This window comes from Melospiza georgiana, chromosome 3 (genome assembly GCF_028018845.1).
Source record: "Melospiza georgiana isolate bMelGeo1 chromosome 3, bMelGeo1.pri, whole genome shotgun sequence".
NCBI classification, from domain to species: Eukaryota; Metazoa; Chordata; class Aves; order Passeriformes; family Passerellidae; genus Melospiza; species Melospiza georgiana.
This window is the reverse complement of record NC_080432.1, coordinates 76,587,870-76,648,817: the sequence shown is the minus strand read 5'-3', so window position 1 is coordinate 76,648,817 and position 60,948 is coordinate 76,587,870. Positions and strand designations below refer to the sequence as shown.

At 39.1% G+C, this 60,948-nt stretch overlaps 1 protein-coding gene across 2 annotated transcripts; it reads left to right on the top strand.

Moving 5' to 3' along the window:
- Positions 1-16,385: 16,385 nt before the first annotated feature.
- On the top strand, positions 16,386-25,715 carry GJA1 (gap junction protein alpha 1). 2 transcript variants are annotated; one of them, XM_058020346.1, is made up of 2 exons: positions 16,386-16,637; positions 22,639-25,715. In XM_058020346.1, exon 2 carries the CDS (start codon positions 22,651-22,653, stop codon positions 23,794-23,796), a length of 1,146 nt encoding a protein of 381 aa, XP_057876329.1. In that variant the 5' UTR covers positions 16,386-16,637; positions 22,639-22,650; the 3' UTR covers positions 23,797-25,715. The 2 variants fall into 2 exon arrangements, with proteins under 2 accessions (XP_057876329.1, XP_057876328.1); XM_058020345.1 differs by having other exon boundaries at positions 16,387-16,637; positions 22,635-25,715.
- Positions 25,716-60,948: the final 35,233 nt, after the last annotated feature.

Sequence of the window (60,948 nt, the reverse complement as noted above, 5' to 3'; positions counted from 1 at the left end):
TATATCATATTCTTCCAAACATAGGTTCAGTCCAATCTGTCTTTTTAATTGCACTGCAACAGATTATTACATTATGCAAATAAATAATAGAACAAAACTCCAGCTAAAATCCTGCTGAAGGGGAAAGTGCCTTGTATAAAAATGGTTCCATAAAATTTTGTTCTGCATTCCAACAAATACACAGCCATCAATATCCTTGCTTCTGTATGACAGAATTGTTCACATTAATAGCTAGCTATTTGGGTCTCAGTATGAATAATTATTTAAAACATTGATTAAACTGCCATCATGTTTTTAAATGGACAGACCATGAAAAAACTAGTTTGCCCTGCAGTATTATTTAATAATTCAGCAAATTCACATCTTGAGAATTTTAGTAATTAAACTCCAAAATTAAAAACATACATAAACCAGCCAATCCAGGACAGAAAGAAAATTCAAGTCTTTTGCCAAATTATGCTTCGGATGGAAGAACACTCTGTAACAGATATTGAATGCTAATCCTTCAATAGCCAAGCAACTCTGAAAACCATGTGACAGGAATTCATATGCCTAGAGGAAAAGTTGAGGGTAAGGAAACCGGATCCTAGAACCACATAGAGAATCACTGCTAGGAAAAACCCTGTCTCCACAAAATTGGGAGTTTTGATCTCAGAAAGTGGAAAAAAATTTTTTGAACTGTTGATACTAAGATAAGGGAATAAGATATGAACCTGTTGATCGTTTAGCAAATCACACTAGTGCACTCACCTGTGCAAAAGCTCAGCCTTGGAAGCAATTACTGGTTCACAATCTGGAGCACGGAAAGGGCTCACGTAAAGAAGAAATTGGATCAGGGGTCACTGCAGGACTTGTGGACCTTCAGCTTTGGGAGGAGGAACTGAGACTTACAGACTGGAATATCATTCCCTGTTTAGTATTCACAGTCCCCAAATGGTTATCTTATTCGCCTTTCACCTCCAAATAAAAGTTTACACCTGTTTACAAGATGTGAATTATTTTGATTTTTCTAATTGTGAGTTTTAAGGCTGGCTATCCATCCCAGACACAGTAAATACAATGGGTGCCATGGAAGTTTTACATGGAGAAAAGTTGAATCTGTCTTTTAATACAGCCTCTTTCATAGCCATGTCTTCCTTCAATAGATTGCCAGAGGTGGTATGTGTCAAATATAACACTGCTTGATAAAAAGAGAATAGTTTTGAAAAACTGGTGAAAAAGGCAAACAAATCTAGCAAAACCGCTAATGATGCAGCATGGCATTTGTACACTCCTTAACTTTGCACAAAATTCATAATGGAGGTACACTTCTTATTGAGTCTATCCAAACATTAAATCTCATATAAATTAGATACTTCTAGAGATTATCTTCCAAATGAAGCCCTTACAACTGAGATAATTTCCATTTCCCATATTTATCCATTATTTGCTCCACCTTGAGCCGTGATTTAAAGTCAAGGTTATTTCAGTACTAAATGTGCTTTAGACTTAATTAACTCTGTTGATCCCAAAAATTTTTTAATACTGAGCAAAGCACACTCCATAATATGAGAGCAAATAGAAAACAAGGTAAAAAGACAAACAAACAAAAACCCAAACTGAAAAGATGAACTGAAAATCTATGTCAGTGCAATGATCACAGTAAAACAAATGTCTCAATATGGTTGTTTCAAGAACAAATTGGATTGCATTTACGGAAGTATAGCCCATATTAAAGCATTAATCACATCATTATCTCTTTTGTACCCTAATAATTTGTACAGACCTATGTGCATTTTGCATGCATAAAAAATCCTCACACTTCTAAAGGATGCACCACTGTTAAGAGCAACTCCATGTTGAGGGTTCCTTCCAGCTACTGGAAATTCTAAAGCGTATTTTCTAAAGAGATAGCAGTTTGTTAGAAATGTCTGTAGTGATATTGGATAACTTTCATCATTGGATACCATATAGGTCACGCGGTGCATGGCTTTCAATAAGGAGTTTTCATCTCTATGTGCTATGTTTCTTTTTCAGATCGTTTCATCTTCTGTGGTTTTATGTTTAAAAATCGCCCATGCCTTTGGTGATATCTCTTTATGCTGTTCACTTCATTGAGACTGATCTTCAAAGCCTTCAAAGAGGACACAAGAAGAAGACATCATTTATTTTCCTATGACTATATGTCGGGTCTCCCCAGCACAATGAAGGAGAAGACCCCAGTTGTTGAAATGCAAAATCAGAAGATTTAGAGCTGGAAATAGCTTTCATTATGTCCTCTCACCTGTGATTTTGCTGTTCCAAAATTGCCGTCTTTTGAGTGTTCATGTCCAAGTGAGTTATAACAACTCAGGCCATACAAGGACTGAGAACAAAAGGAAGTTTCCATTCCCTGGCAGCTGGAAAATATTTTCCTTCACTGAAGAGCATATTTCTACCTTTTAGTTTCAATTACAGTATTTTGTCACCTTTCCTGCACAAAACCAAATAATCAGGCAAACAAGAAAAGCCCAAACTTTACCACTATCCTTCATTTCTGTTTATATTACTAGCTTGGAGTTTAGACTGTGCTGTTTTTTCTACTATCTTATGCTGTATTCTACATTTCCTTCAGGACAATCATTCAGGATAAATCTTATTATCAGTGATTATTTTCTGAAAATCACATATTAGAAACAAATTATTTTGGGTGTGTACATGTCTTTTTTTGTAGGGGTGAACAAGAGGAGTACACATTCTGGAAGGCCTTTTATAGGTTTAATTGATATAGCAGCCACAAACTGTAGTTTACAAATAAGCCATGCTGGAAATAAAGAGTTGGAATTATGTGTTATAGGAGCATTCCCAAGACATTCCTAAAATACATGAATGTAAATATTTAAATGGATAGTGTTGAGCACTGGATACTTTTGTAATTATCAAACTATGCCTGGAAATATCATGTAAGTATCTAAATGAATTTTCTAAATTAATTAGATATTCTGTTTACTACTAATTACTACTACTACTAACTAATAGTTATAAATTACTATTGCTACAACTTAAGACTAATGGAAGTCTTAACTTTTTTATGCAATTCTTGACTTTTTGTTAATTTATTTACTGCAACATTAACTTGTATATACAGTACAAGTAGAGGACCTCCTGTGCTTTGATTATCCTTTAAAGAGCAATAAGAAGATGTTTAAACTCCTGTTGCTTGCATCCACCAGTGACTCCATGTATTACCTATGAGTAACTATGTTTGGGTTTTTTTTCTCCCAAATGCATTCAGTGCCCTTTCTAGAAGTGACATCAGATGGGAACATATCCTCAAGTATCATTACCAGTTGACTTTTTTCTCTATTAACTTCCTGTAAAGGAATTTCAATGCTTCTAGAGATAATTAGATCTCAAGTGATCTAAGTACTCTTTTTTTCTGCAGGTAAACATAATCTCCAGAGGAAAACACTAAGGCTTGACATACAGTCTCTAAAATTGAAATTGTTGTTAAAACTATTGCTTTGTCATATTTCCCAGAAGGAATTGACCAAATCAATTACAAGTAATCACTCCCTTTCTGTGCAACTGACTGGCACTTTTAATGAAAAATATCTGTGTTGTAGGTTTATTGACAAAAGTATGCAACGTGCTGTTCCCAGAAGAACCAGAAAATTTAAATAGAGTAATATGAATGACAGAAAAGAACCAAGAAAACAATTAATGACAATGAATTAGTTGTACTAATAGACCTTAAAAACCCTGGGGTACTAGCCAAATCACTACACCATGTAAATGGTAAATGTGTCCCGGGGGGCATCAGGCACAGCATCACCAGCCAGGCAAGACAGGGGATTGTCACACTCTGCTCTGCACTGGGGCAGCCTCAGCTCGAGTGCTGGGGGCAGTTTTGGGTGCCACAATATAAAAGAAAAAAAGATGAAACCATTAGATAGCACCCTTGAGAGGAAGCTGTATGAGGAGCAGCTGAGGTCACTTGTCTGATCAGCCTGGAGGAGACTGAAGGGAGACCTCACTGCAGTTACAACTTCCTCATGAGGGAAAGAGGAAGGGCAGGCACTGGTCTCTTGTCTGTGGTGACAGGATCAAAGAGAATGGATTCAAGTTGTGTCAGGGAAGGTATAGGTTGAATATTAGAAAATTGTTCTTTACCTAGAAGATGGTTGGGCACTGGAACAGGCTCCCCAGGGAAGTGGTCACAGCACCAAGCCTGACAGGGTTCAACAAGTGTTTGAGCAATGCTCTCGGGCACATGGTGTGACTGTTGGGGTGTCCTGTGCAGGGCCAGGAGTTGGACTTGATGATCCTTGAGGGTCTCTTCCAACTTGGCTGAATAATTCTGTGATTCTGTGACATGCATTTATCCTGATGCAGGAGTTAAAAAAAGGACTACCTTTCTGAGATGTACTCTCTGTGTTGAAAGAAGATTGATTTTGCAGATAATGCAAGCTGATGATAGCCAATCAAGCATTCTGTCAACTTATCTTGGCTTTTACGGGAAAAACAAAACCAAAGCAAAATATTGTTGATCAGTTTGTCAAAGTCTGAAAATGTCACAACAAGTTTATAGTATAGACCATGACATAAAAGGCTTTTAAATGTATTTCAATCATTACTTTCAGGTGGGAACCCTTCAAAACACAGAATCACAGAATTTCTAGGTTGGAAGAGACCTTTAAGATCATCGAGTCCAACCCATGTTCTAACACCTCAACTAGATCATGGCACCAAGTGCCACATCCAGTCTTTTTTTAAACACATTGAGGGATGGTGACTCCACCACCTCCCTTGGTAGATGATTCCAGTATCTGACCACTCTTTCTGTGAAAAACCTCCTCCTTAATTCTAGCCTGTATCTCCCTTGACGCAACTTGAGACTGTGTCCTCCTATTCTATCTGTTGTTGTCCACAGAAGGAGACCGACCCCCAGCTCACCACAGCCACCCTTCAGGAAGTTGAAGAGAGTGATAAGGTCACCCCTGAGTCTCCTTTTCTCCAGGCTGAACAACCCCAGCTCCCTCAGTCGTTCTTCATACGGCTTGTGTTCCAAGCCCCTCACTAGTTTCTCATTCTCAGACATTGACCCCTGAGTGAATGTTTACAATGAACCGAGGCTCTTCATGTCTGAGTGAGGCCTTTTTTTAAAATTTAATCAATTCTGGCAGTCCTGAACTGAACAAAAACAAAAAAATCAAAATCAAAACCAAACAAAAACCAAACAAACAACCCCCCCCAAAAAAAAACCACCGAAAAACACCACAACCCGTTGGTGTACAGCCTTCCTTTGGCCCCCAACCCGCCCCGCTCCCAGCCATCCCTCTGCCGGCCCCGTTCCCGCCGCGCTCCCCTGTCCCGCACCGCCCCCTGGCGGCACCTGCTGGAATCGCGGACGTCCTGCCTGCCCCGGGTCCGTCCGGCCGAACTCCTGCCTCCTTCTCGTCCAAAACCTTAGTCTTGCATAAATCAAAATTTCCATCTTTAAACTATTTCGTATCATAATATAGAAATCAAAAAATTTAGGGGAAAAAAATCTTTATTTGATCGTTTCATTGTGGTTTTATGCATATTTTTTCCTAAGTATATATATTTTTTTCCCTTCTTTTATATTTAGATGTAGGGCATATATGAATAAGGGCTATGTAAAAATTCATATGTTATGTCTTCCAATGTCTTGAAGCTAATTTGCTCTATTGGCAGATTATACTTCTTTCTAGCCACCGAAACTTCAAACCCTGGTTAGAATTGGGATCTCAAGAGTCCTTCGGGCTTTTTGCCCAGCAGCAGTTATTCTTCTTGGCACAATGTGAAAATTGTGTCTAATGTGTCTAATTGTGTCTCTGCAACCTTCATCTGCAGAGCTGCTTAGAAATGTGAGCTTATCGTAGAACCGGTAATTAGCAGGGACAGAAAGAAAGATTACGTCTCAGTGTAACATTTGGAATTAAGTCAAAAGATTTTTGGTTTAAAGACACACACTGTTTCTAGTGCTGATTTTAGGCCTTTCTCTGCTGCTGTAATAGCCTGGAAGGCAACAACTGCCATCTCTGGAGGCACCTCATTTTCTGAGAAGTCATTAATTGCTTCCTCTGTGAGTGCTGAGGGGCATGCTGGTCTGGAGAGCATGAAGCTGCTGGGTGCCTCAGCCTGTGTAAGGAAAGCACCCTTCTAAGCTAAACCAGGACTCTGAATAAGTTGTGTTTGTGGTGGTCACCAATGTGGCCATACTGACCAGCCCTGTGCTGTAAGGATCGCTTTTATGGATTTGATCTGCAAAGATCCTCGCTGTCCTTCTTTCCTGAATATCCTTAGTATCTTCAAGGAAAAAAAAAAAAGGAATGATGTTATAATTTTTTGTTCTTACCGTTGTTGCTTTTTTTTCATGCTTAAGTTGAAAACATTGGGAAGCACCCATAGTTTCATGGGAATAAATCTTCTTTGGGACCATTTATAGAACAAAAGAAATAGTATGTTTTCCCTATCAGTCCTGCTCTCAGGAGTTCATAGAGGACCCAAAAGATGTTTCACACATTTTAGGTGCATATTATTGCCTTAATATGTTTACCTAGATTTCATGAATATTCAGAATAATTTTATGCAGTAAATACTTAATTCTCAGATGACTGTCTTACAATAAATCTACACATATCTATACCATCAGAGCAAAACACTCTTTATAAAACTTATGGTGAGTTGTTACAGCAGAGATCAGAGGTAGAAGTGAGCTGTTTTATGGCACTATATATGGCACCAGGGTTCCCAACACAGAGGCACTTCTCAAATGCAGTCTGTGGGTCAAGCAGATTGCATATCAAGGACTTTTACAATTTCACACTGAGACTTCTACATTTCCATTTCAAAGGCTTGTAGAGACCCTGTTTGTTCTTGATGTGAAATTCCTTCTTGAAATCAAATGGTATTGAGAGCAGGGAACAAAGCTGAATAAGTAACAAAGAGCTATTTATGTGCCATGGAAAAGCAAAAAATTTGTGCAAGTGCATCAGTAGCACTTGACTCTACAAGAATTCATAAAAGGATCTGTGGTTTATATAGTCATTCATGAAGTAATCCAAAGAGATTTTACTTCTGGTTTAGCATTTAACTTGCAGTTTATAGTGTGTTTCCCTGTCCTGTACCCAAGATTAGCCTTTATTTTCTGGTTCACTTGGATAATCAGCAGGATCTTCCTTTATCAGGAAGCATTTTCAGCAGTATCTTCTACAGATATCAGCTTAACTGGCTTCATACCCATGACTGCTTTCCAGGTTTAAGGGAAAGAATTTACTCAGAGGAGTATAAACAGTGAGTAAAGAAGTTCATCCAAAATGCAGAAGTTTCTTTCCAAATAAAGAAGTTCATCCAAAATGCAGTAGTCACTCACAATTTCCACAGAATAGTGTGCTGTGGGTGGCCCAAGGGGCTCTCAAACTCATGTAGATTGTATCCACTTGTGCTGTGATCATCTGAAATGGACAGAAATAAATTTACTTTCTTTAGCATTGTGTTATAAGAGCTTATCCCATTTTAGGAACTATTTTTTAAAAGGACACTAAGACAAAATACATTTTTTTTTCTCAATTATTTCTCATATTAATAAACTTTTCAATTATTTTTCATATAATTGTAGAATGATTTGGGTTGGAAGGGACCATAAAAATCATCTAGTACCAACTTCATAGAATTATTAAGGTTGGAAGACACCTTTTTGGAGTTCAGCCATAAATCCAGCACAAGCAAGCCAAACCCCAGCCCTAGTGCCATATTTTTGCAAAATAGTGCAGCTTTCTCAACAGCAATAAAGGATGTGTTGGTTTTCCTTCAGATGTCCTTGGTTTTTATAATTAGAGCAGTGGCTTTGAAAGCTAAAGACACTATTTTGAACTTCACAGTCTCAGCAGGGCTTGCAAGTAGGTTTACCACTTTGGGAGCAAGTGTTCTGATCACTCAATGATTGGCAAAAATCTCAGCTGCAGCAGAAGCAGAATCCCAAGCAGCCTCATCCAGGAAGAGCAGGGTGGCGTGAGGAGCCCCTCATGGCAGCTCACCCTGGGCTGTTTCTGGTAAAAGGGGGTAAAACAGGGCCTTTCTGGGCAGGGAGCACCTCTGGTGTTTTGGGGTTTCTGGTCAGAGCAAGGATGGGAGAGGGCTCTGGGCAGCACAATGTGGGGTGGTTCTGGGCCTGTTGAGCACCACACATGCTTCCTGAGCTTTGCAGGTATCTGTGCTTTTCCAGAGCTTCGTAATTCCTGCAGAAAGGCAGCAGAACCAGAAATTAGGACTTGTGTGCCTCAGCTCGCCATGTCTATACTAATGTTTTGCGGAGAAAAGAAGAAACCTCACAACTTTATAAAAGCTGTGAAACTCAGTATGTTTATTTACAGCGCCGGACACATGCGGAGAAAACTCTCCTTAAAAGGCATGCGTACCTCTGAGAACTTCACATCTCCTTTTATCCCCGTCCCCCTCCTCACTTTGCTTCACTAGGACCTAAATTCTGTATTCTTTCTCATCCCCTGCTGACAGCACTAAGTCACCATTAATGTGCTATTTTATAAAGACTTTTTTTTTTCCATACAAGATAACATCTTACAGCTATTGTCTACCATTTTTACTTAGATTTTAGACAGAATTTGCCAGATATAACCTTGGTTGTGAGAATACAGATTTAATTCGTGCCTTCCAGCTTCTGAAAATATTCTGTACCTATGGAAAAGTCTGAGATTATTAGTACCCATTTAGAATTTTATTGTGATCAAGTGTGCAAGAACTATATTTTTGGATAATACACCAGTGTCAGTTTTAAGACAGGTGTTTATTTCGAATACAGCCTCAGAAAGTTGTAAAGCTTCTGGGTTTTACTATTCAAATTTGACACGTAAAAGGAAACCCTTAGTTTAATGCTCAGTACATTACAACTAATTTTTCTCCCATTATTGAACATGCTTTTAGCATTCTTTTGATGCAATGTACTTTCTTAAAGTTTAACAGCTGAAAGCTTTTGTTATCTTTTATGTGATGTTTTCCCTTTTGCACCTATGTTCATGTCTGCTGAACAGTGCTGGCAATAACTAATGAGCAATTCCCAGCCTAAACTGTGAAGTCAGGATTTTTTATGTTCTTTACGCATCATTTGTGTATGACATTAAATTGCTGATATACTGTGTAACTTGACTACATTTTTTTTCAGTTCAGTAAATCTAAAAATCTCTGAGAAATTAAATTAATGAATGTACACACATTTAAATTCAAAGCAGATTTCTGGGCCTGATGTTCTTTACTGCCTAAAAAAATGACTCATGGATTATACTGGAATATCTCCTTCTGGGAAAATCTATAACAGAAACTGCTAATTCCAGTAGATTAATTTTCCAGTTGTTTTCCCAAAGCTGTTCTTATGGGAACCTCTTAATTAGTAGTATATTTTAAATCAATTTGTGTTTTTACCAGCAGTAAACCCTATTAATAATTTTTACTTTGCTGTTATGTAGAATTTCTTGACATTTAGTTCTTTGCAGACCCTTTCATGTCCTCAACACCATTAATCCTGCAGGCTGCCAAAAGAAAGAGGCAATTATGCTCCTCAAGAAATTCTGTCCAACATATAAGCAGCTGTACAGCAAATGGCAACAGAGTGGTGTAGGGGAAATGAGTGGGAAACCTGGAAATGTTCATGTCCTCAAACACCCCTGTGGTGCTATCAAGGAGCCCAGTGAATGCACCTTTCCCTTTCAGCCAGGAACATCTCACTCCCTCTGCCTCTGATTTTCAGATTTTTTTTTAAATAGTGTGCTTCAGGCCCATTGTCCTAGATGACATTAAATTTCTTTTCTGCAAGCAAAAACCCTCTTAAAATGAGAGGAAATATAAATCTCTTTGTTTCCTTGGCAGTCATGTGGGAAGAAGACTTTAAAATAAATGACCAGCATGGTCAGTCTGCAGGTGAGTGGGGAGAGTCACGCAGTGAAATGTGAATGAAGCCACATGTCAATCTAAACATAATTGTATCTACAGGAAAAGGCTTCCCAAAAGCATTCTTGAGTCTTGTGAAGAATTAAAAAAAAGGCCAAACAGTTAAAATTATAATGTACATTACAATTATAATTAATACGCTTTATTTTAATGCATGACATAATAGAAGAGCCTATAAAATTTTGATTCTAGTTTCTTTCTCTGTAGGAATTGATTAAAAGGGGACTTTATTTTTTCTAAATATCAATGTGTAGACTAGCAATAAAAAATGTTTATTTTGATATTCTAGATAAAAAGTCCATTTAGTTAGATTTCAATGCTCATTTAAATATTGAAGCTGCTCAGTTTAATTCACTGCAACCGATGATATTGCCTAGATAAATGTAACAATATTGTTCTCTTAGTAAAACACGGTGCCTCACACTAATAAATTCACTCAAATGGTGAGTGAATCTGGAATTATTTAAATAGGACCAAAAATCAAAATTAAATAAAACTCAAGGGTATTCTGAGAACAGGATTTAAAAGCCATAGTTTCTTGAGGGGAAGGGAGCTCACCCATTTCCTCTTTGCTCCTCTGAAAGTAGCCAAACTTTCTGTCCCTCAGTTCAGCCACATGTGGAAAACTCATCAATCTCTCCAAGAGTTCTAAGACTTCCATAGGAAAGCAGTTGCTGTTTGTAAATCCTGGATAAAAAGTATTAGAATTATGTCAAAATTTATAAGCTTAACAAGCTTATAAGATCACTTATTCTAAACATCCAATAACTTAATAAGCTCACTTATTCTAAACATCCAAAGCCCAATGATTTTTGCACATCAATTTATTTTTTTTTAATAATGACGAATTTTTTCGTCAATAAAGTTACAGAAATATTTTCAGCTGGGTAGTAATTTTGGGAACTTTCCTACTCTGGTTTTCTTTCGTTTGTGAAGATTGTTATTTTGTAATTTGGTTTTACAACCTTTATTTATATTGTTGGATATTACTTTATGTGTGCAAATTTATTGTCTTCTGTGAGATTACCCATTAGACTAAGTAGCAGACAATGTCAATACATATCCTGAAATTTTCTTTTATTTAATTGTTAATAAATTCCATCATTCCCAGACCTCCTGAAGAATTTAAAGACAGTTTTGTGAAAGACAATGTTACTTTCACACTGCTACTCTATGGTTTGAAAACATGAAAGGCCATATTTGTTTTTAAAATCTCCCATCCTTTGGGACCAAAGGCATTGGAATCCTCACCATCAACAGAGAGAAACAAAAGCGCACAAAATACTGAAAAACCATCTCACTGCTGGATTTTTAATGTGAAATGAAAAATAAAATGAACAGAAAGATATTACCTGGCATTCAAGATCCAATATAATTCATGTTTATTTTCACTGTGTACAGAAGGTGGAGCCAAATTCATAAGGATCTGTGAACTCATACTTCAATCTTTGCTTCAATACTTTTCTAATGTCTTTCTGGAGGGGCAACTAGTTCAGATAATGTATTGATTGGAATCAGTAACGACCTTGGGATAAATCCTTTTCAGACCCATTTTTCTGGTGTTTAAGCTGTCTTCAATAAGGTTTAGAAGTTTCTTGGCACAGCTGAAGAGCATCTGAACCTTCGTGTATTGTCCTTCTCCCTCTCTTTGTCAGTGACACAGAAGTGAATTCATATTTCTACATGTAGCAAGTGAAAGTGAGCAAGCTGGGTATCTCCATGAAGCTGTGGTGAGACCTTAGTGGTATGAAGTGACAAGCACAAAGAACAGAAAGGAAACAATCACCCCAAGTTTTGAGCACTTTCTTTTCCTTCTCTGTGGTCCTCATAAATTTTAAAAAGAAACTCACGCTTAGTTGTTTGTCCTGCTAGCTGATGTTCCAAAATACAACTAGAGAACAAATCAGAGTAATTTGGGTCTTAAAGGATGGACCCTGTTCTTAAGAAATTTTGCTTCTTATTCTGGTTGACCCATGAGCTGTCTGTGACTCAGAAGAGTTGCTGATATTCTCCATTACAAACTTTCCAAAGAAGCTACTATAATCTAACTTATTCTATGATAATATTTATAAAACACTCAGAGATTGTAGACAGATGACTGTCCAACAGTGCAATGTATTTCCAGAGAATGGTGACGGTGCTCTAGGGTGGGCTCTGATGCAATGGCATCTGTCATAGAGAACTTCCCACTTTCATTTTAGTTGCTTCAGTCTGCTGTTTTTTCCAGAAGGGTCTCTTTTCCAAAAGCAATTATTTTCTTTTGCAGGCAGTAAGAGCAGAATCTCTCTTATGCTGACTAAAGACTCCTTTTCCCTTGGGGAATATCTAGCTTTGAATTAAATTAATCTGAGAGACCAGTTTCAACAAGCAATGGAAGGTGAATTCACTAGCAGGCAGTCTTGTGACTATCCTGCTTTTACTATTACTATCCTTAAAATTATTATAAGAAAATATTCTTATAGGCTATGTGCTGTGCCACCCAAGTGGGACCAGATACCACCCTGAAGGATGACAATTGCTTTTAACTCTCTGTTTTGAACAAGCAGTGACCCTTTGAAACGTGGGGCAGAGGGTGGATATGGCTGTTCTTTGCAGACTCAAGGACATGCTGAGTGTATCAGTGTGCTCCAGCCCAGTCACCCCAGCTGAAAGAACGTGCAAGCACTGTGGCCAGCTACTTCAAAGCTGAGTTATATTTCTACATGACGTAAATTCCTTAAACAAGCAAAAAAAAAAAAAAAAAAGCATTAGTCTGCACTTTTATGTGCTTAGGTAATCATGAAATACCACATTATTGCTCCTTGGATGTTCTGAAAAGCTTTACCTCCATAGGCCGTGAAACAAGGCCACGCATTATTCACAAGTTTGTCTTCAGAGCCAAATGTGTCAGAAGGGATATCAGTGAAAACCTGCCAAAGCTTTTGCTCCATCCTGAGATGTGGGTGACCGCACAACTACCTTGAAAGCAAGAAAATCTGAACTGCCTGTGTATATTAATCTCTTAATGTACTGTATATTCAGCTCATGTTACTTGGTCTGTGGATTCCTCTCCCAAAATGCACAGGACAAGGACAGTGCCATGCACGGAAGTACTGGGAAGTGAATTTTGCAAGCAAATTGAAAACAAGTGAAGCCATGTGATTCATTTTAAGAGCTCCACAAACTACAGACATGCTTAACTGGAAGTAGACCATGAACCCCACTGGTATCCCTGGGGGGTTTGGTGATGGTCAGAGGACTGGATAGAGCCTTCCAAATGAAACATTCACTCGGGCTTTTCTAGTGAATCACGTTCTCAAAAATTATTGAGGGATTATTTAGAAGAAATACGAGGGGAAAAAGGGTTTTTTAATGAAATGTTTCACTTGTGTTAGGGCAATAATTACAAAGAAAACAGTGGAGTGAGTTCTATGTTAAGCATGAATATGTGCCAAAAGCTGAAAATACTAAATAATCCAAATTTTGGTTCCCTTTGGTAAGTCTGCATGAAAAGCAGCAGCAGTGGGCAGTGTGGGCTCTGAACTATTTCGCTGATTTAGCTGAGGATTCAGCAGAGAGTGGAGAGAAGCGCTGTGGAAGTCATCCTGAGGTTCAGCCTCAGAGGTGCACTTGGCAGAGCCTGTGCTCCAGCGCTTCACCTGGATTGAGGTGCAACTGTGCCCTCACAGATTGTGCTGCAGCCTGCCAAAACAAAGGCAAACAGGTTCTGGGGTCCTTGCACTGCCGAGACAGTGCTCTTTGCTCCAAAAGGCACAACATCAATGGATGGCAAGAGAGTTCCCAGACAGTTCAATGCCCCAAAATGTTTCTTTTTCTAATGTGAAAAGAATCTGTCTTCTACAATGCAAGGCTTCAAACCTAACTGTGATCTTCTTACCCCTCTGTTAGTTCATAATTGTGGACAGATTTGAAAATATCTCAGATCTGACACCCCTCTGCTTTTCTGTTGAACACAGTTTCAGCTGAAGAAGGGTTGTGTGTGAGGACATTTGTTCTATCTGAAACAATTGTTCCCTTTCAAGCAAATCAATGTGAGAATTTCTTGTAACCTCATGAAATGGTAGATTGTTGCATCACCTGAAGCTGGATATGTTCTAGTAATAGGCTTTAAAATGTGATCATGAAGACATATTTCCAAACTCTAAGAGACATTTCCAAGTAATTCTTATTGGGGCAGATAATAGTCCTTCTTAATTCTAAACAGTATCACAGTAAAACTTTCCCTTTTGCCTATAGATAATACCATGGCAAAATCAAGTCCTATGCTTAATATGGCCACAAAACCATTCCTCCCTTGTTACTAATGCACACATTTAACTTTCCAAACTGGGTTTTAAGATTGCTGCGCTTCTCACAAATGCTGGGAGTTTTAATTTATGTGGAGGAAAACTTCTTCTTCCTTCCTTCAAAACCACAATGTTTGAAAAATTGCATAGCCTGTACTGGAAGATAATGGGAAAATGCAAGATCAGGCAAGCTGGACCCTGTGATCTTGTGATCTTGCCAGCTTCAACAGGGAATGATAGCTTTGTATTCTTGCATGTTATAATTCAAGGGTTTATTCCTGGCATAATTCTGCTTTCCTAAGGGGCAATTTTTTTCAGGACCAACATACACAACATCCAAAATGTCCTCAATGTCTCAGCATTGACACACATAGTCACATTGACAGAGTTTTTTACTTTGCTCCAGAATAACCAGTGTTTTACAGACGTAGCAGGAGCCCTACGTGTACTCTGCTCACTGTCTATACCATAGTCATGAAGACAGTGAAATGCTATGGCTTGTATATTTCAATTTATCTATTCTCAAGAAGAAGGGCCCACAGTCTGTGAGGCACAAAGCTCCAATTCTCCCTTAATGTGATGAGAAAAGACATCCTGAAAACTACCTTCAGAAAACATGAAGTTTCTTTCTGCCTTATGGCTTGGACAACAAAAAACAAGAGGAGGAAAAAAAAAAAAGTCAAAACTAACAAACTAGCAGCCACTATGAAAGGAAAGAGGAAACCGAGCAAACCTGTTGTCTTTGTCTGCAGCTGGAAGAAGGGGAAAGGAAGGTGTGCGCTGTAGTGTACTATCTCTTTTTGTCAAACAGGAGGCACTGTGGGCTGCTATTAACTGCTCCAGAGCAAGAACCAGGATGGGTGTGTTTAGCTCCCCGCTTCGAAGCTCCCTGCTGAGTCTATTTCTACAAAGATCTTGTCTTACTTCTCTTCTCTGGAGAGATCTGGGTGAAAAACAGTAGGGAAGAGCTGTGAAAAATAAGCAGTAATATCTGGTTGTGTTGCAGAATGTAACTCATTATTTAAAAAATAAACTGTAAAGAGGACATTTATCTAGGAATAGCTCCATACCCATTACTGAACTTCTCCCCTTCAAAGAGCAAAAAATGCTTATCCATGCTACTGAACCCAGAAATAACTCTTGAGAATAACATGAGTTGAAACCCAAGTGATTCTGGTACAACCCAAAGTGTGAAACTTCTCAGAGAAGTCTCTGACCAGGACACTTCTAAAGAAGCTCTTAAGTCCCATGGAGCCGCTCCAGGACATGAACAAGTACAAGCCCAATTCCTAATGCCTTTTGAACTCCATGTGTGAGGAGCTTAAAATAAAGAAATAAATTAATCTCTGTTCTGCAAGAGACAAGTCATTTTTTAAGGAGCATTTAACCAGGGTCTTGCCAGGAGCAAAGCCAAATTAGTTTTGTTCCAATTGCATAGATAAGTTTTGAAGGATGTTTTTATTCTATAAAATATGTTCAAAAATTATCAAGAGCATGTCTCACTATTGAAGCCTGATTCTGAATTTTCCTGAAAAGAATATCCTGGAATGTGAGATAATTTCTTCATTTCTCCCATGGGACAGACACATGCACACACAAATAATCGTTAAAAAATATGTGATGTGCATCTTCCGTGGAAACAAACACGCTGCTCTTGGTGTGTGCTTTCATGTGTGCACGTAAAGGAAATTGACCTCGGTAAACAAGGCTGTGTTAGCAACAAAAAAGTAGAGAGGGCTTGGGAGGGCTTCCTCTCCTGAGTGGTGGCTAGGAGATGCAATTCCCGCATCCAGAATGTCCACGCTGGTTACTCATGAATGCCTTTCCCTGCATTTCTGCCTTTCCCTGCATTTCTGCCTTTCCCTGCAGTGAAACCCCTGGCGCACACCAGAGAGCCAACTTGTGGCATCTGTGTCCGGCGAGCCCAGATGCGGTCACCGCGCCGCCCAGGTGCCCCAGTGACCGGGGGCTGTGGAGCGGCTGCTGACTGCCCGTGCATTTGTTTTGTTACATCAGCAAGAGTGGGCTGCCATGCTCTCAGGCTTTCCGCGGGCTGGTTTTTTGCTGTGCCTTCAATCCCGTCCCTCCTCCTCCTCCCCCAGCTCGGAGCTCTCCGCCCGCAGAGCGCCCCTCCTCCTGGGCTCTCCCCTCCCTCTCCCCTCCTCTCGCACAGTCAGAGGCTTGAAAACTTGTTAAAAGCTCTCCCAGTGTTCCAAGTTAGAAAAAACTTTTACGAGGTATCAGCACTTTTCTTTCATTAGTGGGGAAGGAAGGATGAAAAATACAAAACAGCAGTAGACTTTTAAAGTTTAAATAGACAGGTCTGAGTGCCTGAACGTGCTCTTCCATTTTAGTTTAACCCTCCAAAGAAGTGCTCTGATCCATTTTCACTGCTGATCAGCAAGGGTAAGTTGAAAGTTTTCCTCTTTCACTTTTTCATCATTTTGTCTATCCTTTTTTGTTTTTCTGAAAACATTTCTTTTTTCTTCTTTTTTTCCCCTGCGCCCTAAGAACCCTGTGTTATTGCGTTGAGGGTTGAACTTGTTTAAAAACACACATCTCTAAAACAGCGCAGATTCTCTTTAAGCGCTCAGTTCCAGCTTGGAGGAATGCTTTGCTTTCTTTTGTCACATTTCTATACATTTCTAGAAGTGCTACACTTTTACAACTTGTAACCTTGTTCGGCCGGAGGAGGAACTGCGGCGAAGTTGTGAGCGCCGGGCTGAGCAGATTTGTTGCTGCCACAGGCGATCTCTCCCCTCCACTGCCTCTCTGGCTATCTCAGCTCTTTTAAAGAAAAAGCCGAGGTGTGCTTCACTCTCCTCTGCTGTACCGAAATTGCATCAGAAGTTAGCAACAGGGAGACCTTGCCTTGGATGCGTCCCATTCCTTCCCCACACGTTTTGCTTTCATATGGAAATCCTGATAGTTTGAGCAGAGCAAGCGCCTTAATTAGATGCCTTGTTAAATGCTGCAGCTACTGAAGTGGTGACTTTCACGTGGTCTTCCTGATAAGTTTTTTTCTCCTTTTCTTTTAAAATAGATGTGATAAAATCCAGACACCGGGTTATGGATTTTTAACCTGGTTTGTATATAGTTACTCTGTTTTAGCAACCTCAGTGAGGGATTTTAGAGGAGGAATGTGGGATATCATGATATGCCTTACCACGTTGGCAATGTCTGTGAAAGTCTTGTGTAGATATAAATGAAAGTTGTCTAGGAAGGACTGTACATAACCCACATATGACACATTCCCTGTGTAATACCTCAAAGACTTAATTGTGAAAAGGCAGATGAAAAAATACTTGAGCAGCATCTCTTGGAGAACTCAAAACCTTTTCATGTTGCGAGACTTGGAGTGATTCCTCGTAGCAGTTGTTGCCTGCTGCTCGCCAGTAGTTAAAAAGCAGCACGAGGAAGGAGAAAAAAGAGCCTTCAGCTGAAAGACAGACAAAGCAGAGAGTCTATCTTATCGAGTAACGCACGAACAAGGATATTGTGTGCTTATATGTGTCCTCATATTTTGCCTTGAGATAACCAGCAAGCCTCATGGAGCAGCATATTTCCTCTGAGGATTTCATTTTTTTACGTGATTCTTATGACAAAAACCCTGGCAATGAGCACAACAATGGGATATGGACACCTTTTGCCTGACGTCTGTCCCAGTGTGTGTGCGCGCGATTGTGTGTGTGTGCGCGCATAGGGAGCGAGTTAGAGGACTTGCGTGAAGCTTTCATCCTGCCATTTTTAACATCTGGACAGCACACTACGCGGCAGAATTTAAGCCTCTAGTCATTGGGATGTTTACTGAAGTGTTTCCTTCAGAAACTTCAAAGCCAAACACTGGCACTGACCCACGATACCTAACAAGCACTCAAATGGCAGAAAGGCAAGGGGCAGGCTGGGATCAGGAGAGGGAAGACAGGGATGGACACAAGGGATTTGATTTGCAACATAAAGCTGAATGCTTATACACACAAGAGCGCAGACAGATTCAACACTCTAAAGTTATCTCAGGTCTCATATTATGCAAGCCCAAGAGACTAATTTTATCTGCCTCTGCAATGAACCAGGGCCAAGGATTCCTGTGGGTATGGAGAAGGTTAGAGGACATTGAGCAATGCATCTGTTTCATTAGATGCATTGCTCTCTTTCCCCTCAATCTTTGGTATCTCCTTCCCAGGTTACTCACTGAATTTGTCTCCTGTAGAGGCACTTGGACTGTTGTTTGTGCCATTTATGTACGTGGACATCCAGATTTCTAGATTCTCAAGCAGGAGCATCAGAGGGCCTAAGGCACCCTCAGGGAATTCAGCATTCCTTACCTTAATTACAAAGTGAGTCAGGAGAGGGATGAATCTAAACATTAACACAGAGGATAAACCTGACTGGTACAACTAGGGAACATCTAAGACAGTGCTTACAGTTGCCTGTGCAAATATGCTTTAAAATTAAATTAGGTGTGGAGGGCACAAGATGGGAAAGGCAGAGGCTGTGAGGTAGATCTGGTAGTGACTGACCACCAGCAGTACTGGCAGACAAAGGGAAAACCACAGTTGTGACACACTAAATTCTAGTCACTGCAACCATTTTGTGCGTAACCTTTGTCCTGTGGATGAAACAAATGGAAGCTCATCTGCAGACCTATATATGAACTATACCTTCCCAAGGGAATGTCTGCAAGGCATTTGCTTATTTTTATAAGATTTTGGAAAGCTAGCCTTCCCTGTTCCAGCAGGTCCAAACCCAATGAGTTGTATAGTCTTTCTCTGTGATTCATTTTACTTTTGGGAAATGCTCAAGCTGATTTATATTTGGGGTCCAGAGCTTTCTCTTTTGTTGTCTAGGTGTGTGTGAGCACAAATAAAAAGGCAGAAAAAGTTGGAAATATGAAGCTTTGGCCTGTTTTGGCCTTCCAATTACTTCAGCTGCACAATTCCACTTTAGAACCCACTCTAACCCTTGCTGCTCTTCCGTCCACTGACCTTCTAACACTATAGTCAGACCTAGGACATTACCACAGCACTGAGTTTGCATTATTCTCCTTGGAAAATATGAACCAGATGACATGATGAATGCCTCTCATAAAAAACAGTTCTAGAATTTCTTAATTGTGGCTTACAAATCAAATGTCTTATATATGTGGTCATCCTAAACCCATGCAGATGAATGCTGTCAGATCTCCTGCTGCTCTATGGATTTTTTTCCCTGCCTTTACCCACACACAGTAGGACCTGGAAGAAATCCATCTTTTAAAGACTGCTGGATTTTAATACTCGGCCAGCATTAGTCTGCCTCAGAGAAGGTTATGATCCTGTAAAGTATTAATCAGTAGGAACTCATGAAATGCACGTACTCATCATCAGCCATATCCTTAAACTCCTGAAGTACTGAGTTTGTATGAATTGAATAGGCCAGCCTGTGTCATTCAGTGGACTCCTTTAAGTTATTTGGAAGTGTTAAAACAAGCTAAAGTCCAGAAAGCTAGAGAGCTATTTTTAAAGGTTGTCTGCCAACCATTTCAAGCTAATTACAAAGCTAGAATACTTAAGTACCTGTTTGATACAAAACCTCTTTTTATACCTGGTAAACAGATTTGTAATCGGTTAATAAAACTGGTCTTTCAGTGCCCTGAAAGTAAACAAGTTAGATCCGATGAATGAATTTTCTCTACAACAAAGCAAAGTACTGTGTTTCATAAAGCAATGGAATCCACTTAAGAAAAGGAATAATATATTTGTGCCACCACAAGGTTATCTGATTAACAGTACAATGTTTTGAATTGATGTGGGTTTTTTTATCACTGGCAAAGGCTAGCATGTAACTGATCTCTTTTTTAAAAAGCTGCTTTTCAGAACTATGTATGAGTAATTCAAGCATGGAATGTTTCCTCCTGGAGTTTATATTGCCAGCGGACACAAATGAAACTTAGCAATTTTGCATGCTGAAGCAAATTAAAAAATAGGGAGTAAATTCTCCAAATACTGCAGGTGTGGGATTAAGTAGGTCAAAACTGAAGTAAATCATATTGCACTAATGAACCAGAGAGGAGTGTAATTAGAAAACAAACAACACATAACTGCCTAGAAATAACATATCCTCTGTTTTCTTAATCAGGCTTTCAATCTGAAATAACATTTAGACAGTAAAAAAAGTACATGGAGTCTGAGGAAAGTCTGTTAACCCAATAGTTTCTAGTCACTAGAAGGCTGACTAATTAAATCAAGAAGCTGTTACTTGAAAAAGGCTCCTTCTGTCCCCTCGCACTAGGACATGGAGCAAATAGCTTGCGTTTAAAACAAACTTCACGTGTTGTATGGTTACAGGCTGTTCTCTGTTTTAACAATCCCTGCCTGAGGAGGAACGTGGTCACATTTCATTCCAGACTTCCCAGGGACCTCCACACATCGCTGCCTGACTCCTTCTCTGCCGCTCCAGCCCAAAAAGACAAACTCACTTTTTCTGGGAAGGATGAAAGCTGAGGATGGCTGAGGGGATGTGTCAGAGACAAACATGCTGTGTTTGCTCCTCCTGGCAGAGGCTCCCAGTTTTAAAAGTTTGAAGCAGGCCTGATCCTTTGATGGGGCTTCATTCATGAGAAGAGCTAATTACATGAGGAAGGGTCAACAGGCTGCAGTGGCTGAACTTCTGAGCCAGCTGTTAAGGCAGACAGAGGAAATGGCCCTGGGGTATTTTTCAGGGGTTCAAAGATAATTGGCATCTCAGAGCTATCAGAGCGAGTACTTTAAACACTGTCTCCCATTACTCTCTCAGACTCGGTGGCAGGAACGGTGTGTTTTTATTTGGCATCTATTGTTGTGTTTGAGTTTGCCAGATTTATACTCTTGTGTTCCCAGTGACTCACCGCTTCTTGAAAGCAAGTCTCCTTGGTGCTAAAATTTCCCATTTTATGAATTATCCAAAAAGTGTGTATTCTATAAATGACCTCCACTAGGGAATATAGCCATGATGCAGTGGGGAGGAAATCGTTTGGACATTATCAAAACTGTTAATACCAGGAAGGGATTACTCAGCATCCATGGAACAAATATCTGTGCCCAGCAGCATTCACATTAAAAGGGAAACCTCATGATTATTTTTCCTTAAGTTCCAGATTTCATATGATTTCATGCTTTTTCATGTTGGGCAAGTAAAAATATAAGTTTTAATAAGATTGCTATGTCCAGTTGGTAAAAATCGATAGTGAATTTTTTTTTCTTAGGAATTCAAAACATCAAACAAACTATTTTATTTCTTATATGTCATCCTGTGTGTTTCCAGATATCCTGAGAAGCTGCCTGTGTCCCAGAAATGACCACTTTAAAACTCAAGTCAGGAAGGACGCTTAAAACTTGCAGTGTTCAACACTTGGAATGCAAATTACAAGCCAGGAGTTGCCTTACAAACAGAGCATATTTACCTTTTTTTTCCTGCTAAATCTTTTCCTTTCAAGACAAAGAAGGAATTTAAATACTAAAAGATGCAAATACAAACCTGAAACTCCAATAAATTAAGCAAATCACAGATAAACAGGAAACCAGTTCCTCCAATATAGTAACATGATCTTAGCTGTATTTCATGTATTTACAATTTTTTGTTCCTTAATAAAACTGTAGGTAAATAATGCTTTCTTTGATCTTCGTGATGCAAATACTAATGTATAAGCTTAATTTAGACAGCAAATGCTTCTTCTGAAGTTTAGTAGAGTATAAACTTGGCATCATTAGGAACTATATCCTTAAACCTACTACATGCTATGAAGTTACAGGCAGAAGCTCAGTTTAATATTGCTGTGTAGGAAAAATGGCATGTATTTTACAAAGGTAGAATTTTAGGTATGTGACCCTAATATTAACCTAAGATAACCTATTGTATTTAGGTTATATTGTGGTTTGCCTTTTTACTATCTGAAAGAGTGAACATAAGAATTACAGTGAATGATCAATCCTTACTGAAACTGAGAAATCTTTCATATATTCCCAGGATATTTAGGCAGTGCTACTACTTATTCCACACCCTGCTTCAGCTGTCACATCTGTTTTTCACCTGAGGCAGGTGTAGGTAATGGAACTGAGGCTGCCATCAAGGAAGCTGAGCCAAGCACAGTGATCACTGAGGGTTATCATGGGCCTTCCTGAAAACTGGAGTGAAATTAGAATTAGGAACTTTTTCGATTGTGCTCTGAGGCATTATATGTTACTTTCTCTTTTCAGTTTCCCTGACTTCCCACTTCACCTGCAGACTTACTAAACTCCAGTTTCTCTTCAGATTGTGTAAAATACATTAATTACAACAAAGTTGACCACACTGCTCTATTAGCATTGATCAGTGATTTAGTATGTCAGAGGTATTAAAGCTGTGACTTAACCCTTGCTATTTTTTTTCCTTTGTGTCCTTGTTCAGCCAGCATCCTGTGAAGATGGGTGATTGGAGTGCCTTGGGAAAACTTCTTGACAAAGTTCAAGCCTATTCTACTGCAGGAGGGAAAGTGTGGCTGTCTGTCCTCTTCATTTTCCGAATCTTGCTATTGGGAACAGCAGTTGAATCTGCTTGGGGAGATGAACAGTCTGCATTCCGGTGTAACACTCAGCAGCCTGGTTGCGAGAACGTCTGCTATGACAAGTCCTTTCCCATCTCCCATGTACGCTTTTGGGTTCTGCAGATCATATTTGTGTCTGTACCTACACTTTTGTACCTGGCACATGTGTTCTACGTAATGAGGAAAGAAGAGAAGCTAAACAAAAGAGAAGAAGAGCTAAAAGTAGTGGCAAATGATGGTGTGAATGTGGATATGCATCTCAAGCAAATAGAAATTAAGAAATTCAAGTATGGGATCGAAGAGCATGGCAAAGTGAAGATGCGTGGGGGACTGCTCCGTACTTATATCATCAGCATCCTGTTTAAATCTGTCTTCGAGGTGGCTTTCTTGCTGATACAGTGGTACATTTACGGGTTTAGCCTGAATGCCATCTACACCTGTGAGCGAGACCCATGCCCACACAGAGTGGACTGTTTCCTCTCCCGTCCAACCGAGAAAACCATCTTCATCCTCTTCATGCTGGTGGTGTCCTTGGTGTCTCTTGCCTTGAACATCATTGAGCTTTTTTACGTGTTCTTCAAGGGTGTCAAGGATCGTGTGAAAGGGAAAACCGACCCCTACTCCCACAGCGGTGCCATGAGCCCTTCCAAGGACTGTGGCTCCCCCAAATACGCTTATTACAATGGCTGCTCATCACCGACCGCCCCCTTGTCTCCCATGTCTCCCCCAGGGTACAAGCTTGTTACTGGAGACAGGAACAACTCCTCCTGTCGTAACTACAATAAGCAAGCCAGCGAGCAAAACTGGGCCAACTACAGCGCGGAGCAGAACAGAATGGGGCAGGCTGGCAGCACCATCTCCAACTCGCACGCCCAGCCCTTCGACTTCTCCGATGAGCACCAGAACACGAAAAAACTGGCGTCAGGACATGAGCTGCAGCCCCTCACCATTGTGGACCAGAGGCCTCCCAGCAGAGCCAGCAGCCGAGCCAGCAGCAGGCCTCGACCTGACGACCTGGAGATCTAAGCTTCTGGATGCAGTACTTGCTCAACTACGAAACGACGTGCATTGGAAGATGCCGTCAGTGCTGATCTTGTTCCAGTGGAGGTGGTACTTAACAGTCTCAAGCAGGAGATTTTAACAATCATAAAAGAAAAAAAAAAGCAAAACAAGCAAACAAACTTTTAAAATACTTGCTGGTTCTTTGGGGGGTGTGGGGTTGGTGTGGGGTGGTACAGTACACATTGATATTTAATGTAGCTGGTTTAAAGAATTTAAATACTAAAAAAAAAAAAAGGAAAAAAGATAGGTAGTACTAAGGTAAAGGGCTGTTTTTCTTGAAAGGCTGTAAATATCTGAGTGTATGTGTATGTGTGTACTATCATGTTTGTTTCTAAAGATTCTTCCGTAATACTAAAACCCAATAATAACTGAACTCACATTTGTCAGGGTGAAGTGCTACCTGAAGATGAAAACATTTTTCCTATTCAACATGCAAAAAAGTCCAGGATTGCCTCTGATCATTTCCCTGTCAAGAACATTCCATTCTTAGAAAGTGCACTTTGAAGGTAAACTTTCCTACATGGTCCCCCGGGTTGTTGGAAGGCTCCTGTGAGGACAATTTAGTCTTTGAGTCGTTCAATTCAAATTTCAGGCATGGCCCACCAAGAAATACTTTGGTCACCTGCTCTTCCAGCCCCTCATGCAGGTGTATTTTGTGATGTGCGTAAATGGGATGGCTCCACACACGTGGAACCAGCAACGACACAGTCTTGCCCACAGCAATACTTGTGTCCTGCTACTTGTGTAGAGTCTCTTTAGTATTATATGAAACACAGTTTGCTGCCACTTGCAGATTTAAGCATCAAGACAAGCAAGCAGCTGCCTTTAGTGAATTTTATCACACCTTTATGTGTACTAAGGGTGTAGGTATGTGTGTGGATGCGGAGGTAAAGGTATACACAAAACACCCTCAGAAGCATAGGCTGAGAAATAAACGCACACAGGTTACTTGCAGTTGACACTTTCTCATGGATGTTGTGAAGATCTGGGCCACTACGGTGTTTACATTCTCTGGTTCCTTCAATGTAAGTGAAGCACACGTTGTTATATTTTTTTAATTCTATAAAATATTTTCCATGTATCCTAAATGGATGCTCTTTTAAAAATAAAAATAAATAAATCTAAAGGGCCTAATCCTGGATGTCTTGCTCTGGAAAATCTCTCTTTCAAGTTGTTGGGAGTTTTGCCTCAACAAATCTGCAGGATCAAGCCCAAGATGTAGCGAACCATGTTCTTGCTGGCATGAATGATTTTCTTTTGTAGAAGTTAGGGGTGGAAAAGACCCATTAGGTCATCTAGCCAATCTCCCTGATAGGTAATAATGATGCTTGAATGATAGAAGATGTAGTACTGTAAGCAAGCTTTAGTCTTTTATGTGAGAAACTTAGAAGAAGTGCTTTGTGCTGGATTAATAATAAAATATGCCTAAATGGCTTTTGCAGTAACTGGTATTTTTCTTGTTCTAAATATTCACATTTACTGAACTGCAATGTCCACTGAGTTTGCCAGTTAGGTCTTTCTAGATGGCTCTAGCAACTTTAGTGTTTACAGTTAGATTATGTTTGAAATGCAAGTGAAGTTGAAAGGATTTTTAAAGAGTACAATTCTAGCTAATTTATTTGAAATATATGCTAAAGAAATCTACCAGTTTCTTCAAATGCATAGCCTCTTAGCTGAACACAGATTGACCAAGGAAATACATAACTTGGTTTCATTTTGCAGCAACACAGATAAATTGTTTCATTTAATACATTATATTAATTTGTTTGACATTCCATGTTAAACTACTGTTGTCTTCAACTTCATTGCATGTATGCAACCATAGTTTGTCAGATCATGTTGTCTGGAGAACATTAGTCAATAAAGTTTTAATTTAGTATAAATACATTTTCTAATTGTCTTTTACTGTTTCATGTGTCCATAGATATCTTTAGTTTCAGTCTGATAATCCAAACTCATTCCTCCTGTGTTCGTTTTTCCCCAGTCACTCTGCATTTCAGAGGCTTCATTTATTTAATCCATCTGGGTTTGCTTTGAACTGAAATTCCACAGGACCATGTTCAGACACCCTCACAACAACTGGAAAAATAAGCATTGCCTCCACCACTCCTGAAACTAAGTAATGTTCAGTATGAAGAAATCTTGCTAGGAGTCTCAAAAAATGTATATTTATTTGCAAACTATTATAAAAATGACAGTCCTAAAAGATTGTCGCATAATTTCTCAAGCAATTTTTATATATGGTTTAGATTTAACATTATGAAATCATTGCATCCAGTTCACATGTCATCAGATTGCTCAAGTGAGAGTCAGTTTCAATTTCTAAAATTTAAACCTCATTCCTTCAAGCTCATTAGGAGAAAGGTACTGATTTTGATAAGGCTGGGATTTTGCACATTGCTTCTCCTGCTTCACCCTTTATGTTTCCATTACTGATAAAGTCATACAGTGCTTGGCTTTTCAGGATTGGACTGTAAATGTAAGGTTGTTCAACTCTTTTCTTTATTTGAAAAATGAAAATATAATATTCATGTGATTATCATAAAAGGTTTTACTTTCAAATTTACTTGTAATTTTAAGTCCTAATTCTTCCCCTTTTTATTAGTAAAGATGGGTAAAAAATCAAGGCAGTGGTAGTGGATTTATAGCTTTGAGAGATACTACAAAAGTACCAGCACAAGGAATGACTCCTTGAAGTTTTCCTTAAATAATAACAATGAGTCATATTCAAGCTGGCTTGTCCTAGTTCATCTGCACAAATGGGAGGGCATTCCAAGCATTTTGTAAGGATCATGCCCTTGGAAAGGTGGACACCAAAGCATTCAGAGAAGTGCTCATCCTGAGATAAAATGTAGTGTCTCCTAGACAGGCTGAATGTCAGGTATGTCCCATGGGGCTTCTTGGACAGCTGAAATAATTTAGTGCTTCAATACCAAGGCTTTCTGAGTAATTTTTTTTTTTTGGTGTAATGCATGTGTGTACATGTGTAGAGTACAGACATCCCAGAGGCTATTTTTCCCACCTGGATTTATTTCTCTGGACAGCATTTATTATATCCTTCAAAGTCATCATAATTTTGTAGGCCATTCATCTAGTTCTTTAGGTTCTTTCTCCGAGTGCATCCCTGCAGCAGCATTTGCTTTTTCTGCAGATGATACAAAATAAGCTGTGATACAATGCTAGCACACACTTCTCAGCCTTTGTAGGATATGTTAGATATTGATTTCAAAAAGAAAAGATGCAAAAATACAATCTCTGAAGGTAATTAAAAACATAAAACCCAATTTCACATCCTGTTAATTATTTTTAAATTGTGTTTATGTTTTGTGTAGCAGTATATTGCAAAAAAGGCAAATCATCCTATCCTAAGGCTTCCACCCTATCCCAACACTTTGAAATGTTTTTAAAGAGTAAAGTTAGAAGGAAAAGTTACAGACAGCCTAAAATCTATATGCATATCATGTAATTTCAAGGCTTTTTAAATACTGTGAGCACACACTGAAGGTTATTTCCTAAATTAGAAATTCTGTTTCCATATTTAAAGTGGAAACTACAGTAAAAGTTTGAGAACCGGAACAAACTATGTGATTGTACCTTCCTCACCCACTGAAATCCATCATTTTTAAGGAATGCACTTGTGTCACTTGTCCAGAGCCACATCTCCCACACCTGTCTGCAGCACTCCTGTGCTACTCAGCAGTAGCACACTGGCTCAGCTGTGCACTACCACCATGCTGCCTTTCCCTCAGACTTTCTCTACAGCTTGTTATTGATTAAAACAGAGGAAAAAAATAGTGATGTAAGTAGTAGAGTTTTTCAAGTCAGATATAGGAGTTCTGAAGTTACCTTGACTGGTTAATCCAGAGTTCTGAGTATGTCAGATCAAAAGTTCCTCCAGTTTTGGTCATGTCTGTTTCTATTGTGCTGAGACAGAATACTACTTTTAATCCTTCTTGTAATTCCTCCATAATTACCACTGCTCCCTTTTCAAGAATTTAAACAAAGTAGGATAGAAAACAGGATTTATCTTCCTCCTGTAGAATTTTTCCTTTCTATTTACTCCTAATCCAAACCTAGCAGGACTGAGCATTCTACTGAGCTTGACATACATTTTTTAAATGTGCTGTATTATCCAAATAGTCAGATTTACCATAATCTCCTTGAAGATGTCTTCCCTTCTCATGCTGCTCATTAGAAGTTGTGCTTCCCCAGCCATTCTCCAGCCATTTGCATTAGATCTGCCAAAGAGCTCGGATGACAGAGGTGGAGAAGATGGCCCTTAGAGGATTTCTCTGGAAAAAATCCAGAGATGATGATACAGAGCTACTCCTTACATTACTTTTATTTCTACTGTCAAAATAGACAATAAGGTCAGAAACCTAAGTCATGTCTGAGAAATCACTACCTAGATATACCATCTGCCTCAGTTGCATGAAACTATTTGAGTGTCCTCCATTTTATTTTAACTTATTCTAACATAATTGCTCCAGAAGCACTGGCCTGCAAAATCAGCTCTGCAAAGATGATGACTGCCTTTCCCTGGCTTAAATCATGTGCTTTTGACTGTGCCCAAGGATATTCACACCCAGACTCTGCCAGTACTGGAAAAGTGTGTCAGATGTGAATTACATGATGCTGATGCTAGCACATCACTAGATTGAAACAGGAAGAGCTTATTTGTTCCTGTTCCTATTTAAAAGGTATTTTGATAGACATGACATAAAAAAAAAAAAAAAAAAAAAAAAAAAAAAAAAAAAAAAAAAGAATACTTATCTTAAATACTTCCTAACCTGGAGCACTACCGAAGACCCTATGAAGCAATACAGATGATGTGGATGTAAACATGTTGAGCATTATCAATGGATACCATGAATATAAACAGTTTAAATAGATTCAGATGGACAGCAATGTGGTAAAACCAGACTCCTCTAAAATGGCTGCCCTCACTCTTTCTGCCTGGTAGCCAAAATGCTGCATCCAGCTTCCCAGCTTTCTGGCATTCACAATGGAAAAGCACCTTGGACAAAGGCAGACATGTTTTTACACGAATTATTTTGCCTTGACTCCTTGTAAGTGCTGGAGAAGCTGAGTGCTGGAGGCAGACAATCTGGGACAGCCTGTACTGGGTTAGTGATACACTGTCAGGGGAGGCAGTCACTGGTGAGAAGTAATGGCTTTTTGGGGATTGTGGCCTCTCCCATCACTTAAAAAGGTCTCTCCTGCTGCGTTGAGGAAATTTGTGCAACAAAATGAGACATGTGAGCTGAGACCAGTATAAAAGGGAATATGTTCAGACATTTAAATTGCTCCTCAAAACAAGCCTAGACCACAGTGATATGCTTCCCATTAGAACTGACAGAAAATGCTCACGAGTTCCAGGATTTCAGTCATTTAAATCAATGTTAAAATTCTTTTCAACATCAAACATAAACAGATTGGACCAAGAAAGAGATATAATGACATATAATTTTCATTTATATAACTGCAGGGGGAAAGCTGATGAGTATAAGCTATGAAATCTTGGATGTGACTGCTTTAATATGTGTAATCATATTATTTCCTCACACTGTCTTTTTACTGTAACTTGGTCTAGAGGCAAATTTATGAAAAGTAGTTAAAAGGTTTGCATTTTTTTACAAAGAGACGTGAATTCTTTTAATGTAATGAAATACATTTACATGATGTCCATGTCAAATTTTTGCAGGTTTACATAAGGGAGTGTGGGGTAATATATAACATACATCTAACCCCTCTGGCTGGGCAATTGGGGAGTGAAATCTTTGTCTCTCCTCATCCTTGTTAGAAGGTTACTCATATCCCAAGCAACTGAGCAGTTTCTCTGGGAGCTTAGCTTCGCTAGGGGTCTTTTCATCCTCCTCCCTCTCCTTCTTTTTCCATCCATAGTGTAAATTCCATACTGGGAAACAGAAGCAGCCCCAAACATATAAATAAATGCAATCACAGTTGATAACAAAACATTGCAATTAGGGAATAGGTAGAAGTTCTTTTTTCTCTCAATAGAAGAGCAGCATGGAAAATAGTTTAAGGCATTAGAAAATCCTCTGGATACTTTAGCATCTGAAAACCACTGGTCCTTGCTGAAACAGGCCTTTTCAGTCTCAACTTCTGCTGAGTCACGGAGTTTGTTGCCTTTGAAGGCTGAAGTACCTTGGTTCAAAATTGAAGTTGCTCTGGAAAAATTCAGACCTTCCCTAATGACCATATTTGCATGCTATTCTCGGTAGTATTTACATATAATAGGACATCCTCCACAGGAAGGCTTCTTCAAAACACAGTCTCTGCTTACACTTTGAATTTCCCTATTCAAAGGGGAATATTCAAAATTATCTATGCATCACTACTTCAAAGTGTTTCGCTGGGAGTACTCTGCCATATATTTGGGAGACTCGTCATAGTTGTTTCAAAGCTGAATATATAGCCAACTGTAAGATTGCCACCTGGGTTTTGTGTGTGGAGGCAAAGAAGTATTACTCAGGCAGGAATCCTACCTGGCCTGACCTAGCATACTTCTGTTGAGGACAAGGAGTTTCTGTTGAGTGATGTGAGATGAAAACCTTTCTCTGAGCTTCACTTAGTTCCTTCTTTTATTCAAGTCCCTGTAGGGTTTTTCTTTGGAGTACACCGAGGATCCCACCGTGAGCCCATGAGCCTGTGTAACTTGCTGAGGTCTAGGATAATCTCTGAGGAATTTCTTCTGGTTCCATTTTGGTCGTTCCAGCTCTGTGGACTTTAAATGGACTGTAGTGCTCAATCCCTCGATGCTAGGGTAACTGGTGATGGCAAAGGGTGTGTGATTGGAGAAAGGGAGTCTGGATTGTTTCCCATAGGATTTCCTATAGAATCCAGGCAAGTTTGTCAATCATCCTTCCTTGTCCTGAAAAGTCAAGCTGCAAAGGTGTGAAAGGATTTCTGCTTTCTGACAGAGGCTTCAACTGTGTGCTGTACCATTCTCTTAATCTCTATAGTCTTCACTCCTCCCATGCAGCCATCTTCTCCCACCATCCACTCCTATTCTGTATCACTTATGCCACAGGTATTTATTCTGTTATACTAAAAAAGCTTTCCATATGATTATTTTTCTTCCTTATGTCATGTGCTGGGAACCACTCAAATACCTTAGAAGAACCTGCTCCAATAAATATCTATTAAATAACAAGCTGTTGTATCTCCTATTTCATTTATTTAGAATGAATGCTAACTTCTACAGGTTTTCCTGACAGTTTAGGAAGTAATTTTGTATCTGAGCTCATAGGAACCCACATTTGCTTCAATCACTTTCTTTTTTCTTTCTATTTTACAATTAAGGAACATAGCAGAGGAACTCAGAATTCTAGTTATCTACTTTAACCAGGTGCAGTGAAAGTGTCAGGACATGGAGTTTGTCCAAATCTTCCTCCCACCTTAGTCCTAAAGGGACTCAAATCTAGGCTCCCACTAATGGTTATGTATGCTATATAAACAATAATAATAATCATACCTGGAGTTGCACTGATACAGTGCCTTTCATCTTCAAAGCACTTTGAGAACCCTGTGTAATTAGTTTGCTATGGAGTCATCACTGACAACACTGCATGAGCCCCAGTAGTACCCACTGTGAGAGTCAAAGAGGGAATCTGGGCAGTCACAGAGACCATACATAACCTCCATATCACTACTAAAAAAATTAAAAATGCTGAACAAGTATATTTTAGTACTTCACACAGGAGGAGGATCCACAACCAGCAGGAAGCCAGTCTCCCTATGATAAGGAAACAGGAATGTTTTCTTTGCTGGTAATCTACTACTTCAGATCTCTAAACACATTCTAAACACATTTTACCTTGAACTATGTCTCAGTCAAGCTGGCAGAAGATCACAGGTAGATTATCTCATTGCATGGAATCTTCATTTTCATATATGTATTCATATATTCAACTAGAATATATCAATTTTTTTAAATGTAAAAAGTTTTGATTTGATGAATCCAGAAGGGATGCAGACACAATAAATATAGCATTAAATAAATTTTTAGAAAGTTCAGTGAGACTGCACAATTTATCTAGAGTTTGCCATTGGTAATTGAAAAATACAATTTTAATGTCATAGTATTTTTCAAGTATTTCCAATGAGCTTACAACAGGTGTCCTTACCAATGTCCGGGAGTTTGCTCTTTAAATGAACTTGGCATTTTCTGGAGATTATCATCCCAACATAAATTTGTAATCAGCCCTTTCAAAACTACATCTTTAAGAAAAGAGAAGAAAAGAAAAGCAGTAAGAATCCATTCAAACTGGTGAGAAAAATAATACAGAGAACCAGATCATTTTTGTATTTATTTGCCCTTTCCAAATAAATTTTTCTTATGGAAGATTTCATAGGACAAAAGGACACAATTTTACATCATAGTATATATTAATGGTCAAATGAAGAATAATCTTGAGACTGGTTTTCAAAAGTTGTGGTCAGGCAGAGTAACTGGACAGGCAGAAGCAGCTCTGCTTCCCATGCATTTAATGAATACATGCACTCACATGTCTTGATTTTTGCTCCATTTTAAGATCACTGTTTCTTTTTTTAAGAATTGTTGTTCTTCCCTGTTATATTTAACTATCACACAAAACCATAAACATAACCATATGTCAGAATGAGGGTTTTACTGATGAATGAGGGTTTGGACTCAGACTCTTTGCTTTTATTTTTACTGCTTATTCCATTAGTTTTAATTGAAATGTATTCTCTGCGTATGTTACATTCAGCTTATTTTTAGCTACTCTTGGACTTCTGAAGGAAAAGTCAGTACATGACCTCAAGAGTGTGAGAGGTACCTACTAAAGCTGCCCTTTCTCTCTCCTGTGGTGCGCCAGTACAGCTTCATCAACACTACCACTACATAACAAATATAACATCACCTATCCTCAAACAAGAAATAATGTTTTGGAAAAGCAGCAAAACAAGGAAAAGGACTGGGGAAGAGCAATGAGATTAATTATTTGGGTAGTCCTTCCAGTTTTCAAGCAATCACAGCTGTTTCTTTTCTGTAGCAAGAGAAGTTAGCCTTCCACTCCAGCTATTTTTACAGTGGTGGAGCTGCAGGTCTCTGAGCAGGAGGAAGGAAAGGGAGTGACAAGGCACAGCGACATGAGAGGTGGCGTAGGAAAAAAGGTGACAGCCGGAAAGCGGATGTTTCAAAAGAAAGAGTTGCACTAAAGTAGATTTTCTGTGATCTTCCCATATGCAACAGTAATGGAACTTTGAATTCAAGATTACAGTGTGAAAAGTGTTGGAGGTGAGAAACTCGGAGCTTAAGAGTCTCCAGGAATTCATGGGCCTGACTGCACTTTTGAAACATATGATGAATACATATCTCAGCAGAGAAAAGTGGTTTACTTCACAATTCTGCCAGGCAGTATACAGCCACACTGAGGGAAAATGTCCTCTTCAAGGGTATGAGGAGGAAACTCATCCTCGTTTTTTATTGAGACTTCTCATTTTCAAAGCCATATGTACAGCTCTGCTTTCACGCTGCCATTCCCTGTTCAACCTTTGTTTGTCCCTGCTTTTTTTATTATTTATCTGACATCGCTCTCTTTTTTTTTTTTGCCTCCACTCAGTGGTCAGGTACACTCTGCGTGTCTGAGCACAGTACACCAATTCAGAGGCACGGCCAGCCCTGGGGCTTGGGGCAATATTTCCACATGCCAGTGACACTGTGGCTGATCCAGTGTGTCCAGCAGAGAAGGTGGTGTCACTGGGCTGGTCTGAGCGCCACAGCAGTGCGGCTGCCACGCTCCTGGAGCTGTCACACCCTGCTGCTCTGAGTCACCAGGAGGCACTGGCCCAGGCTGGTGCTGCCTCAAGGACAGGGAATCTCAGGGAATTCTCTGTGCACAGCAGACCTGCCCAGCATTTTCCTCCACACTGTTTCTTCTCTTAAGTTTTAATTGCGCTTTTGGATCCCACCAGACCTCTGCCACATCTTGCCTCATTTTCCATTGCTCTGGGCCATATTCTGGCAAGCTTTTCAAACTGTGAGCTTTTCAGGCCTTCCTTATCAAATGTAAATAGAGCTTTTGCAGAAGCATGCAAACTGAGTAGTTATTCTGTTGATGTTACATATTTTGGGCAAAGGAGGAGGATTAATTTTGCAGCTTTTTAGAACCAGTGTGTCAGAAATGATTGTTTTGGCACCTGTGTGTTCCTGGGCTCTTTGATAAATTTACAAGTGAATGAACTGGAAGTATCATGTAGCTTTTTGCTGGCAACATTCATCATGATGTACATATTTCTCATAGATATTTTTACATCCTATATTCACTTTAAAAACCCCTTAAAATTGATACACATTTTCTAAAATTTTTAATTAAATATATAAAATTTGTTGGGGTGACCTGATGTCACATATGATTTTTAACATATGAATTGGGACTTATCTGAGCCTATAGCAGTGACCACAATTCACTGAAGAAGACTCAGGAAATCTCCAGTCTGTGACTGAATGACCTTTATTCTTAGATTTCCTTTCTGAAAAACGTCAATTGTACTCCCTTCCTTTGTCTGCCCTATGGAGATAAATTGTAAGATTTGGGGAAAAGGAGGTTACTAGTGTTATAGAGAACATCTGAGGCTCATCTGAGGCATAGGAAGGGCTCACTGTTGGAGAGCAGATACAGTCATTGCCCTGGTCTGTCCTCCAGGTCCTCAGGGCTGGAAGATGTGGGCCACCCATCAGTCAGTTCCTGTAGAGATTTCATGCGCATATCAGCATTATAAAGCCGGTTCTAACCAGTAGTAATTTAAACCAAATCTCACTGTAACCCAGTGATTAGGAGCAGTTCTGTTCTCTGTGCAGTGTAGGTGAAGTAGACAGCTGAGCACCTTGCCTGCCATCCTTAGTGACACCATCATTTGTCTGTCCAAAGCGTAGAGACAGAAATTCAACTACTAAAAAGCCCTGTTATGCTTGAGTACAGTTGGTCAGAAAGTTTTGTGTTTTCCATAGGCATTTAGTTTTTCAGGAGCAAAAATGAAAGTGGAACTCAGTGGAATGCTGCCATGAAATTTGCAAAAACATCACAATCATTAAGAAAAAATTTGAAAAAAAATCACAATCATTAAGAAAAAATTTGAAAAAACATCACAATCATGAAGAAAAGCATCACTAGGTCTTTGCAGTAGTTGCTGTCTGGAATAAGCTCTCCTGGTTGGCTTCTAGGCTGCTTTAAAGGCCTCATGACACACCATGGCCAGGTCTCTTGTCTGTTCTCATGGTGCTTCTTGGAAAATCCAAAATAAGTTGCACCAGATGGAATATTCCTTTCCATTTGCAAAAATTCACAAATACTCAAAACACAAACTGATTGTGGAATCCAATATGTAAAATGTCTTCCTATTCTTTTTTATTAAATGCTCTGATTAACTTATGTGTCTTAATCAAGAATGATAACAGTTTCATGTTTAAGGCTGATGACAAGAAGTAGAAAACAGCACAAGGTGAAGCAACTTGAGAGATACTGTCTTTGCCACCTGGATTCATGGCATCTTTTGCTTGCTGAGGTTTTACTGTGGCACAGACAAACAAAACACAGCATCAAAAGCTACAAACAAAACTCAGCATCAAAAGCTACAAGCAAAACTAAAAAATAGAATCCTTTCTAGTATTGCTTCATTTTTAAACAGCTGCTTCACAGGTGGAGAAATATTGCGCTCAGCGGTTTTTGTGCTGGGTGCCGGGCTCACCACAGGTAGCTCGATGAGAATCTTGTCTCTGTGTGGAGAAGCTGATTGGAGGGAAAGCAGGTGGCTGAAGTGCAAAGAGAAGGAAACAGGTCTAACTCCTGCTGGGAACTCCTGCTGCAGGGTGGGGAGAGCTGGTGGTGATGCTTACGTGCCTGAAAGCTCGCCAGCGCTGGTCGTCTGGTTGCTCTTGCACATGATGAATCGGCTCTCAGAGTCCCTCCTGCACATACCTTTTCTCAGCGCTTTGAGTTAGTGCTACCTCAGTCTATTTTTAACAGCTACATTTTCCATGATTAGATTTTAATGCTATTTATTTATTTAAACTGAACCAAACAATTCCACATAAGCTGAACATTCCAGCGGGCATCACTCTTGGCCATGCAGAGCATTCTAAATCTAGTTTAAATTACATTCCTTGAATGGTAGAAAAAGCTGGGTCATGTGCCGAAGCTTGGTGATGAATAAACAAGTCATTCTTCCACACATTGCAAAAACTTTATTAAGGAAAGATAAACAGGTTAAAGGTGTTTCAATGGCAGTGCTGTCTATACATAGCAATTTTCCCTCAGCTTTTCTCTCTTCAGCTCCTTGTTGAATGTGTATTGCTTACTCTCATCATCTGCCATAATTGAGGCAGGTCCTCTGTATTTTCACTGAAGTTAAAGGGAATGAAGAATTCGGGATAATTAGACTCAGTGTGTCGGCCAGTTTTGCCCAGATATCTGGGAGTATGAAGATCTTAGGTCCCTCCCTCCTGCACGGATAGCAAAGGCTGGTATGAAAATTTGGCATCTCTCAAAAACACCTTTTCATAAACAAAGAGATCATCTCCACAAATCTGCGTCTTAGCTGTTTGTGAGACTTTGTGCTAGGCTTCCAAGGCTTCCTGGTAGGAAAGGAGAGTGTGCTTCCCACTTGCATCCATGTTAGCAAAATAAATCACTTGTGTTAAAATTAGCAGTGGGCGAACTGTTTCAGTTAAAACAAGAATTGTCCTGGATTGGTGCCAATCCTCAAAATAAATTCAAGCCAATTTTATTTTTAAGTTTTAAAAGTAATAAAAAGTAGTAAGCATGCGATGTATATATAGACATATGCGCAGAGAATAGCTCAGGGATTAGAAAAAGATGTATTTCGCATCTGGAGCCCTAGATTTGCATATGCATGCAAACAACTTTGCTCATGTGAATTATCCCCTGGTATCATACACTATTTCCTGTCTAATCAGGCAGCAGTATATACAAATGCTTTAGTGCATAAGGGTGCTATAACCTGCAGAACATCACCATTTGTGCATCTAGAGAACAAAGACAACACTTGTTAACAGGACAAAGCTGGCACTAATTAAACCACGTCCAGCACATTGACTCCACTTTCTGGAAGCCGAATCATCCCCAAATATTGTGTTAAGAAGCACAGCCAGCCCTGCCTACAGCAGGATGTGGCTTCCAAATATCACGAGTTGCATATAATTTATTGCGTAAATTAAAGCAGGGGGACGAAGGGTGGGAGGGATGAGGCTTCACTGGGCTGTGGCCACAGAGAGGAAGATCAGTTTGGATTACATTGGGAGCATGGGGGTTATTTTGAGGAGATGGAGGAGGGGAGGGTTGTCCATGTACATTATTTCACACATCATAAACTTCATTTCTTATTTTTTGGGTTTTTTTAGCAGCCCAGAAACAGATCATTCCCATGTGAGGTTTAACAGCACCAAGCTGTGAACATGAGGCTTTTGTTTGAATTATTTTGTTTTCAGCTTCAACCTTCGTCTTCAATGGTTGCAGGGGGTGTTTACCCCTGCAGTCTTGTGCAGGTGATAGCCATACATGAGGTGAGGATGTGAGGATGCCTATCTTTAGTTTAGACTGACTCCCTATACTTTAATGAAAATTGTTTCACTGCTTTGGCAGCTGTGACCTGGTCTGTGCAGTGACACATAGTGTTGTCTAGCACACCCAGACATCTCACTCCTGTATGATTTATCTTCCTAGGAACAGGGATATTGTACAGACTGTACCATAACCTCTCTGGAAAATACACATTTTTTACAGGCTCGTACACACTTTCACACCAATTTTCTTTTTTTTACCCCAAATTTTTGGCACTCCACAGTTCTTTTTTAGATATATCTTCTAGAATGGAAACAGAACTTTACAGCCACCTTCTTTCCAATTCACCATGAAGATCCTTCATGCATTCCTGCTCTTCTAATAGCACTGCATATCTAGGTGTGGATGAACAATGGAGTTTGCTAGAAGGGGCCCCCAAAGATACAGTTCTGACTGCTGGACTTGTGTGTTAATGTCTTGAAAATGCCAATACACATTAAAAGTTGCTTTTGTGGCTGTAAGGAAATACTGGATAAATTACTTGAGGTTCATGCAAGTATTGGCAAATCAGTTTTCCACCAGCTATACAGGAGTGAGGACACTCAGAAATGGGTTCCAAATAATAAAAGAACAGGAACAGTTCTCACCTCACTTTAGTATGTACAATATATGTTGAACATAGGACAGTTTTTGTCCAAATAGCCATGAAACACAATAAAACTGCAAGAGACCAGTTTGTAAAAAAAATTAAATCCTGCCTGAGGACCTCCCTAGAACTGAAGCTGAGTTACAACACTTCAAATGCATATTAATTGGGACATATGGTCTAGTATTTAAGCAAAGGCATGCATTTGTTTGGCCAGAATGTTCAGGTGATACTTAAGGTTGAAGCCTTCATGGGTCTGATGAAATTTGTGATCAGCTGATGGAAATGTTTACCTTACAATAAACTTGAAATACTGTCCTGCAAAGAAGTGACACACAGGAGTTTGTTGTTGGGCGTCCCTGTGAAATCAGCTGCAGTGTCTGTATGTATTTTGTTACCCTCAAGTCCCTTGCAAAAGACTGACAGACTTCTGAAGCATTGCCCTGAAGAAAGGCTGGTACAACATTCATCTTGCTTGATGCAGACATGCAGAGGAAGGCATCTTCCTGGAGCCTGCCAACCACAGGCTGTCATGCTGCATCTCTGATGGGCTCAGTGGAAGAGAGGTGCCCCTGAACTGAGATCCCCTATCTCCCTGTTTCATTAACTGTAGGACTCTCCCGCAGTGGCAGTGGGATGGTGTGAGCTGCATTTGTTTGCTCTTGCACAATGAAGATCAGACGAGACCAGCGAGGAAGACCACCTGGACCAGATCAGACAACAAAGTCCAGAGTGAGCAGTCTATCATGGAAGCATTTATGCTGCCTGTGAATGCGGGCAGACTGGGGAGTACCAAGGGGATGGCTGTTGCAGGCTGAGCCCGTGGGCTGCACCAGTCATACTGGTAACCCTATGGTGAGAACATTCATGTACATTCTGTGATGAACAGGCTGCCTACTCTATTTGATGTTATGGCCACATGGGAGAATCAGTGGAAGCAAAACCTATCAGGATCTCTTTTTTTCATCTCTACAAACCCAAGAATTATAACTATTTATCTTAGGTTCATTAGGTGATTCATTGTGTTACACGTTTAATATATTTCACATGGACAATGTTACATCTCTTTTCAATAAGTAATTTAAAAGAGCTGTTCATGTCATACAAGACACAAACAGTCTGTCTGCAAGTCAGTATCTTAGATCTTCATCAACTTTGTCACATTTTCTTGTTTTCAAATTCCTTGCTTTAAAAATATGAGTCAACATATATAGCTTTGAATCTTTGTTACCTTATTAACCAATGACGGGTGACTCTGCTCATAAAATATTTACATAGACAACAGTCTTGTGCCAGTAATGTATTTTCACATTACTTAGTAATTTAAAACATGTCAAACCTTTCCAAATAGTAGAAACAATCCAAACATGAAACTGATGTTGACCTTAAAAGGCTGCTACTGTTTATTTTAAGTCAAGCGACAATCATTACCACAGAGTATTCACTCTACATTCCTCATACAACTCTTTATCAGCAATGCCCACAAATAGAGGTCTAAATGGTGAGAGATAAAGTAGATGGAAAGGGATGATGTTACATCAATAGCATGACCTGTAAGGGAGTTTGTTGAAAACCATATGGAAAATATATAATTTAACATTTAATATTACATATTAATGGGGTAAATCAATTATATACATGTCTATTTTAAAAAGCTACTGCGTTGTGTGTTTGACTGAATCTGCATCTGATCATCCTTTGCATCATAAGAATGTGCATGAGTATGCAAATGCATCTATTTATAATGACTAGGTACACATATGCATGCAGGTTTTTATATCATTTATGTGTGTATTGGATATCGTTTTTTGTTTTCTTTTTTGTTTTCTCTTTTCAAATCCTGCTTCTGTTATTAGAGGACCAGGTGATGGTATAGAGAGCATTTAGTGTGTGTTCTGGACTACATCATGTGTGTACTATAACCTAGGTGACCTGGACTCATTAAAAATACTCTTATTTTTTCCCATGGTGATTAGTAGAAACAAATTTCGGCTCCCCAAGTCACAGGACACAGCTGCAGTATGAGCTGGAGCAAGTGAAAGAATAGATAAATTTTATGTTCTGATTTATGATATGGATATTTATATAATACATGATCTTTTCAGTGTGTTCGGTGGCAAAAGATGGTAGTCCCCACATTGTATAATAAATGACATGTGTCTCCTTTGGCAGACACTTAGTCCATTCAGCCAACTAACGATTTACAATGCTTTACTTTTGAAAAAAAAAAAGTAAGAACAATAACAAAAATTCACAACAGTCTACTGTTTCTTCCTGTCTCCCAGAACACTTTTCCACGGTCAGCCGTGTGACTTGGAGAGCTGTTCACTAAAGGTAAAGTCTTAATCACACTGTTCCCTGCAGACTCGAGCAGATCAAAGAAACAATAAAACCTCTGTCATGCACAGGACAAAAAACTTGATCACACCGTGCTTCTCAGGTGACTGGCAGGTGTTGAAGATTTTTGGGGCAGCATTTGTGACTAATTGCTCTGTTTCTGTACCTCAAGTTTGCTATACACTTTAATATTGAAAAAAAGTCCTTTACAAGGTTTTTTTTCCACTTGTATCTCTATATTATATTTCAATGTAGTGGCATGGAAATTAAATGCAGTATTTTCTAGAGGACATGTAAGAATGAATATCAATATTTAAAGGGACAGTGAAAATTTTCACCTTGGATTTTACCTTTTTTTCCCCTCTCTTTTCAATACTGTGCCATGATTAGACAGACTTTGACTGTTTTTCATCTTGACCAAACAGCCCATTAAATATCTAAAGTGTAGGGAAATATTCATATTTTCTTCAAAGTTCTTTTAAAATAAGCAGAGACATTGTTATTGGCCAAAATATGTACACTGTCTGTTCTATGATAAATCAAGTCCACTCAAACTGAACCTGATAGAAGGGCAGAGTGTTTGATGGCTATAGTGAGAGAGATGAAGGGGATAGTAAGGCATCTGCAGTGATTTTTGTTTTGAAAATACCATTACTTGACCCAAGGGCGGAGAGCAACACAGACCCCTCAGGTAGAGGAGTGTCAGTTTATAGGAAGAGACAGGCTAATCCCTCCCTGTAATGGACTTTTTATCTTAGTATTACTATCAATGGTATACTTCTATTTTTAATTTTATTTTTATGTCTGTCAGAGACAGCATTTTTCACAATGCTGAAAACTGTTCTGATCTTAGGTTGGAGTTTGGATGATGAGATTAGTAAAGTGTTTAAAGGTCTTTGTTGGATCGAGTTCTTGGAAGAGAACATATGTGGCCATTCTGATTTTTTTTAAGTTGCATGTTAAGCTATAAAATTTATGAATTTATGAGATTTAGAAAATCTCACACTGAAACAAAACTTTCTGCATGTATTGTAATCATGGTGTTTAGCAGGGACAGCAGTTATAGAAGAGCACAATAGTTTTAGGTTCAGAACAATAGTTTTAGGTAGAACTGTGTGTTCAGATGAACTTTTTTTAAAGGCTGGTGAACACTTTTCAAATACCTATTTGTCCAACGGTCCTATTCTTCTATAGGAAGTCCAGTTTTCCTTACTTTACTTATCATTCCATGCGTATTCCACGTGGTTGCTCTTGACTTTTCTTGGATTTGCAAGATATGAGGCATCTTTGAGCAGAATGCAAGGGTGACAGAGTGCTGGAACAGGCTGTCCAGAAAGATTGTGGAATCTCCTCTGGAGATATTCAAAACCCACCGAGACATGATCTTGCAAAACCTGCTTTGGGTAAGGCTGCTTTAGCAGGGAGTTGAACTAGATGACCACCAAAGGTCCTTTCCAGCCCCAGCCATTCTGTGACCCTGTGATTCCATGATTCCGTGGTTTTGTGATTATGTGAATTGATGGTATTTTATTTCAACACGAAAATCATGACATAGGAAGAAACCCAGTAAGTATCCTTCACAGCAGAGTTCTCCTTGTTATTAACTAAGAAGGCCAAAGGCTGCTTCTTATTGAACATGACAAGAGCAGGATGTGATGTGGTGAAACTGGAAGATTCCCATCTGTGGGGAGTCAGAGTGGCGCAAGGAGGGCAAAGTGGGGCACCGGGCAAGGAGTTTGGAGCCTGCTGCAACTTCTGTTGGTCATGGGTGATAAATGACTGCAAATTATTATCCCTTGACTTTTCCTCTTGTTACAGGTAGGAATTAAATCCTCCCAATATATACTGAGTGAAACCTGACCCAGTAAAGCAGATGCCATTCTCTCCCAAAACATATGGGGAGGAATATCAGGAGGCTTTCATTATCGACTGAGTGGTAGATGAATGAATGCTCCTCAAGCCAGTCCCAGCCTTCTCTTTCACCTGCCTGATTCCTTCAGTTGAAGGTCTGAAACCTTTCATACCATCTCCCCAATTTTTTCCAAGTTACCTAGAGACGGTATGACAGGAATAAAACATGGGGTCAAACATCTTAGCCTAGCCCTTTCTACTAATCCTAGAAATACCTATGATAACTTTATTAAAACCTTTTTGAGCTCTGGCAATGTACAGGCTGAGGCTCAACCAGTCATTCTACCTTTTGTTGTCAGTTCTTGAACTGTGGTGTTGTCTCTTGGAATAAGAACTTTCTGGAGGAGAAGAGTGGTGGCATCAGTGGTTAAAAACAAAACCTACATTAAAAGAGGTAGATGAGTAAGACTGCCAAGTGATATACTAATGCTAGGATATAAGGCCGAATTACTTATCTTACTTATATATGATGATTTCATTTTTGATTATATGTTCACGCACTGTTTTAAGAGGATCCTTGCCTGATTCAGTGTACCTGATGTGCTGCACTCACATGACATATTAAACAATGTTCAGCTGCAGTCTCATTGTTCAATGTGCTGCTGGATGCTTTATTTACTGAATTCCCTTCTAAAATTAGAATTATAAATTTCCTCACACACTTTGCTGTGGTATTTGTGTTGATATCAAAGAACTTAATAAACTAACTAGTACTTATCTTTGTCAGACTACTGTGAAACAAACTGGATTTATTTCTATTTAGAGATGAGGAACCAGAGCACAGACAGAATAGCTAGAATATATTCCCTGCTTTTTGAGCCTGATTTAAGGTCACTAAGACATTATTTTTAAGTACTGTAGTTATTATGTGTTATTTATTATAACAAGAATTGCGAGTGCCACCTTCACAAATATTTCCTAGGAGTGGTTCCAAAATCCATTGGAAATGTACTGAAGTATACAGTCTTGAAAGCATCTTTCTTATGATAGAACTTCAATGCAAGGTTTCTTCTGCTATAGAATTGAGGTCCTCTCAGCAGAATTAAACATGGTTGATGATCTGACTTCCACATATATAGTCTGTGTTTAGTTTGATTCATCATTTTAATGCCATGTTGCATTTAATGTCACATAGATTTCCCCATCTACATTTGCTATTTGTAAAGGTTTTTGTTCTGCTTGCCCAGGATTTCCAAAATATGATTGTTCTAACCCTGAGGAAAGGCCTCAAATCTACTGTTTATCTGCCAAATGCTTACTTAGTGGAAAACAAGTAACAGGTGACTTTTTTATCAATATCTGCCCCTTTTTCTGATCTCAAGTATGTTATCTAATATGTTTGGATACAAATTGTCCATTCCTATATGCTTAAAGAGTTGAATTCCTTAGGTATAAGGTTACTAAGGACAGTGGTTTGCAACCATTGTCCTTAGTAAAAGGAAAGGTGATTTCTTTCCTTTGAAGTAATTTTATCATGCATTAGAGACAGACAGTTTGCACTTTTACATGTGATGACACTGCACCATCCAGGGACCATGACCTTTGGATATAAAGGACAAAGATTAAGGCAGGGCAAGAAGGCTGTGGAGTACCACAGGAAGGGCAGCAGGTGGTAAATGAACCAGTATGAAGTTGACTGGTAATTATTTTTTAACACAGTTGATCTGGCACTGTGAATTGATATCAAATCAGTGCTTTGGGCCACATGGCAAGTATGAGAAACCCAAAAACTGGATTTTCATGGAGATGTGGCCTGGGATTTTACCTTGTGATTGTTACCACAGAAGAACTAATGTGTGTCACTGGTTTAGATCTTAATAGCAACTTCACAACCTCTCTTGGGCAACTTGTGTTGGTTCTTGGTCAGTCTCACAGTGAAAAAAGTCTTTTCTGATGTTCAGGGGAAATGTCCTGTGTTTCAGTGATGGCCCTTTGCCTCTGATCCTGTCACTGGGAGCCACTGAAAAGACTCATCTCCATCTTCTCTGTACCTTCCTTTCAGGTATTTATGTATATGTTGTTAAGAACGATGTGGGCCTTCTCCAAGCTGAAAATTCCCAGCTCCTTCAGCTTTTCCTTTTAGGAGAGATGCTCCAGACCCTTAATAATTAGGAGGCTCCTGTCAACCTATTTTTCCAGCCTTTTGAGGTCTCTCTAGGTGACAGTATGACCCTCTTATTCATCAGTCATTTCCCCCAGTTTTGTGTTATCTGAAAGCTTGTTGAGGGTACACTCTGCTGCATCATCCAGGTATTAATGAAGATGGCAAATAGGATCAGAACCAACGAGTACCCCACTAGCTACCAACCTCCAATTGGACTTCATGCCAGTGATCACCACCCTCTGGGTCTGGCAGTTTGCAAAGTTTTCACCTCACTGTCTGCTCAGCTAGCCCTACTTTATCAGATTCTGTAGGGAAATCCTATGGAGAGAGTGGCAAAAGCCTTTCAGTGGCAGAAAACAGCCACTGCTCTCCTCTGGCCTACCATGGCTGTCATCCCATCACAAAAGGCTATCAAGTGGTTTGACATGACTTTGACTATTCCTCATCACCTTCTCATCCTTCACATGCCCAGCAGTGGTCTCCAGGACCAGCTGCTCCATCATGCTCCCAGGGACTGAGGCAAGGCTGACCTGCCTTGCAGCTCCCTGGCTCCTTCTTGAAGGTGAGAAACGAACTTGCTATTCTCCAGTCTTTGGGGACCTTTCCCAGTCCCTATGATCAAGCAAAGATTATCACAAGTAGATCAAAGACTACTGAGAGTTTTGAACAGGCTTTAAAAGATTATAGCCATTAGGTGAACATAGCATAATTGTTCAATTTAATCTCAGTAGCCCTTTAGCCAATGAAGAAAAAACAATTAAGTTTTTTACTATTATAGTTTAAAAAAATTAAGCAGATGGGGAAAAAAAAGACTCAACATAACCGCAGAATTTAAGTAATTTTTGGCTTTAAATTTGATTGATTTTGATGTATTTGTCATGCTATCTTGCGCAATTCTGATGACTACAGTACTGATGATAAAAATAAAACCTGGCATTCTCTGTTTAAACCTGAACAAATTCTGTATTTGTTTTCAAGTTTGAACAAATCTTGGTGTTTTTATTAAAATAAATTGATTGTGAAAGGAGTGTTGGAGCAGATTATTTTCCAGGCCCTGCTGATTCTGTTTATTATCAATATTTGCTGAAAGTAATCTAAGTCCTGCTGAGCTGTAACCAGAAAGTTATTTCACTGTCCAAATATTGACAGCAGCAAGGGAAAAAGTTCTAGCTTATTCTAGTCTCTTGATTTTGCCATTTTATTATAGACCTACATTTGTAATGACAAGATTATTGATCATCTTTTTTTAATATGAGTAACAGATGACACTTGAAAGTTTGTTTTTTGTGTAAGATTTCCTTGAGGCCAAATTTCCTTGGGTTATCTCAATCTTATTTCTTTCATTATATAACTGATCTGTCTGATGAGATTTCTATCATTCCTGTCATTTCTCATGACAATAAAACCAGACCTTTTCTAAGTGATTTTGGAGACTGCTGCTCTGACTTCATATTGAACGTTTAAAAAAAAAAGCTATTTTGTTGGAAACCTACATGAAGATCCAGTTTAGAAATGTATGATTGTACAAGGAGCTGTGTCAGTGAACATGCATCCTTTAGCAGCATCACACATGCTGAGTGATCACATCGAATCTCAATCAACCTTTCCACTCTTTCTGTGGCTGTTATGACATCCTAATGAAGAATTTTTTGATTTTCTTGAAACTTTGATATAGCCACTGCTCCATAATGTCTTTGGTGCCAGAAAGGGACGTGCTTATAGTTCAGAGACAGGAGATCTTTCCTTTCTTACAACAAACTACCCTGGCACTGAAAATTTATTTAACGCTCCTTGCAACATGCACAATGTGGGTAAATATGTAAATTAATATATGGAGAGGCTTCTAACAGACAATCAGAATAAAGAAGAATTCCAGAATTATTTAGGTTGGAGAAAACCTTTATGATCATCAAGTCTAACCCTTCACTCAGCACTGCCAAGGCCACCACTAAAGCATGTCCCAAACTCCCCATCTACACACCTTTTAAACACTTTCAGGAATGGTGACTGCACCACTTCTCTCAGCAGCTTCTTCCCAGGCTGAACAACCTTTTCCACAAAGAAATTTTTCCTAACATCCAACTTAAACTGCCACTGGTGCAAATTGAGGTCCTGTGCTCTTGTCCTACCACCTGGGAGAACCCTCACTGCACTATAACTCTCACTTTACTAAAACCTCCTTTCAGGTAGGTTGTTGTAGAGAGTGATAAGGTCTCCCCTGAGCCTTCTCTTCTCCAGGAAAATGTGTTTTGTGTTCAATTACTAGGAATCTTCACTGATACTCAAGAAGAATTTGCCTTTTTGTCTTCAAAATATGCTCCTCTACACTATATAAGAGGATAAATGCAATACTGTTATTTTTATGGGGGAGAAAAAATTACAAAACCAAACAACCTTGAATTCTGCTCACAATGTCTTTTTCTTTGGCTTACTCAGAGTATTTGACAAATTCTCAGCTATTCAGGAAGGTAGTTACACAAACTTTACCCACTGGTTTATAGAGTCATACCAAAAACAACTTCTTTACAGTTACGTAAGAGCTGTATGTTTAAAATGTTAGCATCCAGTCAGCAAAGAAAACTGCATGTGGTTTGGTTGACTAAGCTCACAAAAGAAATAGTGGAGAGCCATAAAAAGGCCATAAAAGCCATAAGGTCATAAAAACATCAAAATTGTAAATATATTATCAGAAATGTTTCATAGCTACTTAAAGAGTAGCTAGATGGTATGCACTGCTAATAAATTTCCTCTGCTATGAATAGATCCATAAATTTGACTGATGAACTTTAAAGGAGTGTTATGGGCTTCACAACAGAGACCGAGAGTAAGTAGTACTTTATTTCAAAAGTATATAACTTAGTGGAATTGTACAGACTGAACAGTTTATTCAGTCAAAGTTAGGGTACCAAAATCTGGCCATTCATGAATTAGGGTCAGATCAAGCCTCCCTTTGACCTCAGTGGGAGTTTTGCCATTTGCTTCAATGAAAGTAGAATCAAGCTATCAATGCTTTAAAATGGTTCAATGGGGAGTGTTATTGAAATGCAAATGGACATGTTCTCTTAATCTGAACTTCCCATCTCCCCATTCAGAGCTGTTTGTAGAGAGTTTTATTATGGGCTGTTACTCTGGGACCTGTGTCAGACAGAGATTTTTGTATGCTCATTAGAGAAATGTCCTGTAGTACATAGGAATACACCTTCAAATCTTCTAAGCATAACTCTAAGTAAATCTGGTGAGTTTGGTCTAAAAAGCAACCAAGTTTTGCTGTATCACCAAGACTGAACAAAGCTGAAGTTAACAGTGCTGTTGAGTAGAATATGTTCACTTAACACTTTGTGAGAGTTGACCTGGTTGGTGCAATGAAAAGGAAGATCTTTCAGGTATTCAATTGCCAGGAGACACTACTTGCAATGGTTTTGTATAACACTTAAAACTACTAGAGCTGCAAAAGCCTTGCCTAATGAAAACAGAAGTTTGAGCTCATGTATTTGATATAACTTAGTGCTAGCTCAGTTTCATTCTTTGTGGATCAAATATCATCAGCACAAATGAATGGATAAGCCAAAAAGGCTCCATTTTGTTAAAATCAAGCCATGCCTGTCTTTCTCCTGCCTGCCACAAACCCCCTTCCTGTTGCAAATGCCTGGCTTTCTCTTCCTCCTCACCAGCAACAGTAATTATTTACACCAAACCAGTTTCACTGGGGAGCAGACATAACCAGTTCAGCTTGCCTGAGATCTTGAAAAGCAGTCTAGAGCTTTCAGCTGCAGACAGCAGACCAGCCTACATACATCTTCTGGGCCCAGTCAGGAGTGGACACACACAGCTGGTTCCAGGCAGGAAATGCACACCTTCTGACCGGTGGCTTTGAGGCAAAGTCCTGCATCTCAGCCTCTGAGGGGGACAGACCTCAGCATCACTCTCACTGGGGAAAGACCAAAGGAATTATTTTGTGAGAGATGTGTTATACAGGCCCACCTCAGGTGTTTCCCAGTGCCCTTTGAATACAGCAGCCAGGATAAAAGAAAGGAAAGCAACACCTTCCCCCCCACCCCCTAAAGAAAATCAACAACTCCCCACCCACCCAACAAAACACCTACCAAAAAAATTTAAAATCTAATTGCAACCACTTCACGTTGTACTGATGGAAGAAAAGAGCTAAATGGATTAGCTCAATCTCTTAACTTTTTCATTACTAGGTACTGATTCAGAGGCATCACTGGGACATAACAAGGGCGCTTCAGTTCAAGTTACACTCTGTTACTATTGCATATGGCAATTGTTACAAATTTAACCTTTGTTCTGGGTGTGTAGTGAGCTAATGAAAAAGACAGATAGCTTGCTCATTGTTATTAAAGCATTAATAATAATATATCTTGTTTCCCTATCAGTAGTATTTTAATTGCCAAGGACACATGGCAGGTGGCAATGCCACCTACACATTTTTCAGGGACCAGAGGTTGCATCCTTACTGTAATATAAAAGACACAGGTTACTTACTCTCCCATAGCTCCCCATATTGCTTAGTTTTTAACCTACTTTCTGGCATGGGTTTGGCCTTGCTCCTCAGGTGTGTCCTAGACACAACTTGGGAAGAAATATGGCCAACCACCTGCTATTGACTGCTGAATGGCTGAAGATGCCATCTCCAAGGTTGGCAGGGAGGCAGAAGAAGCCAAAAAAAGTGTGAAAATCATGAGTTTACATTTATTCTTGAGAACAGAGAATGATCCCTAAATAGTTTTTTTTACTTGACTAGATTTAGAGTATAAATTCCCACTGTCAAGACACTTGTGATTCCCATTAGAACAAGTCTTGGTCTTTCAATACCAATAATTCTCTGTAAAGAAGAAGCCAAGGTCAGAAAAGCTTTCACAAGGTTATTTAAGAAAACATATTCATGCTACTTATACCCTCATTCTGTACTTTCAGCCACAAGTCATGTTGTGCAGGTGAAAAGGACCATAAGTGCATAAAAGCAATTTTATAGGTCTAGAGGATGCGAAAGATCCTGGATGGTCCTGGGCCACAGTGAAATTTAAAAGAGAGATGTCATTTCATGCACTTCAATTCAGTGCACATTACCAAACTGGAAGAATTGTTGGGGGCCCTTTGGATGTACTGAGCACTTTTCCAATGAGCAATGTCTTTCACCACCACTTGTTTTAGATGAACGTTGAAGTAATTTTCCTAGTAGCACACTCTACCTAAGATCCAGCATGAGTCCATGAGTCTGAGAGGAGTGCTGCTTCCGCTCTTTTTAAAACACTGCTTGCAAGCACTGCAAGCCCTTGTGCTTGTCTTGGAAAACTCCCATTGAGTAAATTTGCTGAGCAGGATTAGTCCTGCTTAGTTTATGAGATCCAGCATGATCACAGCTGTGATGATGTTGCACCTAGCCAAGAGAACAAAGCCACCACCTCTTGCATATATGTCTATTTGGTAAAAAAAAAAAAAAAAAAAGTGAACTAATTGAGCTAATTGAGGAGGTTTGTTTCTTGGGTTTTTTTTCAGGGTTTTTCCCCTCTCTTTATAATTAATTACACGTTGTTCACAATTTTGAGGGGATTTATTTTTAACTTTGGTTGAAACTCTTTTGCACAGAAGTCTGTGTTATACGAATTCCAGGTTTTTTAGCAATGGATTAAGTTGTGGGAGACTCTGACCTTGTGATACTACCATGTTTCTGCTAAACAAAGTCCAGTATGCCAAACAAAGATGTAGCAAGTAGTTACGAAATGGCACGGCTATTACACATGCTTTTGATTCTCATTGTCTGGTGTTTATTTTGGGATAATTCTGTTTTGAGAGTGGAAAAACCAGACTGTAAATAAAAGGAGGCCTACAGTACATGCACTATGCTACACACTTTGCAAAAGTCTGATGAAGGGCTCTTCAGTGACTGCCTAGGAAATAAGAAAATTATTTTCAATAGTGAAAGAAAAAGGTAAGAATATTCTGGGACACCATGACAAGTCAGAAAAATAATTATTCACCACTTGCGCAAAGCCTGAGTAATTTGCTGTTGCAGTTCACAGTCGGTGTTGTTTCCCTCCTATGTAATGTTTCTAGGTCACTGTCTCTGGTGTTGTTCTAACCACACAGCTCCACTCCCAGCACACCTCCCTCCTGCTGGACAGTGGGAGAATCTCTATTGCAGCTCCCAGGAGATGTTGAGCTGCCTGGTACAGCATTTCCACTCCTGCCTTCTCTCCCATATTACCCCACCCATGAAACCAGGTGATAGGAAAGTAGAGGGAAGGGAACACATCAGACTGAAAGTCAAATGAATCCAAAGACTTAAAAGAGTGCAGTAATCATCCAAAATCATAGTCCGAGAGACATTAATGCCATTTTAAGATGAAGCTTTTGTTAGTGACGTGGTTTCAGCCCTTAGTCCCAGAAAATATAATCAAAGTTATCTACTGTAGTTTTATAGCTCTATAAATCTTTGAGGCCAAATTCTGTCCTTCTACACATGCAGGACTCCATTTATTCCATGGGGAGCTGCACTCCTATATCAGAGGGTAAAATCTGGTTATATTTTCTAGATAGCAATAGGAAAAAGGGGAGGTCTTTCACTTTTAAAAACATTTACTGTATCCTAGCAATGTGCAGTGATGCTATGCAAGCCTGACAACAGACAAATTGTATTAAGAGATATTAAACCTTAAAGAAGAAAATGTGATAATCTTTGGGAATCTGTAGGTAGGGCAAATTCCAAACATGGGTTCTAGGCATAAAGCAACTAAAGCAATATAGAAGGAAATATCTTAAACCTCTGTGTTGAAGCTGATGGAAACGTCAAGAAAATCTGACTGTCCAGAAATATAAACAGACAGGGGAATTAGGAGAAGCAAACATTTTGTTCTCAAGGTTTTGTAATTCAAAAAAAATTATATCTACCTTTTTTTTTTTTTTAATCATGTGTAGGCTGCATTTGCAAAATCTTAGCTTGAGATTGTTGTTTAACAGCTTAGAGCTTAAGTGATTTTAAAGTTCTTAAAAGCAACAACAAAACTCTCTCCATAAGCAAATAAAGTATGAATCAGCTGTTTAATTCTCCAGGATAAAAAAATAATTAAAGCAACAGGAAAAAGTGTACTAAAAGAGCAGCTTTGTGATCTTGTTAGCTACAACATATAGCTAATTAGAGAAAACAGTTTGAATTTAAACTTTGCTGGGATGAGAAATTGTTATTCACAAAGGCGCAGTATAACTGCATGCAGGCTGCCACTATTTATGATGACAGGTTGACTCTTGAATAGGTTGTGCAATTAGCAGAGGAGGAGAGAGAAATGGGAGTCTGAAGATGACAAACACTGCTGGCTTCCATAATCTCAACTTCTTTCAGCCATATTTACCAATTTACATGAACTGTGAACAGAGTAAAAGGAAAATGGCACTGCTGAAAGCTTTTCTATGGAAACCTTAAAACAATTTCATCTCCATTCTTTAAAACACCATAAAATGCGTTCTTAGTCTTTATGACAATGTTCTGCCTCTTCAGCAACTTACCTTCTTCTAGTTATGAGAACTACCATTTCATCAGAATTTATTGTAGTTTATTAGTTGCTCTACCAAAATCTTTCAAAGGGAGTGTCTCCCTAAGGAATGTGCTAAGAGGTATGGATGAAAACTGGAGAAATATCAGACAAGAAAAGACTTATTTATGACCCTGCAAATGCAGCATCTTGGTACATCTTCATGGTTTTTTGCCTTGCATACCTCTGACTTGACTCCAGAGCATGATGCTCTGGAGCTTGGCTGTAGAGGTGAAGGGAAGGAACAGAATTCCCAGAGGGACTTACAGCACATCCAGCTGGGGTAGCAGCACTTTCTGCATGACCCTTTGAGCAGAGCTGATGCAACTTTTGAAACAATTTCATCTCCTGTCCCTGTTGAAGAGTCCAGCAATCATACATGAAGATTGAGAGAGAGGAACCTGAACCAGTTTTTATTTTTGCATAGCTCAGCAATGGACTCAACTTTTTGACAAGGATTAGATGCCAGAATTTTGAAAGGCAGTTACAAAATATTTGCCAAAAAATATTTATCATATCCAACTGTCTTAATATAATGATCAAATAATTTAAAATGTACACTTACAAAAAAAAAAAAAAAGGCTGCAGTATTCAAGACTTCTTTATTATAAAATCACTTAGGTGAAATAAGAAAAAGATCCTTTATAAGAACCTTAAAGGAATCATCCTGTAGCTGCTGTACATTTGGGTTCTTGAAGAGGAGATAAAGGCGTGGTTCTTCATTTACAGATATTTTTACAGCTACTGAATGAGTTGTTTGAAGCCATTATAGTTGAGGCCCTATCTCATAACAAATCCTTACTGCTGCCTTCTGCTCCAAATGAGAGCAATATCTGAGGCCTTTTTTTACTTAGATTGCTTTCCTTCTCACGAGTTTCCCATTCTCTGTGCCCTATGATTTTGTGGTAACTCTTTGGTTTAGAGTCCTCCAGAATGATATCTTTAACATACTTATGAAACTTCTTCACCGGTGAAATATGTGGGCTAAGCCCAAAACCAACACTAGCACATCTGGGGTATCTATATTTTCTGGCATCACTTTCCAGTACAGCCACATAATAATTAAATATCTAGCTGATATCATAGCCAGTCTGGATAGCTGTTTTATCAGATGTTAAATAGCAGGAAAACATACAAAAATAGCAGTGGCAAGCTCTGCTTTATATGATAACCTCAGAATGCATCATAGAAAATAAGACATTATTAGCTCTTACTAATGGTTGAAATAACATTCACATTTATGTGGTAGTGAAGTCACTTTACTGATAGCAATGGAGTCCTGAGAATTGCTTTCTGTGAGTTCCCTGAGATGCTCCAGAGTTGAATATAGCTATTCCCGAAGGAAGCCATGATGGAGGTGGATGGTATGCCAGTGGGGTGACATTTTCTTCATCCAGTGACCAAGAGAATGTGCTACATCTGACAGTGCCAAGTCAGGGACAGTGGTTTCTTTTGCCCTCATGTTTCTCACCTAAATCTATGTCTCATGGTCCATTTCTAAGTTGCTAGGCATCACAGCCAATCCTTATCACTGACTTATGGATGAAGGAGATTAATCACAGCTCATTTAATCAAGCCAGATCCTCTAATTTCTGTTTGCATTTTCGGTTTTTTTATAAGAATTATCTGCATTAGTTCCCTACTCCAGTACTGTGTCCTGTCCATTTGCAGCAGACATAGTGCCCCACAGTGCCCAATGTCTCTGTACAACAAATTCTTCAGCTTTGTCATGGTTCTGCCACTTCCTTTTCTTGTAAATCTGCTGTACCTCCATCTGCCACCTGTGGAACAGGGTTAATTAAATCTGCCTCATATGATGGGGGTGCTGGGTAAGGCTTAATTCCCTGGGTGTGTCTACTTCTGCTTCATTTTGGATGAGGCTTTTGAAGTGGACTTCTTCATCTGCTCTGATTACCACACTTTGGTTCATCTTGGAGCACGTCTCGCCATATGCTTCTTGGGTCCTTCCTTGTGCTCAGCTGGAGGATGCACTCCAGCTCCACATCTGATGCTGTTCAACCAATAGGAATAAAGTTAGTCCAGACTGAAACCTTCAAAATATTAACATAGGGGACATTGAGTCTCTGGTATTAACAGTTTTGCTCTGCAGGTCTGTTCCTATTGTGCCATGGTACATAATGAAAGCACAGACATTATTATAACTGATGGCTGCCTTTGTGATCCTTGGATGAAGAAAGCAGCAAAAGTATGAGGTTTTGTGTGCATTTCATAAGCGGAGCCTTTGTGTTTTAATCCCAAATTTTGACTTTATTTCACGGTACTATTTTAGTGGGAGATTCCATAGTTTATATAAGAAAGTTTACCTTAGAAGATCTAATAGCAAATGGAACCTGCTTCTGCACTTATGTAAATAAAATCTATTCATGCTGAGCTCATTCTGGTCCATGGACATTAACCAGCAATGTTTATTTTTTTATACCTGGCAAATTTCCCTGAAATTTTCATTTTGAATAGATGCAGAAGGTTAACACCAATAGTTTATTTTGATACACACAGTATACACATGCTCAGATACTAAGCTACACTTTGGGGTTACAGTAAACTTAGTTTTTAAGTCCTCCACAGCAATATTCCCCTTACCCCACCATGTCCTTGAAATGAAAATATAAATGAAGAAGAACTCGTACACGTCATTCCCTTGCAGCACTTCTGTGTTTTAGAGCACACCGTTTTCACTGATGCTATCTTGTGGTTGATTCTTATTCCACTCCAATATCTTTCTGATATAATTCTGATTGTCTCTGCAGTATTACTTTCAATATAAAAACGTATCACTTTCTGCAGTATTACTTTCAAATAAATATGAATAACGAGGCTGAGAAGTCTCAGCTCCCTGGTTTTTCTTTTGTTCCTGTACAAACCTGTTTTTTTTCTGTTTACCATCACTACTGACCACACTACAGAAACCCCTGGCCTTTTGCGTGGTGGCAAGGTACCACTCACTTTCGTGCTCATTATTTTATAGGCCAGCTATGCTGTTAGCCATCATACCAATAAAAGTCTGTCCATGTTTCATAGCAAGCAGGAGGTGCTGAGGAATGATACAACAAATATCTTTTCACTGAGATAGCTGGGTTCCCTCTGTGCTCAACACAAAGATTTTCACTAACTTGTGAGCTGGATCTAAGCATTGTCACATCAAAGTGAGGATTTTAGTTCTATTTTTAGGATGGCATTTGGCTAGAGCAGGGACATTCTTCTATTGCTCTTGTTTTAATTAAATAACCTTTAAGACAAGTGAGCAGGAACATTCAAAGCAATGCTTTCTGTTACTCCAAGAGGGAGCAGTGTGAAGGCATAACATTTATTAAAGACTTGGCTCTTTTTGATCTACTTGGGATAAATGGCAATGCATTACAATGATAGAGATGGGATAACCAATAAAGAGAGGAAATATTGCTAATTCTTAAACTAACTAGCAAGATAAACTGTAATCACAGCTTTAGCCGATACTTTATGTTAAACAGTGATCAAAGAAAACCCAAAGAAGGCAAGCAAATATAGAAAGATTTTCTTGTTGTCAAATTAGTGACTACTGGTTATCATTCACCCCTTAAAATTCCCCTACATATTTGTTAACAGTAGTCCTAACTTAACTAAAATGACTTCTGGGCCTTTCAAACAGGAATCCTCACTCCACTTGCAGCTGCAAGTTTCCATGTAATGGCTGAGTAAATATCTTTAGCACTCTTCTAGGGAACCAATGGCAAGGTCTGGAAAATACATATTATTTCTCATGTCACTCTATTCCTTAAATGTCTTGGAGGTTTCAGTTCTCTGTGTGTGGTGTGGACACCTTTCTTCCAGTAAGGCCTATGAAACCAGATAATCACTGAACACAAGCACTTTGTTAACAAGAACAGACAGGCATATGCACCTTGGAATATTTAATCAGCTACAAAAGCAATTACTGAACCAGCAATGAGTAATTTAAACAAAAATATGGAATACCTTGGAAGACACCAGGGTGAGAGAATATAAATTTTAATTATAAAAAAAATAAAAATGGGAGCCTAATAAATTATAAATGCCTAGAAAGATAATTTTGCTCTTACCAAATAAATCCTACAATACTACAGTGTATAATTACTTCATGGACACTTTCAACATTTTTATAGTGATAAAAAAGTGTTGCATGGATTTATCAGAAACAAATCCATTTCATTGTTCTTTGACAGATTAATTGGCCAAGGAGATAAGGATGAGGAGTAGGCTTGTTGGACCTTGATTTTAAGAAATCTTTCCACACAGTCTTACACACTTTTCTGAAAAAGAAACTGGAAAAATGCACTGTAGATGAGCTCACTATAACACACATATAGACAGATGTCACTTGTTAGTCTAGTTCTAATAATTATTTTCATGAATGTCTTGAAATATGAAGAAGTGGATCTTCAAGTTATACCAGCAGATGGGAAGTGCCAGCACTTCAGAGGACTGTGTTAGAGCCTGGAGAGACAATCTGATGTGAGAGGTACAAATTCACAAAAAATAACAAGTGTAGCTTGCCACAGATATCAACTGCATGAATACCATATGGAAGATGTTTATGTGCTGTACAGGACAATAAAGAAACCTGAAGACTATACAGCCTCTAAACTAAATAAGAGTAAGCTGCATTATATGGCTGGGGAAAGATGAATCTCACTGCAGAGCATTTTATGTTCTGCCTTATGCTCTGTTTTACTCTGCTGGTGCTGGGGAGTGAGTACTTGGTCCTCTTTTGGGCACCACACTCTAAAAATATAGATAAATATATAGAAACAAACTATTGTTCAGAGTTCAGAGGAGAAGAATAATAGTAAGGTAGTATGGAAAACACACTTTATGAAGAAAGGTCGAGAGAATGGTACTGTTTAGTCTAGAAGGAGAAGATGAGAATAATGTGCCAGAAGCTTTCCTTTACACAGCGCTAACTGTTCACCATGTCCACAACAGGCAGACAAAGAGGTGATAATTTAACTTGAAGCAAAACTTTTTTCTGCCCTATTGGGGAAAAGCTGTAAGTTGGAGGGCAGTGATATGATAGAGTAAGGAGGTCTCCAAGAGAGCTTGCAGAATCCAGTGCACAGGACAGATTTGTGCAGGGGTGAGGTGTCTCTCCAGCATGGTCCAAGGAAGTAAGGATACCTGAAAGCAGAGACAATTTTTGTCTGACAGTGTGTTCATGTTTTCTGTCATTCAGCTTTCTAACAAGAAAAGAAATTCCCTCTGGATTTCAGCTTGTGACAAAGAGGTTTAGTATTTCTCTGATCTTGAAGAGATATATAGTTACCTACTTTCCATTATTTAAGTGTCCTTTCTTCTTGCTCAAACTACTCCCCAAAACTCATAGCAACATGTGTGATGATATCACTATTTCACTTGGAGTTTATTGCTCACACTGCCATTTTGTGTAATGTGAAAAAACATTCTCACATTTAGAAGTATGCAATATACTGATAACAGTTTAAAAGGAAAATATTGACATTAGTCTGGCTGTGATAATGTGAGTAAATATTTAGCTGATTATTTAGTAGCTAGGTAGTCAAGAAATGCTGTAAAACCCAAAACCAGATGTATAACAAGAAGTTTCAGCTCCTTTCACTCATTTCCTAGCTCCAGAAATAGGAACCAACACAGAAGCAAAAACGTAGCTGCTTTCCACATGTCTGGGCATGCCAGTGTCTCAACTCATCTTACTTCAAATGCCACTTTAAAATGCATCAGTGCTGTAATGCATAAAAAGAACCTGCTGTGCAATAACTTCTTATGTAAATTGTGACTTGTGGTTGTTGCTACTGCTCCACTAAGCATTACAAGCACATTTCATCCCTACACTTTAACTGCTTGTCTTAAACACCTGCCTTGTGTTTGAGATTGCAAACTTTCCAGGTCAGAGTTTACCTGATGTCTGTACAATGCCTCACACATCGCCCTCCTGCCTGTCATTCTCATTTGTACTCTAAGATTTATCCACACTATCTATTTTAGTTTTACAAATCCAAGCTATGTCTAAACTCTTCTTTGTAACACCTATAAGTTGCCAATTCTGAGTTATCCTCTGGAACCTTTATTAATTCACCATGAATCTTTTGACTACAATATTAACTTCCTGTCCTTTGGCCAAAGCAATGCTGCTCTGCTCCTATCATTCCAAGAGGCTTTTGCAGTGCTTATTTTCCTGTTCCTATGGCCCTGTCTGCTCTTCCACTGGCTCCTCCTCAACCACCACATCAAATGAACTACCCCTTGCTCTTCTTAGGCTGTCTAATGGCTTGCTGCCATATTCCAAGCAGCCAGTTCTGTTCTCTCTCTTGGCCAGCTTTCATCACCCACATCCTAGATTTTCAGACATGTACTTGCACATTCCCAGCTTAAGGTTTCTCAGCAGAGTAGGCAAAATCAAATTTTGCTGCCCCAGCAAGTTGACTGCTGGTGTGTTGGCACTGTTGAAAATGCTTTTTAATAGTTTCTTCTTCTCTCTTTACTCCTGTCTGTCCATATCAATCTCCTCTCTCCCCTACTCACCCTTATCCTCTCCCAATGCCCTTTTAGGTTAGAAATTAATCAGGTAAGGAATCATGTATTTGTGTCCAGCACAATGAAGTCTTGGCCAATGACTGGAACTCACAGATAAGGCATTCAGTCTTCATTAACCTCTCAAAGTTTCTGCTTTCCATTGCAACATACATGGCTTTTAACAAGATCAACAGAGTTACTCCCAAACTACTAATCATTAGGCATTTCTTCATTTTATTTTAACACTGACAGATCCAGTTCTCATTTCCTTATCAGGAAAAAAAGATTTATTTTTTTTTTTAATCACAGATTTTGTGCCTTTTAAGAACTGCATAAGACTTTCTGTTTTTCCTTTTCTTTGCTGATTAATTTGTCTTCCTCAACAGATGATCTTTGATCCATAGTTTTTATCCTGCTTGGTCATTTTACCATTCCAAATTATATTACCAACATTTTTCAGCCCTGTAAATCACATAATCAATCACTACTGTCAAATTTGAAGAGCAGAGGAATGCTCAGAGGAATTGCCCACATCTTTCATAAGAAGCTCAGTGGAGTCTGTGGTGACTCTAATGGTTGCAAAAACCCTGTAGCTGGAGCAAGAGCACAGGGATTTCTGGATTCCGCATCCTTCTCTTCATTTACACAGAGCACATTTACTGAAACGGATGATTCTGCCACTAGAATGAGTACAATATACCTTTTACTGTTGCTTATCTTGTTCAACTATTATTTGAATAGCCTGGAGAAAAAACTATAAACCTCTAGAAGGTCAGCAGCATGCAGGTACCCTCAGCCATGCATCTTTCTCACTCCCAGTGCTGATAATAGGGGCCTGAACACCTGACTGAAATTCAAAAGGTCAACTGGCTGAAATTCACAGAGAGCAAAACAGAAGCGATAGTTTCAAGAAATGGAAAATGTTTAGCAGAACTAGCCACAGCACTTCTCACCATGGGAAGCACTGCTCTGTCAAATAGCCAGCCATAGTTATCATCTTTATGGATTTCCAGAAGCCTGTTGCTTTTTTTAGTGAGTGGCAGAAGTGCTAGAGCTATTTATCTGGCAACTTTTTGTCACAGTGACTTCCCTGCTGGATGGGACTCCTGTCAACTTGCAGCACATTTACTGCAGCCTGCTGTGCTTGGAAGGAAATTGCATCCACCCCGGAAAGGGCAGCACAACAGCATTTGTGCCTGCAGCAAGGCTGGAGATCTCATTGCTCTGCTTGTTCGGCCGGATGGCTGCCGTATGACAACCTGCTTTGAAGTCCCAGGTCTCCATCTGGAATGAAGAATCTTCAGGCAAGGTGTTCCTGCTATGTGCCACACAGCATGCAAGCTGTTAATAAGGGTTCTTAGTAAGAACACTTTTCATTTATTAAAATATAACTACATGTACAGGCAGTGGCAAATGAAAAGGAGGACCAAGCAGAAAGTGCAGTTGGCATTTTACCACTATGGCACAAAGATGAAAAAAAACCCAACCTAACCAGAAGTCAGGAAAGACCATACTTGGTGAGTCACACTCGAAGTTTGTGGTTAGGACAGAAAATGAGAATTATCGTTACCATATATAAGGTTGGACTTCATGGGAAATCATAAGGATTGCTTTGGAATTATGAAACTGTGGAACTTCTTGGTGTTTGGCCTAGCCCCAAAAACCCTAGTTCAAGTTTCACTGTCTGATGGCCAGTTGGATTAAGGAAGGAGACTATACTCAAATGACTTGGGTTAGAATTTGGACTCTTCTATCTTCTTGATCGTCTTGCTATCCTGTAGAAAATTTTTGAAGAATATGAATGATTTCTTGAAGAAAATAAAGCAAAATAAACCAATTTTTTTCTTCTGCTTTTACTTTTTCTCAAATATAGGTATAATTGTTAAACTTGGTAAAATTCATCCTTCATTGCTGGAAAAGCACTGCAAAATATATCTGCAATGTTTTCCTCAACTATGAAGATCAGTTGGGCATTTATGTATTTGGTTGCTACTTGGATTCATTTTTCAGGTCTCAAAAGCCCCAGGTCCAATCTCTTGGTTTGAAAGAAGGCTGCTTTAAGAAAATAAGATTAGTAATCCCCTTTAGTAGTGATTTTTTAGAGAGCCACAATGTGCTCATTAAATAAGGCGACTCATCTTCTATCCTTTTCCAGACCCCTTTTCCTAAAATGATCTAGTCTTACTGCCAATAAAATTACTGGAAAACAAATGCACTGGTGGTGGTTTCAATATATATTTGCAGTTCTGGAAAAAGTTTCAAACAGCAATTTGAACTGTACAGGAAATCCTCAGATGTGAGTGTGAGCTAAAAATGGCATTGCTTGGGATAGTGGTTTGGTGTGGAAGCACTGGGCAAACAGAAGATTTCATGCTTAGGATAATGAGCAAAAAGGGAAAAAAGATTTGAAGAAGCAGCAAAAGAGTCAGATTAAACAGGGCATGAAAGTTTTATATTTTACTTATTGTAGAAAAAAAACCA

Coding starts and splice junctions, on each gene's coding strand:
- GJA1 (XM_058020346.1), top strand. CDS start 22,651: ATGGGTGATTGGAGTGCCTTGGGAAAACTTCTTGACAAAGTTCAAGCC.